Source organism: Archocentrus centrarchus, unplaced genomic scaffold, assembly GCF_007364275.1.
Source record: "Archocentrus centrarchus isolate MPI-CPG fArcCen1 unplaced genomic scaffold, fArcCen1 scaffold_45_ctg1, whole genome shotgun sequence".
NCBI lineage: Eukaryota > Metazoa > Chordata > Actinopteri > Cichliformes > Cichlidae > Archocentrus > Archocentrus centrarchus.
The window spans coordinates 2,034,920-2,107,008 of NW_022060271.1; the positions used below are offsets into that span (position 1 = coordinate 2,034,920).

Here is a 72,089-nt window from a genome sequence, read left to right on the forward strand (position 1 = left end):
TGAACCTGCTGACTGTCTCGCTCCTTCACTCGTAACCAGCGAATCACCTGAACCAGTCACATGATTCATTCCAAGAACGAAGCAGCTGCTGCTTCGGACGTCATATGTCACGTGATTTTTTCATCCTGAAGCTTCAAAGCAGTGGTTCTCTGGAGGTGGAAGCCCAGGCTTCAAAGCACGTATCGAAGCTTCGGTATCGAACTCTCATCACTAAACCTCAGTACAAATACAGCTGCTCCGTGACGGCCTCAGAGGTTGGTTAAGAGAATATTCGGGAGTAAACAGCATCATGAAGTCCAAAGAATACAGCAGACATGTCAGGAATAAGGTTGTGGAGAAGTTTAAAGCAGGCTTAGGCTATAAAAAGATTTCCCAAGCTTTGAACATCTCACAGAGCACTGTTCAATCCATTATCCAGAAATGGAAAGAGTATGGCTCCTCCGTGAATCGCCACCTTATCGTGGTGGAGGGGTTTGTGTGTCCCAGTGATCCCAGGAGCTATGTTGTCTGGGGGCTTGTCCCCCTGGTAGGGTCTCCCATGGCAAACTGGTCCTGGGTGAGGGTCCAGACAAAGAGCGGTTCAGAAGACCCTTATGAGTGAAAAAACAAGGGAACAGTTTACCCTGCCCGGGATAGGGTTACCGGGGCCCCACCCTGGAGCCAGGCCTGGGGAGGGAGCTCGAGGGAGAGCGTCTGGTGGCCAGGCATTAGCCCGTGGTGCTTGGCCGGGCGCAGCCCGAAGAGGTTACATGGGCCCGCCCTCCTGCAGGCCCACCACCCGCAGGAGGTGTCGTAGGGGTCGGGTGCAGTGTGTGTCGGGCGGTGGCCGAGGGCGGAGGCCCTGGCGGACCGATCCCCGGCTATCGAAACTGGCTATTGGGACATGGAATGTCACCTCTCTGGTGGGGAAGGAGCCTGAGCTAGTGCGTGAGGTTGAGAGATACCAGCTAGATATAGTTGGGCTCACCTCAACGCATGGCCTGGGCTCTGGAACCAGTCTCCTGGAGAAGGGCTGGACTCTGTTCCAGTCTGGAGTTGCCCTCGGTGAGAGGCGGCGAGCTGGGGTGGGTATTCTTGTATCCCCCCGGCTTGCTGCCTGTACGTCGGAGTTTTCACCGGTGGACGAGAGGGTAGTTTCCCTGCGCCTTCGGGCTGGGGAACGGGTCCTGACTGTTGTTTGCGCTTATGCGCCGAATGACAATTCAGGGTACCCACCCTTTTTGGAGTTTCTGGGTGGGGTGCTGGAGAGTGCTCCATCTGGTGACTCCATAGTCTTGCTGGGAGACTTCAACGCTCACGTGGGCAATGACAGTGAGACCTGGAGGGGCGTGATTGGGAGGAACGGCCTGCCCGATCTGAACCTGAATGGTGTTTTGTTATTGGACTTCTGTGCAAACCACAGTTTGTCCATAACAAACACCATGTTCGAACACAAGGATGTCCATAAGTGCACATGGCACCAGGACACCCTAGGTCGCAGGTCGATGATCGATTTTGTAATCGTATCATCAGATCTGCGGCCGTATGTTCTGGACACTCAGGTGAAGAGAGGAGCTGAGCTGTCAACTGATCACCACCTGGTGGTGAGTTGGATCAGGTGGCGGGGGAAGATGCTGGACAGACCTGGCACACCTAAACGTATTGTGAGGGTGCGCTGGGAACGCCTGGCAGAAGCCCCAGTCCGGGAGATCTTCAACGCCCACCTCCGGCAGAACTTCGACAGCATTCCGAGGGAGGCTGAGGACATTGAGTCCGAATGGACCATGTTCCGCACCTCCATTGTTGAGGCTGCTGCTCAGAGCTGTGGCTGCAAGGTGGTTGGTGCCTGTCGTGGTGGTAACCCCTGAACCAGATGGTGGTCACTGGATGTGAAGGGAGCCATCAAGCTGAAGAAAGAGTCCTATCGGGCTTGGTTAGCCTGTGGGACTCCGGAGGCAGCTGACAGGTATCGATAGGCCAAGCGGAATGCAGCTCGGGTAGTGGCCAAAGCAAAAACTCGGGTGTGGGAGGAGTTCGGTGAGGCTATGGAAAAAGACTTTCGGACGGCATCGAAGCGATTCTGGCAAACCGTCAGGCGACTCAGGAGGGGAAAGCAGTGCTTCACTCACACTGTTTATAGTGCGGGGGGGGTGCTGCTGACTTCAACTGAGGCTATCGTCGGACGGTGGAAGGAATACTTCGAGGACCTTCTGAATCCCACTGACACGCCTTCTGTAGTGGAAGCAGAGTCTGGGGATGAGGGGGATGACTTGACCATCACTGGGGGTGAGGTCACTGAGGTAGTTAAACAACTCCTTGGTGGCAGAGCCCCTGGGGTGGACGAGATTCGCCCTGAGTTCCTGAAGGCTCTGGATGTTGTAGGAATGTCTTGGTTGACACGCCTCTGCAACATCGCGTGGAGATCTGGGGCAGTGCCATTGGATTGGCAGACCGGGGTGGTGGTCCCCATCTTTAAGAAGGGAGACCGGAGGGTGTGCTCCAACTTTCGGGGTATCACACTACTCAGCCTCCCCGGTAAGGTCTATGCCAGGGTGCTGGAAAGGAGGGTGCGTCCGTTAGTCGAACCTCGGATTCAGGAGGAACAATGCGGTTTTCGTCCTGGTCGTGGAACGCTGGACCAGCTCTTTATCCTCTCAAGGATATTCGAGTGTGCGTGGGAGTTTGCCCAACCAGTCTACATGTGCTTTGTGGACTTGGAGAAGGCATTCGACTGTGTCCCTCGGGGTGTTCTTTGGGAGGTTCTGCGGGAGTATGGGGTGTCTGGCCCATTGTTGCGGGCCATTCAGTCCTTGTACAACCACAGTGAGAGCTTGGTCCGTATAGCCGGTAATAAGTCGGATTTGTTTCCTGTGGGTGTTGGACTCCGTCAGGGCTGCCCTTTGTCACCGATTCTGTTCATAATTTTTATGGACAGAATTTCTAGGCGTAGCCAGGTGGCGGAAGGCTTCTTCCTTGGTGGCCTCAGAGTCTCATCTCTGCATTTTGCAGATGATGCGGTTCTGTTGGCTTCATCAGGGGAGGGCCTCCAGCTCGCAGTGGAACGGTTCGCAGCCGAGTGTGAAGCGGCTGGCATGAGAATCAGCACCTCTAAGTCTGAGGCCATGGTCCTCAGCCGGAAAAGGGTGGAGTGCCATCTCCGGCTCAGGAACGAGTTCTTGCCTCAAGTGGAGGAGTTTAAGTATCTCGGGGTCTTGTTCACGAGTGATGGGAGAAGGGAACGGGAGATCGACAGGCGGATCGGGGCTGCTTCTGCAGTGATGCGGACGCTGCACCGGTCCGTCGTGGTGAAGAGGGAGCTTAGCGTAAAAGCGAAGCTCTCGATTTACCGGTCGATCTACGTTCCTACCCTCACCTATGGTCACGAGCTTTGGGTAGTGACCGAAAGAATAAGATCGCGAATACAAGCGGCAGAAATGAGTTTCCTTCGAAGGGTGGCTGGCCTCTCCCTTAGAGATAAGGTGAGGAGTGCGGCCATCCGGGAGGGGCTCAGAGTAGAGCCGCTGCTCCTCCACATCGAAAAGAGCCAGTTGAGGTGGCTCGGGCATCTGATTAGGATGCCTCCTGGCCGCCTCCTGGGTGAGGTGTTCCGGGCATGTCCCACCGGGAAGAGGCCCCGTGGTAGACCCAGGACACGCTGGAGAGATTATGTATCTCGGCTGGCCTGGGAACGCCTTGGGGTCCCTCCGGATGAGCTGGAGGAGGTGGCTGGGGAGAGGGAAGCCTGGGCTTCTCTGCTTAGGCTTCTGCCCCCGCGACCCGGCCCCGGATAAGCGGAAGAAAATGGATGGATGGATGGATGGATGGAAAGAGTATGGCACAACTGTAAACCTACCAAGACAAGGCCGTCCACCTAAACTTACAGGCCGAACAAAGAGAGCACCGATCAGAGATGCAGCCAAGAGGCCCACGGTGACTCTGGACCAAATGCAGAGATCCACAGCTCAGGTGGGGGAATCTGTCCACAGGACAACTATTAGTCCTGCACTGCACAGATGTGGTCTTTATGGAAGAGTGGAAGAAGAAAGCCATTGTTAAAAGAAAACCATAAAAAGTCCCGTTTGCAGTTTGCCAGAAGCTGTTGGAGACACAGCAAACATGAGGATTTCCTCACCTTTATTGACTCTTTGAATCTTACTCAGTGGGCGAGTGATCCAACTCATGAAAAAGGACATAGACTTGATCTGGTGCTTTCATATGGTCTGGACGTCTGTATCGCTGATATTAAGGACCGTGGGATTTGAGACCGTTTACTGTAATTTTTAACATTGTGGTTTGTAACCAGGGGTTGAACAGTGAGAGACCTGTGCAGCATTTGCGCACGATAAATGCCACGACCGCTGCTCAGTTTTCCTCCGCTTTTACTAACTCCGTCCTTTGTGATGCCAACCTCCACACTGACCTACACGTCGAAGAGTTAGTTAGTGTTTTTAACTCAATGTGTTCTGATATCCTGGATTCTGTAGCTTCACTCAGGATCAAACAAATCAAATCATCACATCAGCCCTGGCTGAATGACACCACTCACGCTCTTAGACGCGAATGTCGGCGTGCCGAGCGAAAGTGGAAGAAGGACAAACTCCAGGTGACCGTTTATCAGAATATCAGAGGACTGTTAAAGCTGCAAAATCTGCTTTTCTGTCTAATCTGATTTCCAGGAAGAGTCACAAACCTGGAGTTCTTTTTAATATTTTTAACTCAGTTATTAACCCCTGTGATGCTGTTCCTATGGAGGCTTCTTCTGCACTTTGTGATCAGGTTTTTAAACACTTTGTAGATAAAATCTCCTCTTTACGGCTTTCACACTCACAGACTGTTTCAGACCAAGATTCATCTTCTAATTTCTCAGCTGTTCTTCAGCAGTTTGAGCCTGTGACTTTTTTAGTTTTAAAGGAAGTGGTATCTCAACTAAGGCCTTCTAATTCCCCTCTAGATATTGTTCCCTCTTGCCTGCTCAAAGAAACTCTTCACATCATTGGGCCTAGTATTTTGCTCACACTGAATGCCTCACTCTTATCAGGCTGTGTACCAGTTGTCTTCAAGCATGCTGTTGTGCAGCCAATTTCAAAACTACCTTTTATGTCCAAAATATTGGAAAAGTTTGTTTTTAATCAACTTCAAACCTTTTTAACTACTCATGGTATTTGTGAAGAGTTTCAGTCTGGTTTCAGATCCCATCACAGCACTGAGAAAGCACTTTTAAGAGTTTTTAATGACCTTCTTTTAACTGTTGACTCGGGTTGTTCTGCTGTTTTGGTTCTTTTAGACTTAACTGCTGCCTTTGACACAGTGGATCACAACATTCTCTTGTCGAGACTTGAACATGTTGTTGGTCTTAAAGGCACAGTTTTGTCTTATCTATCTGAGAGGTCTTTTTCTGTATCCCTCTCCCTCAGCCAATATTTGTTGTGGTGTGCCTCAGGGGTCCATTTTGGGGTCCAGTCTTGTTTTCATTATATATGCTGCCTTTGGGAGAGATATTTAGGAAGTACAATATTCCTTTTCACTGTTATGCAGATGACATCCAAATGTATCTATATTAAATTGGATGCTTCTGTCCCGCTGCAGCCTCTGTTTAACCGTCTTCATGATGTTACAGACTGGTTAACACAGAACTTTCTTACTTTAAATGAAAACAGGACAGAAATTATTGTGTTTGGAAGTCGTATCCCTGTGGATAAGCTAACTGATAGCCTTGGCCCTCTTGCGTCTTACTGCTCCTCGGCTTTCAGAAACCTTGGAGTGTTTTTTGATAATTCATTTAAATTTGAGAAGCAAGTGTAAAGACCAGTTTCTATCAGTTACGGCTGATTGCCAAAGCTAGATCCCATCTTCCTCCAAAGGACCTTTGAAAAACTTATACATGCTTTCAGTACCTCTAGATTGGACTACTGTAATTCTCTGTATTTGGGTCTTGAACGATCATGTCTCCATCATTTGCAGGTAGTCCAAAATGCTGCTGCACGTCTTTTAACAGGTACTAGAAAGCATGAACACATCACTCCAGTTTTAGCAGGTTTACACTGGCTCCCTGTCCAGTCTCGTATTGATTTTAAGATTCTTTTACTTAATTTTAAAGTGTTAAATGGAACGGCACCCAGCTATTTGGCTAAGCTGCTCAAACTTTATACCCCCAAGAGAGCACTGAGATCATCTAGCCAGATGCTCTTAGTGCAGCCAAGGTTTCATTTAAACATAGAGGGGATTGGACTTTTGCAGTCGCAGCGCCGAGACTGTGGAATAATTTGCCACTTTATATTCATACTGCAGAGTCCATACAGTCTTTTAAATCCTGTCTAAAAACTCACCTTTTTACCTTGGCTTTTAATTTGAGTTCAGTTTGAGTCCCATCAGGTTTTATGTTGTGGTGTCTCTTGTTTTAGTGTGTCAGTTTTAGTTTGTTTTATTGCATCATTTTTATTTTATTCCTTGTTTTTTTATGTTTATGTTTTATTCTATTTTATTCATTCATGGAAATTTCTTGCTTACTTTGTAATTAATCTTGTAAAGCACTTTGGTCAACAATGTTGTTTTTTAATGTGCTCAAGAAATAACATTGACACTGACATTGTCAAACATGTGGAACAAGGTGCTTTGTTCAGATGAGACCAAAATTGAACTTTTTGGCCAAAATGCAAAACGCAATGTGTGGCAGAGAATTAACACTGTACATCACTCTGAACACACCATCCCCACTGTCAAATATGGTGGTGGCAGCATCATGTTCTGGGGCTGCTTCTCTTCAGCAGGGACAGGGAAGTTGGTCAGAGTTGATGGGAAGATGGATGGAGCCAAATACAGGACAATCTTGGAGGAAAACCTGTTGGAGTCTGCAAAAGACTTGAGACTGGGGCGGAGGTTCACCTTCCAGCAGGACAACGACCCTAAACATAAAGCCAGGGCTACAATGGAACGGTTTCAAACCAAACATATTCATGTGTTAGATTCAAGATTCAATGTTTTATCATCAGATGCACAGTAAAGAAACATTGTTTCCCTGTACAATGAAATTCGTACTCTGCTGCCCTCACTGGATGTTAGAATACCAAGAAAATAGATCAAATTAAACATGCAATAAGAAAAATAATAATAACAAAAATAAATAAATAAGTCTCTCTGAATAACAAATTATGTACATTGTGCATATGTGCTATATTGCAATAGTCCGTGTAGAATGGTCTGAACATAAAAGTGCAGCTGTATGCAGACAGGTAAACAGTGACAGAAGTGCAGTGGTGTCTGTGAGGAAGTTTCCAGCTCAGCCATTTAAGAGTCTGATGGCCATTGGAAAGAAAGAGTTGTTTAGTCTGGTGGTCCTGCATGTCACACTTCTATACCTCCGGCCTGAAGGTAGAAGTGTAAATAATCCATGCTGGGGGTGGGTGGGGTCTTTGATGATGGAGGCAGCTCTCCTGTGGACTCTGCGATGGTAGATGCTCTGCAGAGAGGGTTGTGCAGTCCTGGTGATTTCTGTGGCAGTCTTTACCACTCTCTGCAGAGTGTCCTTTACAGTAGCACTGCCATACCACACAGTGATGCAGCTGTAGAAGTTGCTGAGGATCTTGGGTGACATGCCAAATTTCCTCAGCCTCCTCAAAAAGTACAGCTGCTGCTGAGCCCTCTTTAGCACCTGTGTGGTGTTCAGTGTCCAAGAGAGGTCATCACTGATTTCAGATAAAACTGAAATTCTTGTTCTCGGCCCCACAAATCTTAGAAACATGGTGTCTAACCAGATACTTACTCTGGATGGCATTACTTTGGCCTCCAGTAACACTGTGAGAAATCTTGGAGTCATTTTTGACCAGGATATGTCCTTTAATGCCGAAAAAATGGGTTTAATTCCGGCCCCACAAACTAGCTGGTCTGGAACCAAGAACGCGTGACGAAAGCGGCAGAAGGGCGTGACTCTGCCGTCTCAACATCAAGTTTTCTACCATATTACATGTGTATTACATGAGAAAAGCGAAGTGATTTTCCATCCATCCATCCATCCATTCTCTTCCGCTTATCCGGGGCCGGGTCGCGGGGGCAGGAGCCTAAGCAAAGAAGCCCAGGCTTCCCTCTCCCCAGCCACCTCCACCAGCTCATCCGGAGGGACCCCAAGGCATTCCCAGGCCAGCCGAGAGATATAATCCCTCCAGCGTGTCCTGGGTCTACCACGGGGCCTCTTCCCGGTGGGACATGCCCGGAACACCTCACCTAAGGAGGCGGCCAGGAGGCATCCTAATCAGATGCCCGAGCCACCTCAACTGGCTCCTTTCGATGTGGAGGAGCAGCGGCTCTACTCTGAGCCCCTCCCGGATGGCCGCACTCCTCACCTTATCTCTAAGGGAGAGACCAGCCACCCTTCGAAGGAAACTCATTTCTGCCGCTTGTATGGCTGTGAATTAGGTTGGGCTCTAAGGCTGAACTTGCTGCTTTGTATCAGTTCATATCACAGATAAAAGGACACAAAGTGCGTACTTGTTGTCTTGCTCTAATCGCTGTCTGTGTTTCCCTCTGTGCTGCACACAGATGCTGCAGTAGTTTGGTTTGGACCCTAAAACGTATTTGCAGCACAAGAAAGGAGAGCGTGTTCTCCCACGTTTGTGCGCTTCGGCTTCTGTGTCCAGACGAGGACCCGCCCACACTCATGCGTAAAGGAGCAGTTCGGTGGGAACGTGGGCCCGTTCTTAAGCGTTTCGCCGGTTCATTGGGAACAGCATGAGCACTGGCACGCGAACCGGTTCCTCGGCGGTGGGAAAGTAGCATATACTGTCTCTTGGCTGATCTTATGGCCTTCTTCAGTCTGTACTGCGCAGCTTTGAGCTCAGCCTCATTGCCAGATTTAAAAGTAAAAGAACATCCTCGTAGCATTTGCAGTACCTCACTGTTTATCCAGGGCTTCTGGTTAGGGAACTTCCTGACTTGTATGGTGGGCACAATGTTTTCAATACACATGCTAATGTACCCAGTCACATACTCAGCATAGTCATCTACACTCACAGAAGAGTCCTCAAGAGTGGCTGCAGCTCTAAACACATCCCAGTCTGCTGTGGCTAAACAGTCCGGTAGAGTGCTCTCAGCCTCAGGTGTCCACAGCTGAACTTGTCTGCTGACAGGGTTTGACTGTTTGAGTCTTTGTCTGTAGGCCGGATACAGGAACAGAGAGATATGATCCGAGTCTCCAAATGATGGGCGGGGGGCGGACCTAAGTCCACCACGTATGTTGCTGTAAACGTGGTCTAAGATGTTCTTTCCATGGGTGGGGATATCCACATGCTGGTGATATTTGGGTAATACTGTCCGTAGGTTGCACTAGTTGAAATCACCTGCGACAATGAAAACGACATCGAGATGAGCAGTCTCCAACGCACTGATGACGTCATAGAGCTTGCTGAGCGCTGCTGTGTAGTCAGCCCGCGGGTGGATGTAAACAGCAGCCAAAAACACACACGTGAATTCCCTTGGTAGGTAAAAGGGACGGCATCTCTGCAGTAGAAACTCCAGATCTATTCAATTCAATTCAATTCAATTTTATTTATATAGCGCCAAATCACAACAAACTGTCGCCTCAAGGCGCTTTGTATTGTGGGTAAAGACCCTACAATAATACAGAGAAAACCCAACAGTCAAAACGACCCCCTATGAGCAAGCACTTGGCGACAGTGGAAAGGAAAAACTCCCTTTTAACAGGAAGAAACCTCCAGCAGAACCAGGCTCAGGGAGGGGGGGGTCATCTGCCGCGACCGGTTGGGCTGAGGGGAGAGAAAGACATGCTGTGGAAGAGAGCCAGAGATTAATATCAATTAATGATTAAATGCAGAGTGGAGTATAAACAAAATAAATAAGGTGAATGAGAAACAGTGCATTATGTGAACCCCCCAGCAGACTAGGCCAATAGCAGCATAACTAAGGGATGGTTCAGGGTCACCTGATCCAGCCCTAACTATAAGCTTTATCATAAAGGAAAGTTTTAAGCCTAATCTTAAAAATAGAGAGGGTGTCTGTCTCCTGAATCCAAGCTGGGAGCTGGTTCCACAGAAGAGGCGCCTGAAAGCTGAAGGCTCTGCCTCCCATTCTACTCTTAAGTATCCTAGGAACCACAAGTAAGCCAGCAGTCTGAGAGTGAAGTGCTCTGTTGGGGTGATATGGTACTATGAGGTCTTTGAGATAAGATGGTGCCTGATTATTCAAGACCTTGTATGTGAGGAGAATAATTTTAAATTGTATTCTAGATTTAACAGGGAGCCAATGAAGTGAAGCCAATATGGGAGAAATATGCTCTCTCTTTCTAGTCCCTGTCAGTACTCTAACTGCAGCATTTTGGATCAGCTGAAGGCTTTTCAGGGAGCTTTTAGGACAGCCTGATAATAATGAATTACAATAGTCCAGCCTAGAAGTAATAAATGCATGAATGAGCTTTTCAGCATCACTCTGAGAAAGGATGTTTCTAATTTTAGAAATATTGCGCAAATGCAAAAAATCAGTCCTACATATTTGTTTAATATGTGCATTGAAGGACATATCCTGGTCAAAAATGACTCCAAGATTTCTCACAGTGTTACTGGAGGCCAAAGTAATGCCATCCAGAGTAAGTATCTGGTTAGACACCATGTTTCTAAGATTTTTGGGGCCGAGAACAAGAATTTCAGTTTGATCTGAATTTAGAAGCAGGAAATTAGAGGTCATCCAGGCCTTAATGACTTTAAGACATTCCTGCAGTTTAACTAATTGATGTGTGTCATCTGGCTTCATTGATAGGTAAAGCTGAGTATCATCTGCATAACAATGAAAATTGATGCAATGCTTTCTAATAATACTGCCTAAGGGAAGCATGTATAATGTAAATCAGAATCAGAATCAGAATCAGAATCTTTATTGTCATTGTACACAGAAGTTGCACAACGAAATTTAAAATGCATTCCTTTGTAGGTGCCTCAGACAATAAATAATAAAATAATAAAAATATGAGTGATAAAAATGATTACTAAAATACAGTGCACAATAGTAAATTAAGATGAATCTAGCCCCAATACACACACCAACGCACGCACACAGTCAGCACTACCACCCCACATCACTGTCCAAACCACACAGAGTTCAGTTCAATGATAGCCCTGGCATAAAAGCTGTTCCTCAGTCTGTTTGTTCTGGCCTTCATTGTCCTGAAACGTCTGCCTGATGGCAGTAGCTGAAACAAGGAGTGTCCAGGGTGTGAGGGGTCCTGGAGGATGTTCTGTGCCCTCCTCTGGCAGCGGGCATTGAACAGTTCCTGGAGGGAGGGCAGGGGACAGCCTATGATCTTTTGAGCCGTGTTGATGATTCGCTGGAGTGTTTTCCTGTCTGCTGCTGTGCAGCTGTTGAACCACACGCACAGACAGTAGGTCAGGATGCTCTCTACACAGCAACGGTAGAAGGACACCAGCAGATTCTGGGTCAGATAGTTGCTCCTAAGTACCCTCAGGAAATGCAGTCTCTGTTGGGCCTTCCTGACAATGCTGGTCGTATTGATACTCCAGGTCAAATCATCCTGCAGATGTACTCCCAGGAACCTAAAATCTGAAACCAGCTCCACTTCATCCCCCTCAATGAACAGAGGTTGAATGACATGTGTTGTCCTCCTAAAGTCTACTACCATCTCCTTTGTCTTAGTGGTGTTCAGGATCAAGTTATTCTCACTGCACCACCTTGACAGCCGCTGCACCTCGTCCCGGTATGCTGACTCATCCCCGCCTGATATGAGCCCCACCACAGTGGTGTCATCCGCAAACTTAATGATGCAGTTACTGGCATGTATGGAGGTGCAGTCATGTGTGTAGAGGGTGAAGAGTAGGGGACTCAGCACACAGCCCTGTGGAGAGCCGGTGCTGAGGCTGATGGCTGAAGAGAGGTGGGGACCTACTCTTACCCTCTGGGAACGGTCTGTCAGGAAGTCCTTGATCCAAAGACAGGTGGAGCGTGGTATCCCCAGATCTGACAGTTTAGTCACCAGTCTGCCAGGAAGGATGGTGTTAAACGCTGAGCTGAAGTCCACAAAGAGCAGCCGAGCGTAGTTCCCCCCCTGCTCCAGGTGAGAGAAGGCAGAGTGGAGGGCCGTGGCAATGGCGTCCTCTGTGGACCGGTTGGCTCTGTAGGCAAACTGGTGGGGGTCTAGTCTGGGAGAGAGACTGGAGATGACGTGAGCCCGGACAAGCTTTTCAAAGCACTTCATAACAATTGGTGTGAGTGCTACTGGCCTGTAGTCATTCAAACCTCTGATAGTGTTCTTCTTGGGGATGGGGACGATAATGGAGGACTTCAGGCAGGAAGGGACAGCAGCCTGGCTCAGGGACTGGTTAAAAATGCTGGTAAAAATACCAGCCAGCTGAGCCGCACAGACCTTCAGTATCCGTCCAGAGACACCATCGGGCCCCACAGCTTTCCTGGGGTTCACAGTTTCCAGCATACGCCTCACCTCTTGCTCTTGCAGCCTGAGGATGCTGCTGCTGCCTGCTGAGGGATGTTGGATGGCTGTCTCTGATTGCTGTACCTCAAAGCGTGCAAAGAAGCTGTTCAGCTCCTCTGCCAGATTGATGTTACGCTGATCAACTAACAGGCTGGGTTTGTAGTTCAAAATATGCCGAACCCCTTGCCACACCTGCCTGAAGTCGTGGCTCTGGAAACAGTCCTCAATCCTCCTCTTATACACAGCCTTGGCCTCCCTGATGCCCCTCTTCAGGTTGGCTCTGGCAGCGCTGTAAAGCGCCCCATCACCAGCTCTGAAGGCGATGTTCCTTTCTCTGAGTAAGCTCTGCACCTTTCCATTCATCCATGGCTTTCTATTTGGAAAAACCCGGATATTCTTGTCCACAGTTACAGTGTCGGTGCAGAACTTGATGTAGTCCAGAACAGCCGAGGTATACTGCTCCAGGTCCTGGTGCTTGAATACGTCCCAGTCAGTTGTTTCAAAGCAGTCCTGCAGCTGTTGAGAGGCACCTTCAGGCCAGGTCTGAACAGTCTTAGATGTAGAAAGACCAGTTTTGCTGAGGGGGGTGTATGCTGGAATCATAAGCAGGGACAGATGGTCTGACTGGCCCAGATGTGGCAGTGGCACAGCCCTGAAACCCAGCTTGATGTTAGAGTAGACTTTATCCAGTGTGTTGTTCCCTCTTGTAGGGCATTTAACATGCTGATGGAACTTGGGTAGAACAGTCTTTAAATCGACATGGTTAAAGTCTCCTGCAATGATGTGTACAGCCTCAGGATATCTGCTCTGTTGACTGCAAACCGTGTCATGTAAGAGACTAACAGCCGAGTTAGCATTAGCATCAGGGGGAAGATAAACAACAGTGATCAAAACAGCTGTAAACTCACGGGGCAGATAGATGGGCCTGCATTTAACAGTCATGTACTCCAGGTCCGGAGAGCAGTGGCTGTTCACAGTCATACTGTCTGTACACCAGCTGTTGTTTACATACAAGCACACACCCCCTCCTCTGCTCTTACCGGAGGTCCGCATTCTGTCATGCCGGTGCGTTGTCCTGCCGGCTAGCTCGATGGCTGCATCAGGAATGGATGAATGAAGCCAGGTCTCAGTGAAGAGCAAAACGCAGCAGTCCTTCACGGTCCTGTTTGTAGCCACCAGCAGTCTCAACTCATCCATTTTATTCGGGAGTGATCTTACATTGGCGAGGAAAACACTGGGTAACGGAGGTCTATGAGGCCGTTTACGTAGCCTCTCCAAAACGCCAGCTCTGCCGCCTCTTTTCTGCCTCCTTTCTCTGCGCCGTCTCCGTCTGCGACCCCCCCTCACAGGGATGATGAACCACAAAGAGCCAGGTGGTCTGGCGATGTCCACCGGGATGTTGTGAGAGTGGAGGAGGTCAGCCATAACCGCCTGCTCACTTTGTGCTCCTATATGTAGGAGTTCGTGCCGTCTGTATGTTATAATGTCCGCCCGACATAATGGTGATGTGTTGAGCCACAGTTGAAGCACACATAACAACATACACAATTTCACAGAGCACCGAAAAGGAGAGCACTGAGCCGCTGCGACTATGCGCGCCGCCATCTTGACCTGAAGATGGCGACCAAATAAAATTGGTCCTAGCACAGAACCCTGTGGAACTCCATAATTAACCTTAGTGTGTGAAGAAGACTCCCCATTTACATGAACAAATTGGAGTCTATGAGATAAATATGATTCAAACCACTGCAGTGCAGTACCTTTAATACCTATAGTATGCTCTAATCTCTGTAATAAAATGTTATGGTCAACAGTATCAAAGCTGCACTGAGGTCCAACAGGACAAGAACAGAGATGAGTCCACTGTCAGAGGCTGTGAGAAGATCATTGATAACCTTCACTAATGCTGTTTCTGTACTGTGATGAATTCTGAAACCTGACTGAAACTCTTTAAATAAACCGTTCCTCTGCAGATGATCAGTTAGCTGTTTTACAACTACTCTTTCAAGAGTCTTTGAGAGAAAAGGAAGGTTGGAGATTGGCCTATAGGGAACAGTGCTTGTACGCAGTCCGTATATATTTACACCACGAGTTGTTGACATACTCACACCCACCTACCCCTGTTGTCTTACCTGAGGCTGCAGACCGGTCAAAGTCCGGACCTAAACCCAATCCAGAGTTTGTGGCAAGATCTGAAAACTGCTGTTCACAAACTCTCCATCTAATCTGACTGAGCTTGAGCTGCTTTGCAAAGAAGAATGGGCAAAAGTTTCAGTCACTAGATGTGCAAAGCTGGTGGAGACATACCCTAAAAGACTTGCAGCTGTAACTGCAGCAAAAGGGGGTTCCACAAAGTATTGACTCAGGGGGGCTCAATACTTTTGCACACCGCACTTTTCAGTTTTTATTCATAAAAAATCTTTTGAATCATGTATAATTTTCTTTCCACTTCACAATTGTAACCACTTTGTGTTGGTCTGTCACATTAAATTCCAGTGAAATATATTTATGTTTGTGGTTGTAATGTGACAAAATGTACACACCCCAGTCAAGTTTGGCAGTTCCTTTTAACTTGACCTCCTTGAGGTCACATCAGTAATAGTGTGTCATGTCCTGGGCCGTTTGCCCAGCATTTTGTGTTTAGTTTCATATTTCCTGAATTTGTCTCCCCAGTATGTTTTGATTCTTGTTCCCTTTGTCCCTGTCTTTCCCTGTATCTAAGGTCTGCATCTCTGTCCTGAGTCTGTGTGCCAGTTCCCCATGTTGAGTCAGCGTGTACCTTGGTTTGTCACTTCCTGTTTTATTTTGACAGTCTGGTTTTCCCTGTGCTTTGTGTTTAGTTTTGCTTCCCCTGTGTTATTAGTTTCATTTGCCTCACCTGCTGTGCCCTGCTGTTTCCTCTTACCCTGATTACCCAGTGTGTATTTAAGCCCTCAGTTTCCATGTGTTCCTTGTTGCGTTGTTGATGTTTTTGTGCCAGCGTGTTCCTGTGCTCCCTGTGTTTTCCCTTCATCACCCTCTGTAGGATTTTTGTATTCATTCTCCTCCCAAATAAGCCTCTTTTAAGTTATGTCTGTCTCTGGAGTCCTCTGTTTTGGCCCTTCTCCGCCCGTCTCAACCCTGGCTGTGACATAGTGGCTAGCTGAGTGTTATCTTTTCACCTCAACTCAGTGTAGCTCATCATGTTTTCTCCTTTATTGATATTTCATGTAATTTATAGTTTAATATAGATTTTTGCTTATTTTTGTTTTTCTTTAAGGTGCTGCAGGATTTCTAAATGATGTTTGGAGAGGAAACCTCATCAAAACTAATGGAAAAGTGGGGAAACTGTTTGAGGCAGAAAGTCATAAAAGAAGCGAACAACCTCACTGGGACAGCGAGGTCTCTCCTTCAGTCTGCTCAGGAGAACGCAGAGGACAATGAAGAATCATCAGGTTAGTCCTAGCTTTGGCATACTTCTTAAAAATGTGCAGAATATTGGAATCAATTTTTCCATTACATTGACAAAATATCCCAGCTTAGTTGAATGATGCATTTTTTTTTTTGCAAATAACCAACAAATGGCTTTTTTATAGAGCAATTATGAATTGCATGTGTAGCAGCTCTGAATCGGTCGCTAATGAGACGAGGACACTTGCTCTGGTCACCACAGCTTTTATTTGAATCCCCCCTTTAAAATGGGGAACGAGGGGCATTAGTTTGGTGTACACAGCCAGGCTACACTCTCTGTAAGACGTGGATGAAAGAAACACAGATGATTTAAAATCTATTATTTCACAGGCTGGAAACAGATACAACCCTATTAACATCATCTTTATAATGCTTATTGCAGTAATTACATATTTTCAAAGTCTATTAACACAGTCTTTTCAGCTGCTAGCTTAGTTTACCAGCAGTGAGTGGAGGAACACATCTTACCATCACAAGCTGCTTGTCTCCTCTGAGCGAGAGACAGGGCAGCTGTGACACATGTAGCTGGGGTGTGTCACGCCATTTAATGTCCCCAAGCAACAGGTGGCCATAACGAACCACAATAAGGAACCATAGTAAAAAGCCAAGATAACATTAACGGCTTGATACAAAGAAATATATTTACTTAAAAAAGAAAAAACATATATATATATATATATATATATAAAAACATGAACTGACTTTCACTGTGGAGTTTTGAGAACGTTCATCTAAATTAACTTGCTACATGTTTCCCCCTGAACTTCTCAAAACTGTACCAATGCACATCAAAATTGAACCTAGAGAAACATTATCACCACTAACCACAAACAATGACCTTCAATTGATTGCAACATCACTGTTTTCCTCTACAAAAGGAAAAGCAACACTGTAAAGTTGGCCAGACTCGACAGTGTTTGCTTGCAACAAGATAGTGCCGTAAACACAACCTCACACAGGTAAGTCAGTGGCTGTTTCCCTCCAATAACCTTGTGCTGATTGGCAACATACAGAATTTACAGTGAGTCGTCAAAACTCAAACAGTCACAGGGACTAAAATCTCTTATCTACAAAAGTAAACTCCTGGTGAGATCAGTTACCATACAGCGTAGCTGCCTATTCTTTTGTGTCATGTTATGTATCAGTCTGTTGACTGGTCTCACTATCCTCCCTGCCCTAGTCCTGACAACACTTGTTGTGTGAGGTGGCAGCTCATCAGGCCCCGTGGCTGCTGCCACATCATCAATAATGGGCTGGTCACAAAAAAGACTGAGACTTGGGGTTGGGCCTTTGACAGTGTCTCTGTCGTTCTTCACGAGACTCCCAACACTGCCTATTCCTACTCTGTGACCCTCTTCACAGCCCTCAACCTCATTAGAAGCTTCAAGGTCAGAATCAGAATGGGATTCAATGGCTGGGTCACAGGTCACCTGACAGGACGGTGGATGGGAAATGGGTTCTCCTGAAGACACTGTACTAGCTACCCACTCAGCTGTACGATCCACCCCATCATGTTCTGGATCTGCAACAGAAAGGTCCTGCTCAACACCGGGTACACTACTCGGATCAGGGCTGGTATCAAAAGAGGACACAGACCCTTGTTCTCGATCCAACTCGAGCGGCAGGAAGTTCGCTGGCAGGAGCAGGTTTCGGTGGACGACTCTCTCCTGTCCATTGGTCGTGTTTCTGATGCGGTAAGTATGACATTTAGGGTCTTTGGATACAACCATGTAGATGGTGGAGCACCATTTGTCTGCAAGTTTCCTACGTCCACATTCGCCCTTATTTGCCAAGAGAACCTGGTCACCTTTATCAATATCCGTGCCTTTGGTCTTCAAATTGTACAAGCGGGCCTGACGCTGTTGGCTGGCGTTGGCATTGGCCTGAGCAGCAGCAAGGACCTCCTTGAGGTTATCCCTCACCTTTCTGACATAATCATTGTAGTCAGTGATTTCATTATCTCTCTCTACATTGTGAAACAAGACATCTACCGGAAGCCTAGGAATTCTACCGAACATCAGGTAGAAGGGTGCATAGCCGGTTGATTCATGGACCGTGCAGTTGTAAGCAAAGGTCAGTGTCTGTAGCATTTGGGCCCACTTACTCTTATCACGGGGTGGTAAGGCTCTGATCATGTTTCCTAAGGTTCTGTTAAACCTTTCAGTTTGGCCGTTGCCCATGGGGTGGTAGGGCGTAGTCCTTGACTTTTTTACACCTGACACTTGTAGTAATTGTTGAAGCAACTCACTCTCAAAGTTTGCACCTTGATCTGCGTGAATTCTTTGTGGGAAGCCATAGACACAAAAATACCTGTTCCACAACTGGCGGGCTACTTGTTTAGCTGATTGATCTGGGCACTGGAAAGCATGGGCCATTTTGGTGAAATGATCAGTCACTACTAGTACATCTATGCTTCGACCCTTAGAGTCTTCTGCGGACCAGAAGTCAAGACACACTAGCTCCAGGGGACTTGTGGTCTTAATACTCTCAAGGGGAGCCCTACCCTCTGGCTCGGGGGTTTTACTCACAACACAGCGTTTGCAGCATTTGACATATTCACGGACACTGTGCTCCATATTGAGCCAGAAAAATCGCTGTCGTGCGAGATGTAGTGTCCGGCTCTGACCTTGATGCCTAGCATCATCATGTACTCCACGGAGTACTTGACCAACAAGGGACAGGGGTGTTACAGACTGGTATCGTTTCTTGCCAGTGGTGAGGTCTCTACACACCCTGTACAGGATGCCATCGAGCATTTTCAGTTTCTCCCACTGCTTCAGGAGTTTCAAGACTCTTGGGGGCAAGTTGGATTTCTCCCTCCTTGATGGTCGCCTACCACGTGTGATAAATGGAATGGCTTGAGATATTGTGGCGTCATTTTGCTGTGCCTCCTGAAGCTCTTGGATGGAAAACGCAGGTAGGGTGACTTGGCCAGCCTGTACCAGCCCCTCCAGGTCATGAGCCAACCATTCCATTACTCTCTGTTCGGAACTATACTCCCACTCGAGATGTCCTGATAGAACTGCAGACACTTCCTCACCACTGAATGACTGGTGTTCTAAGCCCTGTGCGGCTTGGAGCTGTTCAACTGTCTGATGGTTGGCGCTGACTCTAAAGACTTCTTGGACTTTATCTTCCCTTAGTTGTTGTGATTCTTTTAGCAAGCTTTCATAGGGCTCTGTTACCAGCCTTTGGGAGACACGGCTCTTGATGAATGGCTGTCGGCTGTCAGCAACTACATTCTTACTGCCAGGTATGTATTTAATGTCAAAATTGTATGGGGACAACTTTGCCACCCACCTTTGCTCACATGCGTCGAGTTTGGGTTTCGTGAGGATGTAGGTCAGGGGATTGTTATCCGTCCATACAGTGAATGCGTGTCCCTTTAGCCAATGGCTGAACTTGTCACAAACTGACCACTTAAGTGCCAAAGACTCTAAACGATGGGCTGGATATTTGCTCTGAGCACGAGTGAGTGCCTTACTGGCAAACTGCTTTGGTTTCACCTTCCTGGACCTGGGATAACACAGCACCGAGTCCATCTGTCGAGGCATCTGTTGAGAGGACAAACGGGCGACTGAAGTCTGGGTGCGCCAGGACAACAGACTCCAAAAGGGCAAGTTTCAGCTGTTTGAATGAGTCACGGTGTTCTTGTTTCCAGTCACTTGGATGTAATTTTTTGAATGCGGCAACGCCACGGATATTACCCTTTCTCCCCTTAGGGGCAGCTGTGAGTGCAAAGAGGGGTTTGGCTATTCTGGAGCAATCTTGGATGAACTGCTGATAGTACATGACCATGCCTAAGAATGACTTGATTTTCTTTTGAGAAGGAGTCATGGCATCCTCAATCATAAGATCTGTCTCAGTCATTGATGCAATGGCTTTGATCTTGTCAGGATCAGTTGAAACTCTGCTACTGTCCACAACATGTCCTAGAAACTTTACGCTCCTCCTGAGTAGCTGACATTTTTTAGGGGATCATTTCAATCCATGGACTCAGCCTGCTGAAAACCATTTCTAGTCTTTTCAGAGCTTCAGCCTCATCAGGTGCATAGACCAGAACGTCATCCAAGTAGCAGAGGAGAGTTAAGAAGTTCTGGTCGCCGAATATGCTCATCATGAGTCGCATGAAACTGGCTGGGCTATTACACAGCCCCTGCGGAAGTCGATTGAACTCGTAGAGTCCCATAGGTGTTGTAAAGGCTGTCAACCTCTTGTCCTCTTCTGCCACAGCAACATTGTAAAAGCCAGAAGTGAGATCCATTGCGCTGAATATGGCACTTTTTCCCAGAGCTGCGAGGCAATCTGCTTGGTGTGGCAGCGGATGAGCATCTTTGATTGTGCGAGCATTTAACCAGTGGTAATCCACGCAGATCCTCAAGTCTCCATTCTTTTTCCACACCAGAACTAGTGGAGACGCCCACTCACTATTTGACTTACGGATGATCTCAAGTTCTTCTTGAGTTTGTGGTACTGGCCTGGTGGAACGCGGCGGTATGGGAGTCTGAAGGGCCGCGTGTCAGACAGATGGATCCAATGAACAAAATCTTTCGCTGACCCGCAGTCGAGCTTCGTCTTTGAAAAGACATCCTCGTACTTTTGGATAAGCTGCAGAAGCTGGCCCTTCCAATAATGTGATACTTCGCAAGCATCAATGTCTAGACTTTCAAGTCCAAGCTTGGTTAAAGTGTCTTTGTGATTGGGCTCGAGAGGTTTTTGAGACTGGTTGGCTGGTTCGCTGCACATCGTCTGGTTGGTTATTTCAACCGAGTCAATTACTCCTAACTCAGGGACCTCGTCCAGGTCCTCAACAGCAATGCAAGCTGACACTTCTGCAATTTTTGTGTTGTGCCGTAAGGTGACAGGTTTGTTGGAAGTGTTTAGCACTCTAACTGGGATCCACCTATCACCATTCATGTTTGCCACAGATCTGCAAACAATTACGTCCTTTTTGTGGGCAAGGACCTTTGCTGGCTCGACTAGGACAGCACTGCCTTCTGAAAGAGCTGAGGCTGCAGGCAACTTGCACCACACCAAGTGCTCCTGTTCTGGCAAGAGGGTCACAGCCTGGGTCAACTTAGCCACCCCAATGACATCAGGGATGCTGTCACCCCTCCACCTGTTAATGCCGGACAACATATTGAGAAATTGCACTATCTCAGGTGCGTCAGTCGACTCAGGTTTACTCAGAACTTGCCAAAACTGTGTGGACTGTTTGAACTGTTTAAGGAGGTGTTTGATGACGTTAGTCCCTAGGATCATCTGGTCTCTCTGTCCAGGAACTACTAAAGCAGGGACCCTGAATGTGTGACCATAGACTTCCATTTTCAAGTCATAGATACACTTGGGCCTAACTTTGACTCCCCCACAGCCAACAAGTACAATGTCAGGACAAGTATCATGGGGCATAGGTACCGAGTGCATGTTGGTTAACATCTGCTCAGCTTCTTCACTGATTGTACATGCCATTGAGCCAGAATCAAGTAAAGCTTGTAACGAGACCTGATCCTCCACTTGTGCATTAGTATAGAATAGGCTGTCAGCTTTATCAAGCCTAGCAATGTTCTGGAACAGTACAACAACATTAGGTGGAGAGGATTTAATGTATTCTGTGTATACAGACTGTGCATCATCATCGGCTTTGAGGGTTTTGTCTCTATCACTCCCACGGCCCCCTCCCACGTGTGAGTACATTAGTTTCCCCGACGCAGTGGAGTGCTGTCTGACTGAGTAGTGGGAGGCTTAGGACAGTCCTTTCGTTGGTGCCCAATCTCCAAACAGTCCAAACATCTTTTCTCTCTCATACAGTGTGTTCGTGTTGAGTGTGAACTATGTCCACAGACTCGGCACGGTGACTGACGACTGAATGATGAGGGTTGTGGTCTATTGGTAGCAAATGTAGGCTGGTTTGTACGCTCTAGCACTCTCTCCAACATGCTAAGCACTCTCTCCAGTGCATTAGATTCAGCAGTTGCTGCCTCACCTGGCTTAGCAGGATTAGGTAGCTTGGCTGTGTTAACATTTGTGTACTCTGCGTCACACTGTTGGGGTTCGCTAACTGCTGCAGCAGTGACAACATGGAGGGGATGTGCTTTGGTCATGTTGGCAGCTGACTTTTTAGCTTGGTGCTCCCTCTGGTGCTCATCAATAACTTCCTGCACGTCAGCTAGTGACCATTTGCTGATGGGTTTACATTTAAAAACACAGCTAAGGTTGGGATCTGAACAGTTCCTAATGAACATCATGGCAATCTCTGAGTCCATATTGTCCATTTTACCACCTTGGCGCTTTAAATGTCTGTCAGCTACTTCAGCAGCTGTGTTTAGTCTGACCCAGTAGTCTACTGATGTTTCCCCAACTACTGGCTGTGTGGCATAGAAATCGGCCAATGGTAAGCAAGAGCTAGGTGTCTCACTAAAGTAGCGTCTCAAGATGCGGTAAATTGTCTCTGGGGTTACAGCAGTGTTGGCTGAAGAGCTACTCTTAAGTCCCACTCTGACAATATTTTTTGCTCTGCCAAGCAGATGACTCAGGATTTCCTCCACTTGATCAGTAATCGACAGCCCTCTTTTGTTCAAATACACGTCCATAATGTCAATCCACTCCTGAATGGAGTACTTGTCTGCTCCATCACCACGGTACATGGGTGGATCTTTGATGCCAGGTCTGACTATCAAACTCACTATCAAACTCACCAGCAACTGTGTTTAATGTCTCAGCTGCAGTTGGGTTAGCAAGAGAGGGTTGTGCAGTGAGAAATGGTTGGGAGGCCAAAAGGCGGCCAGCTATGGACTCACCAATTTGGCTTCCTAATTCGCCAATAAGTTCCCGTAACTGCCCTGTGCTATTCTCATGGGTATTTGCAGGTGTAGAGCAGAGTGGGTTGTGCTCAGGATTGTGATTAACATCATCTAACCCAAACAGTTTTCCAGGGATAGGCCCTGGGGTGTCACTCACAAATGTAAATAAGCCCCTCCCTCTACCAGTAGGAGAAAACACATTAAACTTTTTGTCTACCATGGTTTTAGGAAATTAAATCAATCAAGAAATATATGAACAAAAAAAAAAACAGATCACAAATTGAAAGTTATATACACAGTCCTATGCTCATTAATGACAATTTGCAGCCAACTCAGAGGCTAACAGGATCCATTTGTCCACCAACTTGAAATTACTGAGTGACCAAATATGTTACAAAAATAAAATGAATAAAACAGATAATCAAAACGCACCTTTAAAATGGGGAACGAGGGGCATTAGTTTGGTGTACACAGCCAGGCTACACTCTCTGTAAGACGTGGATGAAAGAAACACAGATGATTTAAAATCTATTATTTCACAGGCTGGAAACAGATACAACCCTATTAACATCATCTTTATAATGCTTATTGCAGTAATTACATATTTTCAAAGTCTATTAACACAGTCTTTTCAGCTGCTAGCTTAGTTTACCAGCAGTGAGTGGAGGAACACATCTTACCATCACAAGCTGCTTGTCTCCTCTGAGCGAGAGACAGGGCAGCTGTGACACATGTAGCTGGGGTGTGTCACGCCATTTAATGTCCCCAAGCAACAGGTGGCGATAACGAACCACAATAAGGAACCATAGTAAAAAGCCAAGATAACATTAACGGCTTGATACAAAGAAATATATTTACTTAAAAAAGAAAAAACATATATATATATATATATATATAAACATGAACTGACTTTCACTGTGGAGTTTTGAGAACGTTCATCTAAATTAACTTGCTACACATGTCTGACAGTGTTTCATTTAAATCTGCCTGGGACAGTGACATGGCAGCACTGTTGCTGTTGGTGTACTAGTGTTGTAGTCAAGACCACCTAACCCGAGACCGAGACAAGACCAAGACCAGAGTGTATCGAGACCGAAACAAGACCAAGACTTTTAGGGTCCAAGACGAGTCGAGACCAAGACCGAGGGAGGGCGAGACCGAGATAAGACCAAGACCAGTGCCTGATGCTACATCACCCAATAAAATGTGAAACATGATCAAAATCACTTCTCAAATTGATCTGAAAGATCCACATTGCCATAAAATCATCCTGATATTAAACACTCACAGCTCAAATAAATATAACCATCTTTATTTAATACTCCTGGGTGACTTCCATCATTTTTCACATAATGTAAAACAATTATTCAGAGTTCATCACAATAGTCTTAACTTTTCTCTGCCTTTCATAAACAATGCATAAAGTTGTGTTGTTTTTAAACCAACAATCTCTGTAAAAATGGGTGCTTTTTCAAAACCACATAGCTAAATGTGTAACACTGAAAAAATGTCAAACACTCATCAACAGTAAGAACTAAAGCCTTTAATCTTATACAGATTAAAGCTGCAGGATGTAACTTTTATAAAAAATCTGGTTTTTACATATTTGTTAAAACTGTCACCATGTCAGACAGTATGAGACCGATAATCTGCGAAAAAAATGGAGCTCCTCCACCTCCTCCCTGAACTGCTCCCAGTCAAAAACAACCAATCAGAGCCAGGAGGAGGGTCTTAGCACTGTCAATCACTCCTCGTGTATGCTGCTCAATGTAGTTGTGTGCGATACTTCAAGATTTGGTATCGATCCTATGCCAAGTAAACACGGGGCCATTATCACTGATACTGATACCGATACTTTTTAATAATTATGAAGAATTTCCATGAAGTTTAACTGGTTTGAGATTTTTTTCCTTTGGATCACTAATTAGTTAAAACCCAGGATAGAATTGGGCAAAGTTTATATGTAAGTAGAAAATACACTATCAAAATAAAATTTATTGTTCTGAAACAATAGAATATTAACAAAACAATTTTCCCCATACATTGATGTCTGCAATTTTTTTTCCCCATAAATGAAGTGTACAAAATCATCACTCAAGAACAAATGCAAAATTTTTTTCCAGGTAGATCGTTCAGAAAGTATTATAAAAAAAAATGTAATAAAAAATGTCCCTTCATTCACTAATTTTCTACAAATTTAAATTTGATTTAAATGTTTCATAGCAAAATCCTTTTTTTTTCCTAAATAAAATATGTTATGCGTCACATGACAGTATAACAAAACACTGTGGGGAGGGCAGGAGCAAAGTGCTCTGTGCTGTGACAGGAGCGACACTTAGACAGTCAGCTCGCATCTTTGATGAAACCGCAGCACTGCATACAGGAGAGAAACTGAAGCCAAAGTATCGATCTCATTACACTGATATTGATCAATACCAATACCAACGTTGGCATCATATTATCGATATTAGGATCGATCTGCCCACCACTATTTCAATGTACTAATGGCGGAGAAACAACTTACTTACTTCTCTGCCGTTACCATTGGTGGTGGCCATGGTAACTTCAGGGTTCTAGCAAGAAATATTTCTCACCCCAGTGCTAACGCTAATGCTAATTAGTAAGCTAATGCTAACCGCTAAATGCCGCTCCAACTTGTTAATTGAGTGATGGGGCCTAAGATGTAACTGGAAAGCAGTAATCAGTAATGTCTGTTCTGTTTGTCTTCTTGGATGGGTGTTCTGTTAACTGTTATTTCCCCATTGTGGGATCAATAAAGTATCATCATCATCATCAGTTTTTTTGGACATTTCTCGAGGTGCATGTCAGGTTTGGTTCAGAGAGGATTTTCAGTTATGCACAAAGGATCAATGCAGAACTCTAAATCAGGCCTTATTAGATCGATACAATGATCATTTTTGCATATAATCCAGAAAAGTTACATTTATATATCAAGCATTTAATGTGTCCCAGAGTGCCGTTTCCTTCCACTGTGTTTGCAGAAATCACATAAAAACATACACAACAAAAACATAATCCAGATTCCTCAGCTGCTAAAAGCATTTCCTACATTTGAATATCAGCCACCATGTTGTGAGCATAAACTATCACGTTTTTAATGCAACAACAGGAAGTGACATCTTGCTGGGAACTGTAGTTATTTTACTCTTGAAGGCTCTCACAGCTTTACTGGTGCTGAAAACTAATGTTTGACTATGGCTTTCTGAATACAAGTAGGACTGCAACTATCAATTATTTTAGTAATCAAGTATTCAATTGATTACTCCGTCAATTAATCAAGTAATTGGATAAGAAATCATTTTTCATTTTAACAATTCATCAGCATATTTTAACTTCCATACTGCAGATGTTTCTCTGGGTGAAACAAACAGGGTGGATGGAGCAGCTACAAAGTTCTCTGTTCTTCATGTTGCTGATCAGGTGGTTGATAAAAACATTTTGACGGATCCCCTCTGTACTGAAGGGGGGGGGCACCGAACAATTGCTAGTGCTAATAGCAGCCCCCCCCCCCCCTCCTTTCCCCAGTACACTGTGGTTATAGGTCTGTTCTGGTGGCTACAGCTGACGTAAAGAAAAAGTAACAGCTGACATCCTCTGAACAACACGCGCCCACATTCAAACATGCGCACTCACAGCACAGAGAAGTGGGGATGTGGAAAAACATCTCAGCGATCCACTCGTGTTAAAGGATCGTTTTTGTTTTTTTTGGAAATGCTCCGCTTACACGGAGATGCTTGAGCTGCAGAGTTGAAACCAAACATCAAAGCAACAAATTTGTGTTGATTAATAATCAAATTGCGTTACTCCAAGAATCGTTGCAGCCCTAAAACTTGCATTAAATTTTCAGTTTGTGTATCAAATACATGAAGGTTGGTATTTACCTTTCATGCTGGGATTTTTTTGTTGAATCGGAAGCCTGAAATTTTCCTTTGATCTTCATTTTCCCTCTTACTTCTCTTCTGTTCATGTGGTTGTTATTTCGATTTATGCAGCACACGCGTGACCATAGTGAGATCAAACATACACATTGTGAATGAAACTGTCCGTGCTCTGTGGTAGATGCAAACTGCGGTGAAATGATACAGGCGTAAGCAGCGATAATAGCAGCGACCTAGCCGGAGCGGAGTCTGCGAGGTGCCTTTGAGAGGCAGAGGAGCGCAATCTTTGTTGGATTTGAATCAGTATGACTGTATCCAATAAAAGCAAAGATGTTACCAAATAAACTGGACAGTAATCTGGCAATTTAGTGATATTTCCAGAGCTGTGGTCTTGACTGGTCTTGAAATAAAATCTCGAGTCCGCAAGGTCCGAGTCCATGACAAGACCGAGACCAAATGCGGTCGAGTCCATGACAAGACCGAGACCATCAAAAAGCGGTCTCGAGACCAAGACCGATCTCGAGTACTACAACACTATGGTGTACCTCCTGCCTCCACCTCCTAGTGGGAAGAAGAGGGCTGTGAAAATCACTGTTGGAGAAGCTCTGAGCCATGTTGTCCGGTTTCACAAAGTGGCCTCAACCTTGAGTGAAGTGTGTTATAGTGAAGTTGGAAAGCTGTTATCTGATTTATTTTTATTCCATTGAAAATTTTCTTTCAGTCATGCGGCAACCTTCAAGAGACACCAAGCTCAGTCCAGGGGAGTCAGCCCTACATTGCAATCCACGATGTTCCAACCCTAATCCTCCTCCTCGACCTGTGCTTCGAGCATTCTGACAGTTACTGTGACTCGGGGGTGTTGATTCATTTAAACTAACATATTCATCCTGCTGTAACCAGGTTTCTGTAAGGCAGAATAAATCAATATGTTGATCAATTATTAAATCATTTACTAATAGGGACTTGGAAGAGAGAGACATAATGTTTAACAATCCACATTTAATATTTTTTGGTGCAGTTGATGAAGCTGTATTATTTATTGTTTTTGAATTTTTATGCTTAAATAGCTTTTTGCTGATTTTAGCTTTGGTGTTTGGTGGTCTGGGAGCAGGCACCGACTCTATGGGGATGGGGTTTTGGGGGGATGGCAGGAGGAGAGAAGCTGCAGAGAGGCGTGTAAGACTGCAACTCTGCTTCCTGGTCTCAACCCTGGGTAGTCAGTTTTTAGGAGGGTTAATAAATTTGGCCAGATTTCTAGAAATGAGAGCTGCTCCATCCAAAGTGGGATGGATGCCGTCTCTCCTAACAAGACCAGGTTTTCCCCAGAAACTTTGCCAATTATCTATGAAGCCCACATTGTTTTTGGACACCACTCAGACAGCCAGCGATTCACGGAGAACATGCGGCTAAACATGTCGCTCCTGGTCTGATTGGGGAGGGGCCCAGAGAAAACTACAGAGTCCGACATCGTTTTTGCAAAGTTACACACCGAGTCAATATTAATTTTAGTGACCTCCGATTGGCGTAACCGGGTGTCATTACTGCCGACGTGAATAACGATCTTACCAAATCTACGATTAGCCTTAGCCAGCAGTTTCAAATTTCCATGAATGTCGCCTGCTCTGGCCCCTGGAAGACATTTGACTATGGTCGCCGGTGTCTCTAGCTTCACGTTTCTCAAAACAGAGTCGCCAGTAACCAGAGTTTGTTCCTCGGCGGGTGTGTCGCCAAGTGGAGAAAAACGGTTAGAGACGTGAACAGGTTGGTGGTGTACCCGGGGCTTCTGCTTAGGACTACGCTTCCTCCTCACCGTCACCCAGCTGGCCTGTTTTCCCTGCTGCTCAGGATCTGCTGGGGGGGAGCTAACGGTGGCTAAGCTACCATAGTCCGCACCCGCTACAGGGGCCTGGCTAGATGTAGGATTTTCCAGGGTGCGGAGCCGAGTCTCCAAATCAGAAAGCCTGGCCTCCAGAGCTACAAACAGACTACATTTATTACAAGTACCGTTACTGCTAAAGGAGGCCGAGGAGTAACTAAACATGTGACACCCAGAGCAGGAAAGTGCAGGAGAGACAGGAGAAGAAGCCATGCTGGTAGTGAGTCGGCTAAGGGCTAAGCTACTAGCTGAGCTAACCTAGCGAATTTCTAAAAACAAATAAAGTGAGTAATGTGAATACAGGTGATTCAGCAAAGAGTATGCTATTTAAAGTAGGTGAAGATTACACTAAAATATTATTATCCAGATATATCGAGTTATACAGATTTAACAGCTAGCAGACAGCAAAACACTGTGCTCCGAAACAGGAACAGGAAGTGATACAATACCGCAGTGAGAGCCAACACCAAGTGACTGGTTCATAGAGTGGAGAAGGCAGAGCCTTGTAGTCATGCCTAATCTAACCAAGAACCAAAAGTAAAATTGAGGCCATGTTTGCCCAGCCCTAATGAAGGCTGAAAGACAGCTTCCATTACGTTTTTTTTTTTTGCTGCTTTATATAAAACGTAAAACTTTTACGTTTTATATACAGTTTGTGTACCATTATCCATTCAGCGCTGAATCATATGCTGCAGGGCTACCATGCAGGAGACGAGGAGCTGTGTTTATAGAGTCTGTGGTTACAGGGATCTGTTCTGGTGGCTACAGCTGAAGTACAGAAAAATAACCTTCTGACCTTTTCTGCACAGAGAGTGTAACAGTGCCAATTCTTTGTTAATAGTGTTTACAGTTGTCTCTGCCTGTTATGTTCATGTTTATTTATATAGAATTTCACAAAATTATTTATTTAACTTACCTGACGTGGTTGTGGCATTCGGCGGGAGCGGTGAGCAAAAGTTTGGAAAGTTCAGTGATCGTAACTCCAGCTGTACTAGACAATAATGTCTTTGTGTGTTTGTTTGTGTAGGGGCTTAAAGCGATCATAACCAACCAGATTGTGATGTTTTATTACTGTTTTGTCAGAAATAAACAGAGATCGCCTTCAAAACACGTTGGTGGCCTGATTGTCATTAATCAACACAACGCAGAGAACAGAAAGAGAAGCCACCGGTTACATTAGCAAACTCAGCATCTTGTTCTGTTTGTGACATCCTTCACTTACTCTTGTTTAGATGATCTGCTGATCCCGGGTCTGCTCCCACATTCCTCCTCTGGAAACCTGCTGGAAGCTTTTCTCTGTCTTTGAATTTTCCTGATTCCCTCAACTTGGAGTAAAAAATATGTAGAAATCATGACATCCTGCTCTGTCTCTGCTCGGTGTGTGTGTCAGTTCTTTCCTGTGATTGGACCGTTGTTGTCATGTGTTCCTATGATGTACTGTAACCTTCTCATATTTCAGGAAGTGCTTGAATTTTCTCTGTGGCACAAACAGTAACAGAGATACAGTCATTTAAAGAGCGCGGGTGAATAAAGGGTTACATCAGCTGGTACTGAGGGGTCTAACCTGTGCCAAGAACATATCCTACACACCATCACACCATCACACCATCACAGCATCAGCACCATCAGCAGCCTGATCCACTGATACCAGGCAGGATGGATCCTGCTTTATGCTGTGGGCACACAGGTTAGTGTATGTGTGTGTGTGTGTGTGTGTTCAGTGTGAGCAGCAGGTCTGATCTCAGTTTTCTGTCATCGTCACATGGAGCAAACAGAGTTTAACCTTTGACCTGTGAGTGTGTAGCACAGAACTCAGAGGGAGGAGTTTGTCAGCAGGGGGCGCTGCAGCATCACTCTCTGATCTCATCACTTTAAAGCAGCACAAACTCTCTGCCTCTTACCAACAACACAACCTTGATACAAACAGCAACAACACTGACACCATCAGTGACCCCGTCAGTGTGACGGTGCTGATCCAGCAGTGTGTGTGACTGCTGTTCCTGCAGCAGCTCTGACTGAAGGAGTGTCTGCAGGAACAATAACCAGCAGCAGCTCTGAGGTCAGCTCAAACAGGAAGTGAAAGTCACACTATCGTGTGTGTGTGCTATCAGCAGACTCACAGCAGCCCTCCACCCTGTGCAGGAAGCTGAGATAAAAAGCAGCCAATCACAGAGCAGAGAACACACCCTGAGACAAACCGTCTGTTTTTATTAATATGACAGAGACCAAACTGTTTAAAGAGATCCTCTCAGTCTGTGCTCACATTTACAGATTTAATATAAATGATGCAGGTCAGAGGTCACACACTGACTGTCTCCCAGCGATGATAAGTGCTTCGAGGACACGGCCAAGGTCATCAGAGCTGCCCAGCTCTAAATGTGTCTCATTAACCTCTGACCTGATGGAGGTCTGACAAAACCTGAAAACCTTTATTACCTCAGACAGAACTCTGTGTTCTGGTCACACTGATCCACACACACACAAACACACGTGTGTGTGCTGCAGTTGTTGTAACTGTGCTGAGCTGGTGTCCTCAGAGAGTTCAGAGTGCAGCTGTTACAGGTTAAACTCATGTTCATGAGTCCATCAAACACATACCAGTCTGACCTCCCTGTGACCTGTCTGTCTTTGTGACCTGTCTCTGTGACCTGTCTGTCTCTGTGACCTGTCTGTCTGTAACCTGTCTCTGTGACCTGTCTCTGTGACCTGTCTCTCTGACCTGTCTCTGACCTGTCTCTCTGACCTGTCTCTGACCTGTCTGTCTCTCTTGTCTCTCTCCTTGATGATGACTGTAACTCCTCCATCATAACCAGCTCTTCGTTTCAGCTCATCTGTAGATGAAACAGGATCAGTGTGATTGTGTTCAGACTCTGGGACAAACATTTGTGTAGCGCTGTGAGAGCCTGAAGGCTGTACTGGTTGTTTCTACACAGATCAGAAGGAAGCAGCACAAGCAGAGATTTAGAGATAAAAGCAAACCTGCAGATGTACAGGGACGGACATTCAGTAATGAAATGTGATGACAGACAGTATCTGACCACTTTAGGTGATGGACGGGTGCTTTCATAAAGATCTGATCACCACAATCCAACAAAGGTAAAAACAAATCAAATATTTCCTCACTTTGAGACAAGATTTATTCTTGAGAAAGAAGCTTCAGCTTCATCTATAATAAATGTTTCAGTTCCAGCTCCTTGAATGGTTTTAATCTTAGGAACCTCTGACTCTGCCATGTGACAACAACATGAACTTAGATTTGTCTGCATTGAAGACCACCTTCAGAAAAAGGAACAACATCAAAAGCAGACTGCAGAAATACAAAGGTTTGTAGTACTGAGGTGAATAATAGATAACTGTGTCATCTGCATAACAGAGGATCACAGCATGATGAATGATCACAAAAGTTATTTCTATATAGAGAGAAGAGAAGTGGTCCTAATGTGGAGCCCTGGGGAACTCCTCTGGAAACTAGGAGGATACAGGAAGAAGACCCAGCAGAGCAGACACACTGTGGTCTAACCGACAGCCACAGATGAACCTTTTAATATTGTGGTCAGCTGATGATGATTTAAGGATCTAATTCCTTCATTGTTATGCTCTTCAGTGCCAACACAGTGCAGAGCAGCTACCTAAACTCTGCTCCCAGTGAGGTCGATTATCTCGTCAATAGTTTTACATCCTCACTGCGTATAACTTTGGATACTGTGGCTCCTCTGAAAAGGAAAGCTTCAAATCAGAAGTGCCTGACTCCGTGGTATAATTCACAAACGCACAGCTTAAAGCAGATAACCCGAAAGCTGGAGAGGGAATGGCGACTCACTAAATTAGAAGATGCTCATTTAGCCTGGAAAAAGAGTTTGTTGCTCTATAAAAAAGCCCTCCGTAAAGCTAGGACATCTTACTATTCATCATTAATTGAAGAAAATAAGAACAACCCCAGGTTTGTTTTCAGCACTGTAGCCAGGCTGACAAAGAGTCAGAGCTCTGTAGAGCCGAGTATTCCTTTCACGTTAACTAGTAGTGACTTCATGGATTTCTTTACAAATAAAATTTTAGACATTCGAGAAAAAATTATTCATAACCATCTCAAAGATTATTCTTCATGTTCGGCTGCTTTCAGCACTGCTGGTATTTGTTTAGACTCTTTTGCTCCAGTTGATCTTTCAGAGTTAACTTCAATAGTTACTTCCTCCAAACCAGCAACATGTTTGTTAGATCCCATTCCTACTAGACTGTTCAAAGAAGTCTTTCCAATTATTGATGCTTCAATCTTAAAAATGATCAGTCTTTATTAGTTGGCTATGTACCACAGACCTTCAAGGTGGCTGTAATTAAACCTCTGCTTAAAAAGCCATCACTTGACCCAGCTGTCTTAGCTAATTATAGGCCAATCTCCAACCTTCCTTTTCTCTCAAAGATTCTTGAAAGACTAGTTGTAAAACAGCTAACTGATCATCTGCAGAGGAACGGTTTATTTGAAGAGTTTCAGTCAGGTTTCAGAATTCATCACAGTACAGAAACAGCATTAGTGAAGGTTACAAATGATCTTCTTAGAGCCTCTGACAGTGGACTCATCTCTGTTCTTGTCCTGTTGGACCTCAGTGCAGCTTTTGATACTGTTGACCATAACATTTTATTACAGAGATTAGAGCATACTATAGGTATTAAAGGTACTGCACTGCAGTGGTTTGAATCATATTTATCTCATAGACTCCAATTTGTTCATGTAAATGGGGAGTCTTCTTCACACACTAAGGTTAATTATGGAGTTCCACAGGGTTCTGTGCTAGGACCAATTTTATTTACATTATACATGCTTCCCTTAGGCAGTATTATTAGAAAGCACTGCATCAATTTTCATTGTTATGCAGATGATACTCAGCTTTACCTATCAATGAAGCCAGATGACACACATCAATTAGTTAAACTGCAGGAATGTCTTAAAGATATTAAGGCCTGGATGACCTCTAATTTCCTGCTTCTAAATTCAGATAAAACTGAAATTCTTGTTCTCGGCCCCAAAAATCTTAGAAACATGGTGTCTAACCAGATACTTACTCTGGATGGCATTACTTTGGCCTCCAGTAACACTGTGAGAAATCTTGGAGTCATTTTTGACCAGGATATGTCCTTCAATGCACATATTAAACAAATATGTAGGACCGCTTTGTTGTATTTGTGCAATATTTCTAAAATTAGAAACATCCTTTCTCAGAGTGATGCTGAAAAGCTCATTCATGCATTTATTACTTCTAGGCTGGATTATTGTAATTCATTATTATCAGGCTGTCCTAAAAGCTTTCTGAAAAGCCTTCAGCTGATCCAAAATGCTGCAGCTAGAGTACTGACAGGGACTAGAAAGAGAGAGCATATTTCTCCCATATTGGCTTCTCTTCATTGGCTCCCTGTTAAATCTAGAATAGAATTTAAAATTCTTCTCCTCACATACAAGGTCTTGAATAATCAGGCACCATCTTATCTCAAAGACCTCATAGTACCATATCACCCCAACAGAGCACTTCTCTCTCAGACTGCTGGCTTACTTGTGGTTCCTAGGATACTTAAGAGTAGAATGGAGGCAGAGCCTTCAGCTTTCAGGCGCCTCTTCTGTGGAACCAGCTCCCAGCTTGGATTCAGGAGACAGACACCCTCTCTATTTTTAAGATTAGGCTTAAAACTTTCCTTTATGATAAAGCTTATAGTTAGGGCTGGATCAGGTGACCCTGAACCATCCCTTAGTTATGCTGCTATAGGCCTAGGCTGCTGGGGGGTTCACATAATGCACTGTTTCTCATTCACCTTATTTACTTTGTTTATACTCCACTCTGCATTTAATCATTAATTGATATTAATCTCTGGCTCTCTTCCACAGCATGTCTTTCTCTCCCCTCAGCCCAACCGGTCGCGGCAGATGACCCCCCCTCCCTGAGCCTGGTTCTACTGGAGGTTTCTTCCTGTTAAAGGGAGTTTTTCCTTTCCACTGTCACCAAGTGCTGCTCATAGGGGGTCGTTTTGACTGTTGGGTTTTCTCTGTATTATTGTAGGGTCTTTACCCACAATACAAAGCGCCTTGAGGCGACAGTTTGTTGTGATTTGGCGCTATATAAATAAAATTGAATTGAATTGAATTGAATGATCAGCTGATGATCAGCTGATGATCAGTTGTGTCCGAGGCCTTCAGCACATCAATAAAAAGATCATCTCAGTGTGTTTGCATCAGTAATGTTGTTCACCACTCAAAGAACTCAATTAAGAAAAGATTTCCTGCATTTATAACCCTTTACAACCACCTACATTAATAAAAGAGATTTCAACTCTGTGTACAACAAACAAAAGAATCATTTCTAAACTCTATAAATTAATTTCAGTCACAGACTCAACATGTTTAACCATCTCCAAATGGGAAAAAGACTTTCCACTGTCTTTAGATCCTGATTATTGGACTCAGATTTGTAAAAATACATTTGACAAAAAATAGCAATTTACAATTTATTCAATACAAAATTCTGCACAGAACTTATATCACACAGGACATGCTGAATAAAATGGGCTTCTCAGAGTCTGAGATTTGTACTCAGTGTGCTCAGAACACTACAGATACTTATTTTTTAATTCATTGCTGCTCTGCTCACCTCTGGCTTGAAGCCACACAAAAACCTTTCTCCATCTTGGGCTGCAGAATCTCGTTATCTCCTCATTTGTGCTTTCTAGGTGAAATAACTTCAATCTTCCAACCAAGCAATGTCGCAAAGAAAACAATACTTGCTAACTGGAAAGATAAACAATTGATTAATATTAATCACTGGTTAAATCTCCTGATTGAGCACATATCAATGAAAAGAGTATCTGCCTCCTAAAAAACAGGACGACACATTTTATTGAAACATGGTCTCCATTCATTAACTCTTTAAATATAAATCTAGAATTGTTGGTGCTGCCTTTCCCCTCTGTTCTCCCCCCGGGTCGGACTAGCTTCACTTGTCACTCTTGTTTTAATGCACCCTTTGCTCTGTTGGTGTGGGTGAGTCAGATTCCCTAACCATTAATGTCTGATCCTGCACCTGTACCTGCTGACCTCAGATCAGATGTGTGTGCAGACTGACCCTGTGTTTGAAATCAGTTTAATATTTCAGCCTGTTTCCTCTGAAACAGCAGTGAGTCTGCAGCTGACAGGATCAAACTGACCTGTCAGCAGCAGCTGAAGCTCAGAGCTCCAGTTTAAACAGTTGAAGCTCCGTTATTGTTATGATGGATCAGTTTGAGGTTGGAGGGTCAGGTCAGTGCAGGGGTCAAATCCAGCTTCTTCCAGCTGAGACAGCAGCTGAAGATAAAACATTATGATCTTTGACTTTGTAACAACTCTGCTGGATTACTGTAACTGTATGCTGGTGTTAGCCACTCCTCCCTGTCTCATCTTCAGATGGTCCAAAATGCTGCTGCACAGCTTTTAGCTGGATCATGGAGAGAGCACATTCCTGCTGCTTTGTCCTCCTGGCTGCCTGTACACTTCAGAGCTCATTTTACAATAATTTTAAGTCCTTAAATGCTCCACCCCACCTGTCTGGGTCACTCAGATCAGCTGACCACCTTCTCCTGGATGTGCTGAGGACACAGTCGAGGCTTGTGAAGTGTGTGTGTGTGTGGGGAGTGAGGGGGCAGAGTTTGACCCAGTTTGAGATGTTGATCTCATTTATTTAATCTATTTATTTGTATTGTTTTACTCATGTTTGTGTATTTTATTGATGCTTTTATTTTGTGTTTGAATTTGTTCCTATTCTCTGCTGCTGCTGTGTTTGTTCCCATGTTCAGCACTTTGGTTGCTTTATAAACGCTTTGCTGAAGTCGAGGAGATAAACGGTGACTCAGAGACTGAAGCAGCTGTGTGATCTCCACCCATCAGCACGCTGTGACCTCAGAGAGAGCCTCCACCCATGAAAGCCTCTGAGCTGCTCTCTCAGTCACACTCGATCAGCTTCCTCTTTATGAGCCCTGCAGTATTTTTAACTCTCTGCTCTCCTTCCTTCTGCTTCCTGCTGATCTGAGGACAGCTGACCTTGTTTAAACTCAGCCTCAGCTCTGTGGGCGCTGCTGCTTCCTGTTTTCCCACAGCAGAGAGCAGCTGTGAAACATGCAGAGCTCAGCGAGTTCAGTTTAAGGAACTTTATTGATCTGCTGGATCCTCTGAGGTTTCCTCACACTGAGCTTCCAGCTTCTGATTAGTCGGTTCAGTCACATGAGTCAGAAACAGGAAGCTGTGTTTTTACAGCGTAAAGGGCGGAGCTTAAGAAAGTCCTCCCTCTGTTACAGAGGTCAGTGCTCCATCAGCTGATGGTAAACCCAGAGCAGCAGACTCAGGATCAGTCTGAGGTCATTGGACTGTGAATCAAACACACGAACAAAGACGCCCTCATTAAATACAGAATGAACGTGTTTGGAGTGATGTCATTAAACCTTCACGCTCCTCCAGGAGCAGCAGGGATCTTGTAGGATACATTTTAGGGGTCTCCACGTTCCTTTTTGACTGCAAATTAAAACCCAATTAAAACCATAGTTACCAACAAATCACAGGGTTGAGCAGGTTCTGATGCAGGCTGTTTATTAGACATCTTAGTAGCACACAAATAGTTAAAAAGACAGACAGTAGCATATAAAGACTGAGTTACACACACAGAGAAACAGAAAGGAAGAAGGAACCTGTTGATCATGCCCCGGCTTCCTCATCACTCCCTCCGACTGAGGAGAGCCCGTGCTGAGATTAAGTATGAGTCCAAATAAAATCAAACTGTCCAAATGATCCATGGAGATGAGCAAGCTCTGTTGCAAAAAGTTACTAGTACTTAGAAATATACAAACACAAAGAACAAAGGACAAAAAGCAAAAAGTGAAAGCAAGAAGCCCTCCCAGGAGGTTGTGCCTTAGTAGTTGCTGGAAAAACGGACAACACGGACAAAGACAGTCGCTACATCTTCTCTTCTCTTCTCCTCTTCTAACCGTGGTATTTATACTCTTTCCCTTTCTTTGTCTACGATTTGTGCTGAGTCTGCACTTTGCAAACTTTCATTAGAAACTGCCATTAATTCTACTGTCAAAGGCACAAACATCCCGGAGCATTTTCAATACATCAACAAGACAGTAAGAAAAATTCATCACAGTAATTGTCAGTAACAACCTTCTTGAGGCCATCCTAAGGCACTCTTGGAGAAGGATTTACACTCCTCACACATATGCTTGACCAGATATGAGGACGAAAAAGAGGCCCATTTTGCCCCCGGACCTGTTGCATGGACAGATTTATACTTTCTTGATTTGCATTTCCAAAGTTTTTGGCCGTGCTACACAAGCAAGTTAGCCTTCGGCTAGATTCACTGGACAGAATTATCCCTATATCCAGTATAAATCAAAAAATGGGCAAACAGGATGACTGGTGTCCTGTACACGAACCCAAAATCGGGCAGTTTTATGAGTTGAGACCCCTTAGCATGAATTTAATGAGCAACAGGTTCATCACGGGGCTAGGGCAGAAGATGAGTATGCTCTGAGGATGATCTGAGAGGGCCTGCTGGGCCACAGCAGACTGTTAGGGAGGGGTAGCAGAGCTTCTGGGGCCCTGAACACAAATAAGAGCAACTCAAACAGGCCTCAAATTTTCCTCCTACACAATATGCATTTATTACATTGTGGAAAGCAGTTTAGCTGCAAATAAACAGAAGTGGGAATAATAACTTGAAATATCAGTATGGTTGATAAAAATAAATCCCAACAATCTGTTTCCTGTTTGGTGGAAGGCTGCTCTCACAGACCTGCTCAGACTCTTTATGCTTCACCTGGGGGACGTCCAATCATCATGACCACGTTACTACTGTTTATTACTGCACTGTTGCACATCTGTATGTGTGTACTGGACTCCTGGACTCATCCCTGTTCTTTGTTTCAGAGCACTGAGCCTGAGCTTAGTGTAGTTTGGATTGTATTTATTGTGCGTATTTCCTTCAGGATCAATGAAGTACCTGTGTATCTATCACTCAGGGTCTGACGCAGGACGAGTGGGTGAAGAACCTGAACATCAGTCTGTGCTCCTGTTCAGAGGTCAGTTTGATGGGAATAAAGGTCAGAGAGCAGAGGTGGTGCCTCCTGTAACACAGACTGTATCAGTGAGGCTGCAGGAGCTGAGCTTCAGTCACTCTAAAGGAGAACCTCCTGCTGCAGCTCCTCATCCTCTGACACACTGATGACCCCGGCCTGCTCTCATCACTCTTTGTTCTCAGCAGTTTATTGTAAAGGTCAGAGGTCATCTCCATCATTAACTCCTGTCTGTTCATGAGTCCACACAAACACACTGAGACAGTTTAAAGAAGCTTTATTGAAAAAATGCAGCACAGGTGAACATCTGCACCCTCACTGATGGAGCTCTGATGGAGGTCTGAGCATCTCCAACAGTCAGGGTGAACTTTAAGGCAGGAAATGATGGAGACCAGAGAGTCTGAAGGTTCCTCTGAGTCCACACTGAGCAGATCCAGGCTCCCCTCTGAGGACACGCTGATCTGAGGTCAGTCTGAGCCTCACAGAGCAGCACTGAAGACCACACCCACACACTACACCTGAGTTCTGATTGGCCCACTCAGTCTGCAGGTGGGACAGAGCTCTGACAGGTGAGGATGATGATGCTGCTCAGTGTGAAGATCAGAGGGTCACCAACAGGCTGACACATGAACACATGATCATCATCATCATCACACACACACACACACACACACACACACACACACACACACACACACACACACACACGCAGATCTATGAGTGACACACAGGAACAAGATAAACATGTTTGAGAGCTGATTAATGATCAATATGAGATCAATAGAGGCAGAGAGAAGCTGAGAAACATCAGAGCTGCTGATAAATGAAGGAACTCATCTGTGATACTGGACTGATCCTGGATCTGTGGTGTCAGTGTGTTCTTACTGTCTGTGTGTGTGTGTGTGTGTGTGTGTGTCCTTCATTTACTGAGCAGTGTGTATCTGAGGCTCCTTCAGCTGTTCAGAGCAGACACAACTTTGTACATGCATGAACCACAACAGACTGACAGACTGTCCTCTTCATCCTCCTCCTCCTCCTCACCAACACATCCATCAGACTGGATTATGGCTTAAGCTCACGAGCTTCTTCAACATTCTGATAACTGTGGAGACAGAAGAAGAAGGTCAGTCAGACTCTGATGGATCCACTCTGAGGTGCTCTGCTGTGTTTGATCTCAGCTGGATCACTGCAGGTTAAACCAAAGCTGCAGTTCCTCTGGTGTCCAGCAGAGGCAGCAGTGAGTCATAGACTCATGTTAAATAACCATGTTTACAGACGGCTCTGGTCTCTGTGGATCATTTCCCTTCATAACAGCTGTTTATAACTCAGCTGTTTAAGCTGAAACTGTCGTCACCAGCAGGTTTGACCGAGACGTCAGTGACGGGATCGTCCCACCATCAATGAAAATATTCATGTAGAAGTCACAGCCTCACTTCATAAACCCTCCATGCTGTTTACTCTCCACTTCAGATAAACACAGTGTACAAAGGTACTAAACACCCAGGAACATGAATATCATGCTGCTCATCTTTAATAATAAAGAACACAAATGCCACATTTCATGGCTCAGCTCTGCAGAATAAAACCTCACAGACAGGAAGTATGATGGCAGCAGCATCCTGCTTTACATTAGGAGGATAGAAAGTGTTCATGTGTGTGTGTGTGTGTGTGTGTGTGGAGGGGATTCAAAGGTTTCCTCCAACAGCATAAACTACAGTAATAATCACACGTTGGCTCTGAAGTTGTTTCAGCTTCAGAAACATCTGGATTCTCCTGACAGGACAAACTGTTGTGTAATGACAGTGATGCAAAGTGTGTTTGCACAAACGTGTCGGCACTGACACACTCTGTGTTACACTGGATCAATGTTTGCATTATTGGGGGCGTGGCCTCATATATTTCATTACATCTGTGTGTGGTCTTTAAAGCTCTCTGTACAAATACACAGTGTGTAAACAGACACACACCTGTGCTGTGTTACAGGTGTGAACTCTAAGCATTAAAAGAAGCTGCTGTCACACTGGTTCTGGTTCTGCTGGACCATGAAAACCTGTATCCACAGGAAGTGACACTCAAAGTGTGTTCATGTCTGCTGTTAGTGTGTGTGCAGGAACACACAAACCACCAAACACAGGTATGAATCTGACAGAGGCGGAGTCAAACAGGACGGAGACCTCCATCACAGTCAGACAGCAGGAGATGAATCTGAAGGAAGAGCAGAGACTTACTGTTGATCCAGAGGAACTGAACTCGTGGAAGGGATTTTCTTCTGACGCCTACATAGGACCACAGCTTTAAAGGATTCCCACCAGCTCTCTGCAGAAGAGAAACAGATGAGATGGTGATGAAGCTCTCACACTCAGTGCTGGAGTTGAACCTGTTTTTCAGCCGAGCACCGAGGAGGAAAAACACTGAACGGTTCAAATTACCGGCACCAGCACCCAGCTGGTGGAAAAAGCTCTGATCACACTCAGCTCTCCTGCTTCCTGTTACCCAGCATGCCTCTGGGCTCAGACTGAGTGTGTGTGTGAGTCTGTAGTTACACATTATTCTAACAGCAGCAGTACAATCACTGCTCTCCTTAATGGTGTCAGTACTACAATCATGCAGCTGGAATCAGCTTCCAGCTGTTCCTGATCAATAACATATATACATCTGTGATCCCTGATCAATAAACTTAATAAATACATTGATACGTCTGAAGCTGCTGTTAGCGCTCTCATACTGACCTTTGACCCAGAGTGCCACCACTTTCTGTTTCAGGGGTTTTCCATCCTTGTCGTAGAGCGTGCAGGTGTAAACACCTCCATCATCAAGGCGAGGCTCTTTCAGAGTCAGAGTGAAGTCCATTTTAGTCTGACTCTGCTGGTTCTCACTCTGCTGGTTCTCACTCTGCTGGTTCTCACTCTGCTGGTTCTTCATCTCTGTGCGCTCTTCGTAATCAGGATGATGTTCTTTGATCCGACCGTTCTCGTACACACAGATCTTTATGTCGTCGTATTTCACCAACATCCACTCCACTCTGCCGACCTCAGCGACAGTACATTTGGTTTTACAGGGCAGCAGGACAGATGGTGCCCCCTCCTTCACCTCCACTGCTTTGAGCTGATCCACTGTGAGGACAGAGCAGACCATCAGCTGTACACACACAAACTGTTTCACACACACACCTTACACAGGTAACAGGTGAGTGAGCAGTTAGAGGGAACATCATCACTGTACAGGCTGTGACCATGACATCATCTGAGGTCACTGTGACATCAGTCAGTGAATGGATGAAGGTGGAGTTTAATTTTAACACAAAGCTAATAAATGATTATTAATCAGACAATAATCATTAAACTGAAACAGTGATCCAGAGTTATTCTGCTCTTATTTTGTGACTGTGCTTTTATTCTGAAACATCAGGGTTATATCCATGGTAACAGTAGTTGATGAGGATCCATCATCTATAATCACATTGTTATTATTACTTTAATAATGAATCATTACTGATTCTAGAAACTTGTTTCCTTCCTGTTTTCCTCCAAGCACACAGGTGAGGTTACCTGCTGACTGTCTGCAGGTGTGAGTGGGCGTGTCTCTGTGTGTCACCTGTCCAGGTGTGACAGCTGGACTCAAACACTGACTGAGGATCAGTCTCAGTGAAGCCTGTGAACCAGCACAGCTCAGACTGACTGACCCTGACCACCTCCACCTGATTACTGAGAACCAATCAACTCACAGTTTGATGATGTCACTCACAGATGGGAGCTGCTGTGATAGCTGGGGTGGAGCAGCTCTCTGTCACTGTGTGATTAACACACACACACACACACACACACACACACACACACACACACACACACACACACACACACACACACACACACACTCTCTAACCCCCCAATATAAATAAACCCAAACATACCTGCTGTTCTCTTCTGTCTTTCCTTTACACGATACATGAAGAACAAACTGAGAACACACAGGAGAAGCACAGGAACCCCGACAGCTATGAGAACTTTGGGCCAGACTGGAGGAGGAGGTTCTGTAAAGAACACAAACAGAAGGTGAACATCAGTCAGCATATTGAGATGATTGACAGCAGTCATTTTTCTCTGTTTGAATGTTTTGCATGTGCTGCTAACTCTGAACATCATGATTCAATCCTGTAGTTTGAACTGATGGAACTACAGTTAAAGTGATACTAACATTACAGCGACAAACTAAAGTACTAATTCAACACCTGACAGTTTATCAGTCAACTGTCCCATTAATGCTGAACCTCTGAAATATGAGACTGTCTAAAAATGTCTGTGACCCATAAACAGCTGATTGTTGTTAAACCCTCCAATTAAAGCTGTGAGCCTGCACTTCAATCACTCTTTAATATCCTCTGTGGTCGAGGACAGAGGCTAAACTACAAAACTCTGTCCAGCACATCATGGCCTAACAGTGTGTCACATGTGGTGTCACAGTTCATATTACACAAGATTACAGAGTAAACAGCATCACTGAACACAACCTGCACTCAAACACACAATCTGTGGCACCTGTGCCTCAGAGCTGATGCATCATAAAACAGGATGTTCCTCAAAGCAAGACAATCTTATACCTGTGAGTTTGACATCGAATAAACTGAGCTGTGATTAAACACAAAGCCTGTAAAAACCTGCTCTGACCATCCTCACCTGTCTGCACCTCTGAGGCTGGTAAAATATACAGATGGAGCCATTTAAAGTAGCTGCTCCCAGCCGGCTGGAAGTCCCTCCTTCTTTTGGGCATATCTATTTCCCAGCATGAAAACAGCCCTTTCCCTCAAAGAGCGTCACCACTGTAGGAATATTCATGGTTTATGCCACATATATATCTTATGTATATTTACTTCCCTGAGAAATATGTCTGAAAATAGAAATGGAGACTTCGAGGTGACCCTGTTGTTGAATTTCTCTGTTTTGTATAATGATGTAACCAAGACTGATAATCTGTGACTATATGAAACTGTAAGCTGGATTAGAAAGTGCCAGCACTTCATGCCATCTCATGACATGCAGTCTGACCCAGATATCTGTAAACTGTTTGAAATGGTTTTATTAAATTTAATAATTGGACTCCTTATTCTGATTTGTCATTCCTGTTCGATAAACGAACACGCAGAAACCTGAAGGCTTAAGCAGCACACACGCTTATTATTGAAATTCCTTCACCACTCTTTAAAGGCTCTTAATAATAAACAATTAATTACTCAAAAATGGCACTTAATGGGTTTTATAGAGTGCTGAGCACAAATCTTTGTTCAAATTATAATCTATGTATGGAGGAGATCAGGAGGGAGGTGCAGCATCTACAGCTGTCTGTAAAACACAGAGGAGGTTCTTCATGGTTTGAGCTGCATTTCATCCACTGGTGCTGAGATCTTGTCAAAAATCTTTTATCAGCACAGAAAAGTCTCAAACATGCTGGCACTGTGTCATGGATTGGCCTCCCCAGAGCCCAGACTTCAACATAACTGAAGCAGTGTGGGAGTCCTGACAGTGAATGGAACAAAAGAAACATCCAAAGAAGAGCTTTGGATGACCTTCAAGAAGCCTGGAGAACTGTTCCTGAAGACTTCAGAAGTTACAGAAAGCTGCCTCAGAGATCAGACTGTGCTCAAGAATAAGGAGGTCATACCAAATACTGACCTTCAGGCTCCATTTTGAACCTTATAAACTGCATTCATGTATGTTTCAATAAATGGCTGCACCTGTTTCCTGATAATATAAAGACATTAGAGATTCTGGAGTACTGAGCACCAAATTAAAGGGAATTAGACCAGTGCTAACTTTATGGACATCATGAGTGGGGGATTTCATTTCAGCGACGGACCGGCCAAGGTCCCGTCACAGATCGGCCGCTATTTTGAGTGGCTTCATCTGTAAGACATGAGGTTTTCCATCTAAACTAACATTTTTACCCCATTACTTGTTCCATGTTTCCAGCCTTTGTTTTCTCTTTTCCACTTCATAATGGCTTATTTATGAATATATACTGCTCAAAAGTTCAGCATCAGTCAGTAAACCTCTGAGATACTGATGAGGTCGGTAAGTATCAGAGGGGGGGTGTTCATCAGTTTCAGCTCCGTTGGTGTTCATCATATTACCAGGTGCACTAGAGGGGCAACAATCAGACACCCCCCAAACAGGAATGGTTTCACAGGTGGAGGACCCCCCCCTCATCTTTTCTGACTAGTTTTCACTACTTTAGCATTTGGGTCAGAGTCACTGCTACATGACACCATACATCCTCTAGTGGGTAGCATCACTTCCTTCCTAACACATTACCCAGTCCACATCAGTGTAGATATCCAGCAGGATTTTCCCCCATTGAGATCTGATGTGTTTCCAAAGTGTTCCTTTAAAGGGTACATATCATGCTTTTAAATCCTTCCTTTTCATATTTAAATTAGGGGTGGGGCTTGATTAAAAAAAATAATTGAATTAATTACAAGCTTTGTAATTAATTAATCGAAATTAATTGCATTTTAATCGCATTTCAATATTTGACATGAGAAATATTAATTTAAGTTTGGTTGATGAATGAATCAATATACATAAGCTTAAACTTCAAAATCTTGTTTATTTTCCCACCAGTCTGCTACACAGACCAATGAAGGGTGGAAGTGCTCCTGTGATAAGCAAACTCCTGAAATTAAAGTTAAGCATCATAACTGGATAGTTTTATTCTACATTAATGTCTCACTTGTTATAGTTGGAAATTAATCATTCTCTCAGCTGTATTCCTTCATGTTGAAATGTGTTATGCTTGTTTTAACAGCTTATTTTGAATTAAAGACTTAAAATTAAACCACAAAAAGGAGAAAAAGTTCGTTCTCCGTTTAACAGCTGTTTTTACACAGCTGTGCTTCGCACTCATGGTTGCTAGGCGACATGAGCTACGCAGAGGTGAGGGCAGCTGATATGAAGGCTAGCTGCTCACTTCCGGCCTTTGTGGTGTTCGTGGGCTCTGAAGTAGGTGGGCCGGGTCCTTCGCAGGATGCGGGCCCTGAATTTGGACATTGTGCGTCGATATAATCTGTATGCCGGGAACTCGTGCACTGAGAAACGTTCCACGGTGCAAATTTTAACGTGTTAATTTCCCCGTAATTAATTAATCAAAATTAACGTGTTAAAGTCCCACCCCTAATTTAAATCATTCACTTGTGGTCTATCTAGTGGCAATCCAACCACCAAAAGGCCACTTGAGGGAATTTGAAGCCATTTCCAACACAGTGTGGTGAAAAGACTGAGGTCTGTGATGTCTGCTACTTTCAATACTTTGTTAGTCAAAGCTTAAAAAACAGCTATAAAACCTGAGTGCATGATGACGATATAAAGGGTAGGCTCCAAAAACAGCGCAAAAAGGATTAAAACAGGGCATAACCCTCAGACCCAACCACAGCTGAAAAACTGTGTGGCTTCCTCCTGACTCTAATTCCCTACGCCTGTGCCCATAAAGACTTCCTCATATAGAGCAAGCATGCAATCTAAAAGCTGTGCCCCCTAGTGCCCAAATGACACCACTACATACCAAAATTGGCTGCAACAGTCTATATAAAGTAGACTTTTGGAGTTTTGGAAACCTGAAATCCTCCGCTGTCGCCGTGTTTTGTGTACATACAGCCTTCTTACTGTGTCTGTTCGTACACTTTGACATTGCTCGGACCCCCAAGAGTACCTGGCTGTTGGTTTGTACGTGTCACGTGACCTTAATAGCAGAAGTGGGTCTTTTTTGTGTGTTTGTGATGCAGCCATACAGATACGTAGACACCACATTGAGCGGGTGGACCTGTTGCTGTGATACATCAGGGTATATATTCAGTCTTTGTTATCTGCACAGAGTACTAGATGTACAGGAGTACACACAGGAGGAAGTACTTTGGTGAAGTAGACTTCATCAGACTGGCTTTGTACACAATCAGTCAGCCGTTTGCTGTTTGTGCTCTGGATCTATTCCTTTTACATTTTAATAGCACAGCTGTGAGTCTTTAGTTATGGTGGAAAAATGCATTAATTTATTTACACAGTGGTTTATTTTTGAGTAGTTTCTCATGTACATCTGCAGCTGAATGTTAATAAAAGTGTCTGTGTGACATTTGGAACATTTGACTCTGAAGTGCCTTTTTGTTTATACCTTTGGGAGGAAAAAATATTGAGATATATATTGTACATCGCCATTCAGCTGTTAAATACTGAGATATTATTTTTGGTCCATATCTAAGACAGCCCCATAGTTGTGATTTGGTTTGTAGAGAAACGGTAGCTCAGACTGCTGCTCAGTTTATGGCTGTTATCAGACTCAAAGTGAATAAAGAGAGAGGCTCTGGAGAGTTCGGTGAAGCACCCTGATTAAGTACAGGAGAAAGAGCGGAAGGATACAAATGAGATAATATATGAGGCTAAGGTAATGCTAGCTTGCAATAATGGTGCTCATATTTTATACACAATAAGCCCAGCATAAAACAGTTTTGATGTTTGAAGATATTAGCGATTGAAATGTGCTGTGACAAGTGAGCGGCAGTCTTCTGACGTCGTGACTCAGAACTGTTGGAGCTGCAAGCAGGTGCTAATAGTCGAGCTAGCTTTGACGCATTGAACTGTGAGGGGTAATTTGCCCCCTCGTGCCCAACGCCTCATCTATAAAGCTTGCTAAACGGATCCACTAATGGAAAAGCCAAAAAAGAGGCGACTTGGTGAACGGTTTTAGTAGGTACCAATAGAAAAGGGTGTTTAGTACCTGTCTAACATTGATAAGAGTCCCACGAAGTCAATTACTTTGTGCCTTAGACATTAATGTGTAAACTTGAATCATTGTAGTCTATGTAAATGATGTGATGTAAGCTTTATTAGTTTGTGAAGTAGTTGGCACATGTGTTACAAATTGATTAGGTTAGGTTGGGCTCTAAGGCTGAACTTGCTGCTTTGTATCAGTTCATATCACAGATAAATTCCAATATTTAAGTTGTCATTAAGGTATTATTATGTAATTATGTGAATCATGCTGATTAAATCTAGACTTGAGGATGAACAAAAATGTGTTTGACTAACAGAGCCGAATCTGATGGAGTTTTTGATTGCAGGTGAGAAATTGGCATTAATCAAGCTTTAAACTGGAAGCTATGAGCTGCTTGTAATGTTACTTCACATATTAATGATGTTTTTTCAAAAGTAATGTTCCAGATTATATGGATATGTGAGGATAAGAGCAGATGACCTCATAATTGTGGTTTTCACAAGTGTTTGTCTCTTTCTAGCATTTTCAAAGCTTGGTGTGCAGCTGTAACTGAAGGTTGGTGACAGTTCTGGGAGTCGGATGAGGATGTATCTGAGGATGTTGTTAAGGATCCCTCAGCTGGAGTTCTAACAATCAAATATGAAACTGGTTTGTTTCAGTTACATCTATAATTCATGTTAGTGTTTAATGAACTTAGTTCATTGTGGTTAATGTTTTTTCTTCCATCTGCTTCTCTTATGGTCCGAGTTTGTCTCAATGGTGGACTCTCCAGAACTATCTGAATCAATATACATAACTTTATTTTCCCACCAGTCTACTACACACACCAATGAAGGGTGGAAGCTCCTGTGAGAAGCAAACTCAGCATTTTTGTTTGTACTTCCATCTGGAAGTTTCTTGTATTTAAGTTTCCCATCTATCAGCGTAGTCTCTTCTGTCATCTCCATCAAGCTCATCACATTTGCTACTTTCCCACCGCCGAGGAGCCGGTTCACATGCCGGTCGGTGCTGGTGCTGTTCCCAATGAACCGGCGAAACGCTTAAGAACGGGCCCGCGTTCCCACCGCGTTTCTGTGAACTGCTCCTTTACGTATGAGTGTGGGCGGGTCCTCGTCTGGACACGAAGCCGAAGGTCACAAACGTGGGAGAACACGCTCCCCTTTCTGTGCTGCAAATACGTTTTAGGGTCCAAACCAAACTACTGCAGCATCTGTGTGCAGCACAGAGGGAAACACAGACAGCGATTAGAGCAAGACGACAAGTACGCACTTTGTGTCCTTTTATCTGTGATATGAACTGATACAAAGCAGCAAGTTCAGCCTTAGAGCCCAACCTAATTCACAGCCGTGAAAATCGCTTCGCTTTTCTCTGTAATACACATGTAATATGGTAGAAAACCTGATGTTGAGACGGCAGAGTCACGCCCCTCTGCTGTTTTTGTCACACATTCGTGACCAGCTAGTTTGCGGGGCCGGAGTTGAACCCATTATTTTGGCCGAGCACCGAGTGCTTCCACGGTGGAAAAAAACTCTGATTGGTTCAAATACTGGCACCGGCTCCCTGTCAGTGGAAAAGAGGCCATTGTGCGTTGATATAATCTGTATGCCTGAAACGTTCCACGGTGCAAAGTGCAACTAAAATGTGCTAAAATTTTTAATTAATTATTTTCCCCATAATTAATTAATCGAACTCAATGTGTTAAAGTCCCACCCCTAATTTTTAGTGATTTCTTTATCTGCAGGAACAAAATTGGGAACTCCGCACATTTGAATCAATAACACCCCTTCACCCCTGTGAGAGGGAAACATGCTCTTACAGACTGACTGAGACAGACCTCTGACTGTGATGAGGCAGCACAGCACTCACATGTCTGTCCCTGCACGTTTGTGCTGCTGGCTGTATGTCACCTGGATGACATCATTCTACACACCTGTCTAAAAATGTCACCTGGATGACATCATTCTACACACCTGTCTAAAAATGTCACCTGGATGACATCATTCTACACACCTGTCTAAAAATGTCACCTGGATGACATCATTCTACACACCTGTCTAAAAATGTCTGTGATCTGAATGTGAAGCTTAAATCGCGACTAAACACTTCGGTTCAAGCTGAAATAAGACACCTTAAAAATCATCCATCTGAATCCATCCTGATTTCTCATGATTTAAACTGACCTTTGACCTGAATCTACAGCACTGACCTTTGACCACCAGATGTACTGCTGTTGTATCCTGGTCCCTTCCAGCCCTGCGGATGGCACAGGTGTAGTTTCCACTGTCAGTGAATGTGGGGTTCCTCAGAGTGAGGCTGAGGTCTCCGGTCTGCAGAGGGTTCTGATGGATCGATGTGCGCCTGTTGTAATGCTGGTTTTGGCTGCCAAGCTGATCTCGTCCATCCACAAAAGTGTGAACAAATGTAGGATTCAGATCATCACGTCTCCACACGATTACAGAATCTGAAGGTAACGAAGCAGGAAACCGACAGGGCAGCAGGACAGACTCCTTCCCATTATCCACCTCCACCTCCACCCCTGAGGCATGCTGGGAAACTGAGGACACACAGAGAGATCCGGTCAGTTTATATCAGCTGAGAGGAACAGCTCAGACACATAAACAGACACACGGTGTGAGCAGGTGTGGAGTTAGCTGCTCTAATTATCAGCTGTCACTGTTCAGAGGAGGCGGTGTGCTTTCAGAGGGCCGCCACTTCTCTCCACAGTAACTAACAGCATTACCTGAGATGCACCTTCATAGAAATGTAACTCCACATCCTCCACTAGTGTCCAAACTGCAGCTGAAACTAAGCTTCTGTTATAGGAATAAATCTTGTTTCTCTCTTAAAGTGAAGAAATGCTCGAGTTTCAGCTTTTCTACCTTTATTGGATTAAGGTGACTTGATTTTTATGAATGTGCCTAGTCAATACCTAAAGAATTTGATACTGTTTATCATTGTGCTTTACATTTTGTTATAGGCTGAGGAAATCATGTTCATCACTGTCCTTTGTGTGCTGCTGCTGAATGGCCACCTCTGTAGATCTGCAGACTTTCTCACTGGTTAGTTTTAGTCTATAACAGCCGGTTTCCCAGCCATGCATTAAGCACAGTCCTAGACTAAAAGGAAAAAGTCAATGAAGACCAAAATAGGAAAAAGGATTTAGTCCAGGATTGGACATAATCCCTGTATGGGAAACCGGGCCCAAATGTCTACTTGGGCTGGTTCCTTCTTATCTGTGTGTCTATATGCATAAGAGTCTTAACCAGCATAAACTTTGCTCTCAAAATGTAACAGAGTCAGAAAGGCTTTTAAATATGCTGCTCCTGTTCCCTGCAATAATTTACAGGAGCTGAAACTGTCGGAGCTGGTTATGATGGGAAGCTTAAGTCCATTTTGAGAGAACGTAAAAATAGTTCTTGTAGTAAATGTGACTGCTTTTAACAGCTCACTTGAAATTATTTGGTACTGCAAATATGTCATTTACAGACAAATATGTCTGTAAATTGTTATGTATTTCATTTGTTGTAACTTTTGCTGCTCTCTTGGCCAAATCTCTCTTGGAAAAGTGATTTTTAATCTCAATGAGACTTTTTTACCTGGTTAAAGGTTAAATAAAAATGATTTCATCAGTGAGACAATCATCACACCATGAATATAAAGACTCACAAATGTCCTGGAGGGAGATGGCTGAAACTGTCAGGATGGACGTGAGGGAATGAAGAAGGAAGTGGAACAACTAGTGGGACAAATATGTTCACACCTGAGCACAGAGAGCGAGGACACCGGAGGGAAAACGTCCCAGCATCTGATCGCTTTCTGTCGGCCAGCACCGACAACACAGGGACACGACCACGTGGCAGTGTTCTCGCTAGCGGTTGATCACCAGGCGCTGCGCCAGGCTGAGGATTTCACCGCTTCACCTTCGGACCTCTGCTGTCACTGCATTTAGCAAACAGGAGCCGGCCCTGCGGACTCCGCCCCGGCTAGATCACAACCGGCATGAACGCGAGGAGAAGTAAGAGGAAAAATGAAGATCAAATGAAAATTTTAGGCATGATTTAACACGAGTGGAAGTTTTTCCACGCCTCCATTGTTCTGTGCTGAGTGTGCGTGTGGCTGCGTGCGCGTTTTGCTCGCTGTGCAGAGAATGTCAGCTGTTATTTTTCTTTATGTCAGCTGTAGCCACCAGAACGATCACTATAATCACAGTTCAATGGGGGGGCCCACCCCCCACCCCTTCAGTATTGAGAGGCTCTGTCAGAATATTTTTTACCTTTAATCTCTGATTAGTGACTAAAATAGAGCTGCAGTAGAAACATAATTTGGAGGAGAATGAAAAGCATTACAGCGTTAAGCTCATGCAGTCCTCAGTTTTTCAACAAAAACACAGCAGCAGCTGTTTTACCTGCAGTCTGTCTGCACACCTGCAGCACACGCAAAGAGGCGGAGCCGTTACTGAGACGGTGAGCTCAGGTGGAGTGAAAGGAGCTCTTGTTCCTGTAACCACCTTAAAACCTTTACAGGGAAACAGCTGGAGGTCCTTCATCAACCACCTGATCAGCAGCATGAAGATCAGAGAACTTTGTAGCTGCTCCATCCACCCTGTTTGTTTCACACAGAGGAACATCTGCAGTACGGAAGTTAAAATATGCTGATGAACTGTTAATATGAAAAATTATTTCTTATCAGATTACTTGATTAATTGATGGAGTAATCAATAGAATACTCAGTTACTAAAATAATCAATAGTTGCAGCTAGGGCTGCAACGATTCATCGATTAACTCGATTAAATCGATTCTAAAAATTTATCGACACAAATTTACTGTGTCGATGCTTCGTTTAAACTCTGCAGCGCTCAGCTGTCTCGGTGTAAGCGGCGCTCCTCACTAGCATTAGCAGCATTAGTGCTGACGTTTTTTTGTGGGTTTATTGGGGGCTGGCAAACCAACATAGAACTGCATTACCGCCACCTACTGGACTGGAGTGTGAATCACTCACGTATACACAAGCACACATTCTAAAAAGCTCTCCGTCGCTGCGATGGATTTCATTTAACACAGAGTGGATCATCACTAGAGTTCCCACCTGTCTCGTAAAATACAGAACCCCGTATGTTACGGGACTCCGTGGAATACGGCTCCGTAACATGCCGTGTTCCGTACTTTACGGGACGGGTGGCAACTGTCGCTGACATGCATTTCCACGCCTCCACTGCTCTCTGTGTGTCTGTGTGTGTTGTGCTCACTGAGAATTTCAGCTGCTATTTTTGTCTTTACTTCAGCTGTAGCTACCAGAACTGGTTTGCTAGCGAGCGCGGGCCATTAGCACTAGCGATGGTTCGGTACCGGAAGGCCCCCCCCCAGGACCGAGGGGCTCAGTCAAAATATTTTTTATACTTTAATCCCTTATTAGTGACTAAATATAGACCTGCAGTAGAAACGTATTTTCGAGAATGCTTGTGAATACAAAGCATTACACCATTACTCACACATGCGCCATGGCTCCCGCAGCCACTAGTTTTTCAAAACACTCATAGCAGGCAGCGGTTTTAACTGCGCAAGCGCAAAGAGGCGAAGCTGTGACGGTGAGCTCAAGTAGTGAAAAAGGAAACGTTTTTCCAGCGTCCAAAACAGCAGCTTTTTCTTTTAGTAACCACCATTAAATCTGTGAAACAGCTGGAGGTCCTTCATCAAGCACCTGATCAGCAAGTGTTAAGGTGAAGAAAAGAGAACTTTGTAGCTGCTCCATCCACCGCTGTTTGTTCACAGACGAAAAACTGAAGTTAAAATATGCAGATAAACTGTTAATAAAAAAAGTATTTCTTAACCGATTACTCGATTAATCGCTGGAATAATCGATAGAATACTCGATTACTAAAATAATCGTTTTATGCAGCCCTAGTTGCAGCCCTACTTGTATTCAGAAATCCATAGTCAAACATTAGTTTTCAGCACCAGTGGAGCCGTGAGAGGCCCGCAAGAAAACTACAGTTCCCAGCAAGATGATGTCACTTCCTGTTGTTGCATTAAAATCGTGATAATTTATGCTCACAACATGGCGGCTGATATTCCAACGTAGGAAATGGTTCACAAAGACTGTGATTAGGCTTCAGAGGCGCTTTCTGGTTACATATGTAGGCCCCATCGCTCAATTAACAAGTGGGAGCAGCTTTAAGGGGGGGGCAGGCTGAAAAATGTTGTCTGGAAGTCTGTGTGGTCATTAACACACACAACCTGCCTGCACAGGCTTCAGTGCCACTTAAACAGGTTACACTGTAGCTCTGCAAGGACCTGAAGGCTAATTCAGGTCTTACTGTTTGAGAGGGATTAAATCATCATAATAATATCTTATTTATAAGCACCTTTCTAGACACCCAAGGACACCTTACAGAGGTAAGCTCAACACAAAAGCAGGTTACAGCATGGATTTGCTGCTCAAGCATGAGCATCTACATCATAATGTACGGTTCAATGTGGTTGCAGCCTTTAAAATAATAACCCTCACTGCCGCTAACACTGCTAATAATAATAATCATCATCATCATGTGTTTTCAGGGAGAAGAGCACATTTGGAGCCTCTGTCTAAAGAGTTTGTGTCCTGTTTGTGTTTTTATTGTTGTGCTTTTGTTCACATCAGCACAATTAAAGAGCCTATAAGCCCAAATAAGATTTAATGATCATGTTATTACTGTCATATTAGCTGGTTTGGGCCCAAAGGCAGATCACAGACGGTCAGACTGAGAACGTCTGAGAAGACAAACAGCAAAGAGAGATTTATTAGTGTTTCAGGGCTGAGCTGCAGCCAGGCTCATGATGATGACACACACACACACACACACACACACACACACACACACACACACACAGCAGGCCAAACCAGGCTGATGATGAGTGAACAGTCACAGAGACCTTTGACCTTTGAGGCAGCTGGTAAATGAGATATGGAGTTCATCACAAACGTATGCAGAGACACACTGAACAGGAATATGGGGGAGTTGGTAACAAACACACTGACTGATGTTTTCCATGGATCTGAACAGGATGATGGAGCCGTTGTGCAGTCAGAGAAGCAGAGACTGATCTCAGAGGCACCTGAAGAAGCTTCAACAGCCATCACAAAGGGTCCCGCTGACGTGTTACACAGCAGCTCTGTTAGCACCTGCTTTATGTTGTGAATTATATGAAACACTGCATCAGAAACAACAACAAAGTCATTCCAGGTCTGTTTATACCAATATCAGATTAAGGTGCCATGACTGCCAGATTTTGAGAAGTATGCAAATATCAATAAATACTGATACTAATCAATCGCCATTGCTCATCATTGTCATGTAACAGAGCTAACGTTAAACCTTACTACACTTCCCCGCTCACTCTGTCCCTCGGTTTCCAAAGCCTGCACCTCTGGCTGCTCCTCCTGCTGCTGTCTTCACCTACAGCTGCTGGACCATTGCTGCTATGGAGGACGTGGAGGCTACAGCAGCGAGCATGTCTTTATAGTCAAAATGGGATCACATGGATTACCTTTCACAGGTAAGAGTGACAAATTGTTTTTGATCATATTTGGCCATCCTAACATTTTGAAAACAGAATTATTTTTGTGCCTAAACGCTGGTTGTATATTAGTGCATATTTGAAAGAGCGAATGAAGGTATTGTAACATTCCATTATGTCACTCAAGCACCAGACAGAGGATTTGCTACTAACACTGTTTATTCAGGTCGGACACAACAGAACAGCTCTCACAGGGTACAACCAGCTCACTCTATGGCCGTTTTAACATAAAATCCGCTTGTCTGACTGCCCATAATTACATTTCAGATATCTAAAACTGCATTTTGACTATCCAGAATGGTAATTTAAGATACCTTAAATAGAAACGCTGTCTAATTCAAGATATCTGTAATTCATTTTGAGATATCTTAAAAGGCCTTTTGACTAGTCAAAAATTACAGTTCTAGATATCTGCTTTCAAGATATCTAGAATTTAATTTGCATTAGTCAAAACTATTTATCACCTATCTAAAAATACATTTAAGATATCTTGAATTAACTTTATGACTAGTCATAATGTAATTGTAGATATCTGAAATGTGAGTTTCAGATAGTAATTCACTGAAGATATCTTGAATTGAAGCCTTCATTCAACTCAATGGTAAATCTGACGTCATTTCGACTAGTCCGAATGTAATTAGAGATATCTCAATTTACTAATACGTCTAGTCATAAATCAATTTCAGATATCTGTAATGTAAGTGTGGTGAAACGGATTTTATGTTAAAACGGCCTGCCATACTCGCTCTATCTGCTGACAACAACCCCCTCCCTCCCGAGAGTGACCCCAACATCCTTCCGGTTCAACCCCAAAACAACCTAACTTAAAGAAACAATAACTGTGCAACGCACTTAGCAATAACGTCCATTACTGATCATTGCAGTATTAACTTAAACAACTCTGTAGAAAGGCGCTTTGTGAAGTTCAGTCCATTCACTTGTATTAGTCTACAGCGCAGATCTGCCACATCCAATATGGCGGACGCGCTGACGTGTCACAGCAACAGGCCGCCCGCTCAATGCAGCGGGAGTTACAGGACACCACGCAGAGTAAGGGTGGGGCCGCTTTCGTCCTATATCCTGATTCAGTCCACTGCCTATATTGAAGCTGGGCCAATGGGCCGCCCCCTCAAAACTGTGGGCCGGTCTCCTAGAAAAAAAAAGGACTGTCGGCCCACCGGGCAAATGCCCGGTACGCCAGATTACCAGTTCAGCCCTGACCTAAAGGCACCACGGACTGGCCCACACATTGGACCGTACATAACGATGTAGGTGCGCAACTTATTTTCAGCCGCGACACCGCCTCTCTCCACGGTGAAAATAATGGCGAGAGCGCGCAAACTGCGGGATCCGCCCACGCATGGCGCCGAGAAGAAGAAGGACGAAATAACGGAAATTACCGAGCAGCGGGTGTGTGCGTGTGTTCAATCTAGAGAGCGGAGTGTGAGTCCTGCTCCCGTTTAAACTGCTGTAACTTAACCTGCCGGTAGAAACGGTTTTTGATGTGATCACGAGATGAGAGAAATGACGGTGATCTTACCGTGAGCGAGGAAGACAAACACCACAAACTTCTCCACAAACTTCTCCATCTTCATCTTCATCCTCCTGTACGAACCGCAGCAGACTGCTTTTAATAAAACTGGACTAAAGCTCAGACTAAAATGTTCGCTCTGCTCCTCCCGACAGTGACGAACGAACAAAAGAGTGCTTTCGTTTACACCGGATGTATGCACTGAGGACATCCGGTCATACTTTTCACAATAAAAGACGCTGTCTTTATCCTGTTTCTCTGCAGCAGACCACATGAAGTGGACGGGCACATATCAGTCACAGTTCATTTCACAGTGTTTATCAGAGGCTGCATCTTTCTTTTTCCTGTGCTCACATTTAGGGGAGCTGAGATTCGAGTATTATTGTATTTATAGCTTAGCAGAGACAGCCTGTCCTGACTAAGCTAGCTACTTACAACCACCCTGTTATATTAATGTTTTTTTTACAATGGGCTATATGCCACTGACTTCCGTTTTAGCACTTCCGCATCATTTGACCACATTGATCACTTCTGGTGCGCACGTAACAGTAGTTCAGCAATGGCGTTTTTCACCCGGTCGCTGCAGGACTTGCCGACATTGACTATTAATGATGTTTACAAAATTATTCAGACGTTTTCGAAAGCTCCCACGTCCAAAAAGGACAAAGGATTTAAGCTGTATGTGTCCAGCTTCACGAAAGACTTCGAAGGTAAGTTAATAAATCGTTTTTAAGCTACCAAATTGCCTCATACACATGTAGCACAGCTACAACATAGCTAATCTTACAAAAGTGTCACGTGAACATTATAGTTTAGTTTGTGCGACGTTATATATTTACCCCAATATTAATCTCAGTTTCAAACAAGGAGGCAGGAGAAGTCACAATTAGGGCTGAGTGCTTCAGGTCCACGAGGAAGAGCCAGAAGCCTCATTGTTTGAGTGTAAGGCAAAGCGACCTAACATGTTCATTTCAGGAGTGTGTTTTAAGAAGCCATTAGGACTTTAAAGAATGTGCTTTTACTATGGACAGTTTCCTTAGATTTACCTGTAAAGATTTATCTTTACACCTTTCACAGAGCAGGTTTCTGTGTTGACTGACTCAGTGTTTACATGCAGGTTTCTTGTTGAAAAAGAAAACTCTTCCCTAAACTTTAAACCTGCTTCTTAAAACACATTCGAGAAACACAAGGAAACAGTTACTGCACATTTATTATTTTCAAATCAAGTTTCTGTGAATCTTGTCACTGGGAAAAAATATGGAAACTATTGTTGATCCATGTCATATGGCAACTAAGTTTTTGTTAAATATAAATGTTGGTTTTGTCTGAAAGGATAGAACAGTAATGTTCTTACAGAAACAACATTGTGTTCTGAGTTCTTTTGAGTTTAATAAATGAGTAAGGTGAGATTAGACATGATATATTTGACATGGTGAAATATGTAGAATTTCAAAAAAGGGGGGCTTTTGACACCTTTTCCCATTTCACTTTACTCATTTTTTTATGTTTACTTACAAAAGTTCTTTAAATTATGGTTGTCTTTTTATAATAGCACTTGCAGCAGGTACATTTTGTTTTCTAACTAATATTTGGTATTGTACACAGGTGGTGCTGAGGGATTCAAAGCCGGTGGAGTTACAGGGATGCCAGTGCAGCCCTGTGCAGCCACGTGGCAGCTCTGTTATTCCAGACGGTCCACTACTCCCAGTTGAAGCTTCCAGCTGTTCCTCCAGTCTTAAGCTGCACAGACACCGAACAGAAGAGGCACAAACCAAGGACCATGGTAACTACACATAAGACTCTTTCATCCTATGTATGAATTAGGGCTGCATAAAACGATTATTTTAGTAATCGAGTATTCTATCGATTATTCCAGCGATTAATTGAGTAATCGGATAAGAAATACTTTTTTTATTAACAGTTTATCTGCATATTTTAACTTCCGTACTGCAGTTTGTCGCCTGTGAACAAACAGCGGTGAATGGAGCAGCTACAAAGTTCTCTTTTCTTCACCTTAACACTTGCTGATCAGGTGCTTGATGAAGGACCTCCAGCTGTTTCACAGATTTAATGGTGGTTACTAAAAGAAAAAGCTGCTGTTTTGGACGCTGGAAAAACGTTTCCTTTTTCACTACTTGAGCTCACCGTCACAGCTTCGCCTCTTTGCGCTTGCGCAGTTCAAACTGCTGCCTGCTATGAGTGTTTTGAAAAAGTAGTGGCTGCGGGAGCCATGGCGCATGTGTGAGTAATCTCCACCCTAAGGATTAAGGATATGTACCAGGGACTTGCTGCTGAAGAAGCACCATTGATTTCTACAATGGCTGTCTCCAGTGATGTTCCTCTTGTTGACTCCATGTTTGGTCCTGTACAAGAGGGAAGTGTGCTGTCCTATCAGCTGCCAGCAAGGACAGTTCCCAGGACCCGTCCACACCAAGACGCCCCCTCTCCCCCACAGCTTCCATTGTCCAATTACAGGCTTGGACCCTCCACCTGTGCGTATTTCTGTTCAGAACATGAGCACCATCATATGGCATCCCTTGAGACAACATTTGAGATGGCTCACAAAATTGAGAGGAGCACGTGGGAGCAGAGTTTCTGTGCAGAGTGGCACCAACTAAGGAAGTGTCATGTTACATCAACAAGATTTCGAGAGGTCATCGAGAGGGGTCATCACCGGATGGGATCATTTACGATCCTGAGGTGCAACCAGCATTTGGCCTTTTAGAAATAAAATGCCCAAATGTAACAAGCTATGTGGACTGCTCTTACATAATGATTAGGGATGGTAGACACACACTCAAACAAACACATCCATATTACTGGCAGATCCAGGGACAGATGCTCATTTCAGGGTGTGACTGGTGTGACTTTGTCATATATACAGAAAATGACATGTTTATTGAGAGGATTCCCCGTGACATTGAAGTAGTTCAAACCAGAAAACGTTGACCAAAAAGTCAAAGGAAAAGTTGACCATTTCTTTTTTTATTTTTAACTCAATGTTTACCTGGCTTAAGGTGGCTCTGTACAGCTTCTGAACCATTCAAAACATAGGTCAAATATACTGTTCCATAGCTGTTCATACCTGTGTCATGTTCCTGTTTGTGATTTATTGTAAAGTTTTAATCAGTTAGCTTTTTTCTCTTCAAAGATCAGATGAAATCAATTCTGTCTGTAGGAGTGGCGTTTTTTGAGCACACTACAGGATTAGTTTATATTTCATACTGTTTATATAAGCAAAACCACTGTTACAAGTTTTTTTACTAGTTCCAAGAGAAGAGGCAGTGTTAGTATATTGAATTATTTGATTAACTGCATGTTACTTAAAATAAAATATTCATATTACTTTGCTGGTATTACTTAGAAGTGTTGTGTTTTAATATCCCAGTTGAAGGCCTGACTTACATGCAAATACTTTAGGGCTGCATAAAACGATTATTTTAGTAATCGAGTATTCTATCGATTATTCCAGCGATTAATCGAGTAATCGGATAAGAAATACTTTTTTTTATTAACAGTTTATCTGCATATTTTAACTTCCGTACTGCAGTTTTTCGCCTGTGAACAAACAGCGGTGGATGGAGCAGCTACAAAGTTCTCTTTTCTTCACCTTAACACTTGCTGATCAGGTGCTTGATGAAGGACCTCCAGCTGTTTCACAGATTTAATGGTGGTTACTAAAAGAAAAAGCTGCTGTTTTGGACGCTGGAAAAACGTTTCCTTTTTCACTACTTGAGCTCACCGTCACAGCTTCGCCTCTTTGCGCTTGCGCAGTTAAAACCGCTGCCTGCTATGAGTGTTCTGAAAAACTAGTGGCTGTGGGAGCCATGGCGCATGTGTGAGTAATGGTGTAATGCTTTGTATTCACAAGCATTCTCGAAAATACGTTTCTACTGCAGGTCTATATTTAGTCACTAATAAGGGATTAAAGTATAAAAAATATTTTGAAGGAGCCCCTCAGTCCTGGGGGGCGGGCCTTCCGGTACCGAACCATCGCTAGTGCTAATGGCCCGCGCTCGCTAGCAAACCAGTTCTGGTAGCTACAGCTGAAGTAAAGACAAAAATAGCAGCTGAAATTCTCAGCGAGCACAACACACACAGACACACAGAGAGCAGTGGAGGCGTGGAAATGCATGTCAGCGACAGTTGCCACCCGTCCCGTAAAGTACGGAACACGGCATGTTACGGAGCCGTATTCCACGGAGTCCCGTAACATACGGGGTTCTGTATTTTACGAGACAGGTGGCAACTCTAGTGATGATCCACTCTGTGTTAAATGAAATCCATCGCAGCGACGGAGAGCTTTTTAGAATGTGTGCTTGTGTATACGTGAGTGATTCACACTCCAGTCCAGTAGGTGGCAGTAATGCAGTTCTATGTTGGTTTGCCAGCCCCCAATAAACCCACAAAAAAACGTCAGCACTAATGCTGCTAATGCTAGTGAGGAGCGCCGCTTACACCGAGACAGCTGAGCGCTGCAGAGTTTAAACGAAGCATCGACACAGTAAATTTGTGTCGATAAATTTTTAGAATCGATTTAATCGAGTTAATCGATGAATCGTTGCAGCCCTAAAATATTTAATATAAACACTGAGATAAGGGGAAAGAAGGGGTCTGTGAAAAGCAGAGTATTACAAAAGTGATTCAATTTTATTGTAAGTACAAAACTATAACAACATGAAAAGTGAATTTACAATCTACTGTCCTGCAGTTGCTCAGATGGCAGGCTTCTTTGCCCAAGCCTTTACTAGTGGGCCATTTTCATAATTGGTGAGCAGACAAGCAACAGTGTACAGTTGGTTGATTATCCCAAAAACACCTAGTGGAATTTCAGAGTCAAATAATTTGTGCTCTTTGACTCTGTGAATGAGGCGCTCCACATGCACCCTGAGGCGTGCTATGGCCTGGGTCTCCCTAACTTCATCTGCAGACATCTGAGACCTGCCGGAGAGAAATGCTGGCCTGTAAATCTTGCAGGGTACAATGTCGTCTATAAGAAAGCCTCTGTCCACCATGACAGCCATCCCAGGTTTTAAGAGGGTGAGGAGACCAGATTCACGTGTGATCTGCTTGTCACTGATGGAACCCACATATAGTCCTGAGATGAATGTCACTGCCCCGTGTGGTGCGATCCCAATCAGCCCCTTCAGAGTGCAGTGTGATTTATAAGATGGAAACACTTCACTCTGGAGGAGAGGGGAAGATGGGCACTGACACCTCAACTCAGTGCAGTCAAGGATGGCTGTAGTGTCAGGGAAATCCTTGAAGTCTGCAGGTAGATTTTTACATATCTGGTCCTCAGGTATCCAGATCCTAATTCAGCCGAGTACTGTAAATAAAAAGTTGCTCCATGCTGTGATGATCCGGCTGACCGTGGACTGATGGACACCGTACCGGTCAGCAAGGTCCCGTTGTTTGGATCCAAGGGCAAGATCATTTAAGAACAGGAAGAACTCATCAATGGGTTGAGTGAGTGGAGTCCATGAGAGTTCCTCTCTGTCCTTGGCGAACACTGACCATGGATGGCAGAGCGGGCTCGATCATGGCCCAGAAACGCATCAGCAAGTCATATGATGCAAATCTGAAAAAAACAAAACGTACCAATATGTGTTCATACTTAAAAATGTCGATAAAAATGACAGAGTAACACAAGGACAATGAATCACAGGGGCCAGGTGGAAAAGTTAACGTGGATTATAACCATAAACCAGCAACGGTAAGGTGTTATTTATGTTTTGGGGTTCAGAAAACATGCCCTTTTTTACTCGGTATTGACTGCTTGTTCTGTGGATTTTTCATGTAAAACGCTGACACTTACACCAGTGTTCTTCAACCACTAATCGTCAGGTTAGTGGTTGAAATTATCCAATTTATCCAATTTCACCTAATATGCCATCAGTGTCTGCAGGGGCGTAGCAGCAAATTCTGGGCCCTGTACACTCTCAATGTCAGTGGGCCCCTATCCATGTCAGTACACTAGGCAAGTGAAAAAGAGGGGGAAAAAAAAGGGAAAAAAAGAAGGGGTATTTATTTAAAATAAAAAAGCATAAATAAGGTTTTAAGCTACAATCAGATCAGATTGATGAGTTGTTCTTTCATTCACCACCTGTATTGATGCATTTGGCCTACTTGTGCTCAAATACCTAAAACATTAGGCTACATCTGGTTTGTGTACTAACGTTTTGATCCATGACACGTGCAAATTTTGATTTACAAACATTTACTCTCGAACAGGAGACAACTGTACACTCAGAATCAAATCAAATAAGCTACATTACTTTTGTAATGAGAAGGTGCAGTAGAAATGAACAGAAAAATATTGTTTCAATGTGAAAAAAAGAAGTTGTGACTGGTTTCTGCTTTTTCCATCAATGTCCTATGTCATATTATCAATAGAGCCTGCGATAGTACAAATGTCAACTGTCAAATTGTTCTTCAGCTTGCAGAGAAAGAAATAAAGCCTTGCTGACATGATATGTAAAGATGTAATTTACATCCCAGTAAATGCCCACTGACGGGTCTTTTTGTTTGCAAAGTCACTAATAAGACCTGTAAAGTCCAATTGTTTGGCTAATTGGCTTTCAATCGACAGAATGGCGAGGCTGTTCAGTCTATCCTGGCCCATTGTTGATCTCAGGTAGTTCTTAACCAGCTTCAACTTGCTGAAAGCCCGTTCACCCCCTGCAACTGTGACAGGAAGTGTGCAGAAAATTCTCAAAGCAATACAAAGTTCTCCAAAAATGCTCTGTAGCTGCATCTTCCAGATGGCATTAAGGAGCTCAAGAGAGGACAGATTTTTTGGAAATGTAGCATCATATATGGTGCGGAAGTGTAGCACTTCATTTTCAAATTCTTGTGAGAGATCCATGTGATATATTTTTGCCAGTGCCCGGCATGTTGTTTTTATCTGCGCTTCAGTCATATCAGTCAGCTTCAGAATAGGTGCAAATGTTTCACATATGTTTGCTGTGGTCTGGAACCTTGCACTCAAGGCACTGATGATGCTATCCATTGCAACAAAAAATATATTGTTCCTGAATACATTTTCGGCACTGTCTTCAGTAGTTGCATCTTCGTGTGTCATTTCATCAGGCATGCATTTCCTTTTCCGCTTTCGTCTCTCTTCACTCCGAAAATGATCAGGGACGTCCATTGCTTGTGCTACTAGGGAGGCCTCTGCAAGCAGCGAGTCCCATCTATTGCGGAGAGCCTGCATTTCCTCTTGTAGTGCCTTGATGTTTGCAGCCTCAACATCCAGAGAAATATCTCCTGCCTGAAGAATCACATTTCGGTTTTCAATGCACTGCAAAATCTTTACCCACACAGTAAGAAGGACGATGGCATCAAAGGTCTTAAAATAACTGATCAAACCATTTGCCTCGGACTTGGCTTCACTTGTCAGACTGCAGGTGGCTAAGACACATTCTAGTGCCTCAAGGATGGAGGGCAAGTGAGCTGCCACAACTCGTACTGCAGCAATGCGGGCACTCCATCGAGTGTCAGAGAGACCATGAAGAGAGCATCCCGTCTTTTCTTTCAAGGTTGCCCATCGCTCTGGGCTAGCACTGAAGAGATTATAAAGATGGTTTACAGAGCCAAAAAATGTTGCAACCTCTGAACATGACTCAGCTGCATGAACACCAACCAGATTGAGGGTGTGGGAAGCACAGGGGGAGAATGTAGCAAGTGGATTGACTTTTAAAATCTGAGCTTGTACTCCTTTCACCTTCCCAGACATGTTGGCTCCATTATCATATCCTTGTCCTCTACATTCTTGTAAGGGTATGCCTTTGGACTGCAACGCTTCTAGAATCATTTCAGAAATTTCCTGGCCTGTCTTCTTGTGAAAATCTTTGAATTCGATAAACCTCTCAACTATCTTCCAAACACCACTGTCTTCTTTGTCGTGATGTACATATCTTACCAATAGCACGTTCTGTTCTGTATGAGATATGTCTGGTGTTGAGTCACATATGACAGAGTAATATATTGCATCTTCTCTTTCTTTCAGGATAGTGTTGAGCACTCTTTTGCCACAGAGCTCAATAAACTCATTCTGCGTGTCTGGACTTAGGTAGTGAGTTAAACGTGACCCTTTCTTCTTTTGTCTTACTTTTTCTAAGTGCTCATGTAAGAAGGGATCATAATGGGCCAACAACTCAAGGGTTCCAAGAAAATTGCCATTATTGACATCATCCAAATTTGAGGTTTTGCCTCTGAATGCAAGATTTCTTGAAGCCAAATGAAGAGTTACATCCAAAAGCCTCTCTAAGATCTTGGTATGTTTCTCTGCTTCTGTCTGGAACTGTTTTTGAAGGTGCCCATCAACTCCTGTGGCTACCAATAATGAGTGCTGAAGGCTTTTCCATTTTACATAGCACTGCTTATGGGGAGTGTGTGTCTCATGTTCTGGGAACTTTCTATACATTTTTTGCCACTTAATGTCTGATAACTTCAGTCCATCCTTGCTGTTCAGTGCACTTTTAGATGGCCTTGTCTGCTCATGTGAGAACAGAAGGCATGGGATGCAGAACAGAGCCTTTGCACTGTCACTGTGGATCAACCAGTCCCTCCTAATCTTCTCAAGCCCACTGGCCGATTTAACGTATTGAAGATAGACAGGGAATGCTTTGCCTTCCTTGTCTTTGGGTGCCACTTTGGTCAGGTCTACACTTTCACTAGCCAGTCTGCAAACTAGAGTCTCTCTCTGCTAAGCAGTTAGCTTGTCTGGCCACAGTCCTGGGTCCTCTGACAACAACAACTCTGCATTTCCCTCACTTGGCCCTTCCTTTTCTCTCTCTCTCTCTTTCTCTTTCTCTCTCTCTATGGCAAAAATAACAATCACAATTATTTTTGATTGATATTGTAATCACAGTTATTTAACATGATTATTCATGTTAAATAACTGTGATTACAATATCAATCACAGTTATTTAACATGATTATTCATTGGCTTTGGTAACATGAATTTATTGAGCATTGACAATAGCTTTTAAGCACAGCACTACACTACTAAGGCTTTTTACCAGACAAAAATAATAAATTGCTTTATTGCTTAATATATTACTAGTGTGCACTTGAGCCTACAGTGATACTGGTAGGCTATTTACATGTTGATATATGCAGCAGAAAAATTGCTAGGTGGAACATTTATTAAGTCTCAGCACGGAGTTTCACTTTCAGCTCTGCTGTGTTAGTAGACAATAGGCTACAGCACACGCACTGAACCAAAAGGTTACCAACATACCAACATAAGGGGGGGGAGCTCGCCCTTGAATACTTGAACAACGATCTCACCTTGTCTTTGCTCATCTCTAACCTCAGGCTCATCTTCAGAAGAGCTGCCAGGACTGGCCACTGCTGCTCCAGCTGCTGCGGCTGCGCCACTGTTTGTTTCTGAAACTGGTTAATGTCGACAACTAACGTTAGCCGACTCATAATTGTCTTTATACTTAAAGCCGCAAGCAGCCTGGTTGGCAACTAGCTAAGCTAACGACTTCACGTGAGCATACAAACATCAGCAGCAGCTGCCTGACGTGGACTACGTTAACTTTAATTGGACTTTGCATAACAAGTAAACTCGGTTCACCTTTGGGAAAGGAAGCCGTCAACAGCTGCCTCCCCTCATTCTGCCTTCTTTCTTTTTCCTTCCTTTCTTTCTTCTTTTGATAACCTGATTTCTGCTTTTTGGACAGCATGATGTCTAGCCCCCAGGTCCTTCAATCTGGGCTCACTGACGTTACACTTGTCTCCGGTCACTGTCGGGCGGACTAAACCATTTTGCGCCTCCAAGAGGGGGGCCCCCAGAATGTCCAATATGTTGAGAGGACTGTGACTCAAGTTCATTCCCTCAGTTGATGTTATCAATATATTTGAAATATTAATAAATTGTTAATTGGAGGGCCCAATTCATTCGAAATAAAACATCACAAAAAAAAAAATCAGGATTTTCATGGGCCCCCTCTCCCTACTCGGGCCCTGGGTAGTCAGGTCCACCTTTCCCCTCACTACCACGCCCCTGAGTGTCTGTGCTGTAATGACTGGAGCATAATCCTGTAATACTTCCATATCACTAGACTAGATAGCAGCAGGTAGCGAATTGCATTGTACACAGACAAGAGAATTGAGCCGCTTTTCCATACAGAACGACTCGCCGCGATTTGACGGCATTTCCATTAGAATCAGGTCCTTTTTCTGTACTCATTCACCTGAGGTTCTAAGCGATCCGAGGCGATAAAAAAATGAGACGCGGAGGACAGCATGCCACTGACTGGCCAGGGAGTGTTGTCACTAGTGGAGTGACGAGAGTGACAGACCGACAGTTCTCAGCGGTAGGTTTGCAACATGAGAGCCATCTGAAACGCTCACACAGCACACACATTATAACCCCATACTGCGGGCGATCGCCGCTGAAGCACCGTTTCCTGCCCCTACGAGCCGCACAGCGGGTTAGCACAGAGCCGGAGGCGGCTGATCAAAGGACCTTTGAGTTACCGTAATAACGCGACTGTTTGTCCTATCCCAAAAATTCAAACAGTTTCTGAAAGCTGAGAAACTGCACTTCACAACCAATATAGAGTATTACTGTGGTGTTATTACGGTAATTGTTGCCGTAAGTCCGCGAACGGCGACACTTTTGAAGTACACTGAGCCGATTATGACATGTTCGGTGGTATATTATAGTTAACAATGATAACCTTCATCCATTAAAACACTGTACGGGGACTTATGCATGATGATGATATTAAACTGGCATTAGCTGTGAGCTTGCCTCTTTCTCATGTATTGTTGTGTTATTCCTGCTAACAGAATGATTTTGGACAGAATTAGTTTGTAAAACACTGAAGTTTTCTACTATCAGACCACATTGTTGTGGCATTTATGTTCAAGCTGTGTTTATGAAGTGGACATGTTACTGCACTTTTTATTTAAAAGAAGATATATGTTATATGATAAAGTTCTTTTTTCTTTGTGTTTATTTGATTCAAGACACTGATAAGAATGACTATATTGTTAATATAGGCTACAGAGTATAATCTTTTAACATTTTTGGCTGGTGGTGTGCCTCGTGATTTGAAAAAAATGTACCTTGGCTCAAAAAAGGTTGAAAAACACTGACTTACACTGTTGGAAAAGAGACGACTTTGGACTTTAATTTGACTCGCTACATCGCTACGGATGGAGTAAAACGGTGAATGCGGAATCGCTGCCTCAGCGTAAGGCTCTCAGTCTGTTCCCGTAGCTGGCAGATTTCGTCCTGGAGAGCATTATTTTCCTCCAACACCAAATCCACAACTGCAGGGTCTGGAGACGAGGCATAATCGTGTTCCTTAAGGACATCTCCAGTTGCATTGGTTGGTATGTTATCCTCCTCCCCACGGCCCTCTGGCGGTGGTCTTTGCCTTCTCTCCCAAACCCCTGGCCGTGGAAGTGGAACTGAGTAATTGTTCCACTCAAACAAAGCAGGTACAGCTCCCTTTTTAAGCACCGTCTTCCTGTTTCTGACGCTGGCTCTTGAATATCCTCAGGTTTGAAATGGCGGCTACAAACCCGAGTGTGAGCTTTAATGGTTAAGTTTTCCCTGTGGATAGCCACGATCCATTGTCGCCTTAACTCCTCATCTGCAGGAAAATGAAAAACTAAGCACCCCATTGTACCTGCTACTCAGTGGACACAACGGCACACCGCAAAATTCAGTTGTTTTACCAGTAGCGCGCAGATATTTTAACTTTTGTGTCTTCTTCATGGTGTAGTTCTTCTAGCTACCACTAAAAAGAACATTGAGCATGGGCAGTCGGAAGTGATCGATGTGGCCTGAATTTGAACGAAGTACGTCAACACTACTCATGGCATATAGGCTATTGCAGAGCTGCAAACTTTAAAAAAAAAAAAGGTGTGAGAGTTACCGTCACATCAAATAAGGATATTAAAAATGTTACACGTGTTTTTTAATCTGTTTTCTTATAGGAAGAATAAACTGGGCTCACAAACATTCATGTTTCCTTCATGAAAATAGGGAAATGTGGCTTCTTATTGGAAAATGTTCATTTATGGCTGTGGACTTTGGCAAAATGTAAAATCAAATTGTTTGTAATACAGAAATGTCTGCAAAATGATCAGTGTTTAAAGAAGTCTCTGTGCCCCACACACCCACAGTCAGGGTTGGCTGAGAGGATGAATGGGACCATACAGAGGTATGATGTAATCCACACTTTTTATTTGCATTTTTCTAAGTTATTTCATTTTTATTTATTTTATTTTGCAGAGCACAGTCAAAGTTAGTGAAAGAAAGAACAGACGAACGGGACAAACATTTGGATGCTGTCATTTTTGGCTTCAGGACAAAGCGCTGTTGGGATCTGTTTTCCAATCCTACTTTAAGACTCATTATGAGTGCCTGGGTGGCTTAGTGGTGAAGCCGGCGACCACATACATAGGCCACGTTACGGTGTGAGCGGCGCGGGTTCGAGTCCCGGTCTCTCGCCAGTTTGCCCGCGTGTCTTCCCCTGTATCTTTCTATCTTTCCCCCATTTCCTGTCTCCCTCCACTGCTGATAAAAGCCGCTGTGGCCAAAAACGCAAAAAAAAAAAAGAATCTTTACTTTGTTTAAAACTTCCAATGTAGTGATCCCACCCAGGTTCTTTGATGGTAGAAACACACAGATCATGCAAAAATACTGATGTCATAATTAGGGATGGCACGATACCACTTTTTTATGTCCAATACCGATACCGATATTTTACATTTGGATATCGGCCGATACCAATATGAATCCGATATTTAAAATTGATCCAGGCATTTAAAAACATTAAAAAAAAAAAATTTTAAAAAAGAAGTCAACAGTCTCTCACACAACAAAATCAAAGTCTTTTAGTTGTCCCACATACAAGATTAAGGACCAGGGCGGGCAGAGCTTTTTAGGCAGTGGCACCAAAGCTCTGGAACTGTTTACCACTCCAGCTCCATTTAGCTGACTCTGTGGTGTCATTTAAAAAATAGTTAAACTTTTCTGTTTAACCAGGCTTTCTGGTTTCTGACTTTATTTGTATTCTTTTTTTTTTAATATGGTAATGTTATGTTTTTAACATAGTGTTTTCTGGGGGTGGGGGGGGGGGTGATATTGTGTTTTAATTGTTGTACAGCGCTTTTCTGTCTGTGAAAAAACTATATAAATAAACTTTACTTACTTACAACAATAACTCTCACCTGAATCCTGTTGCTTCTGTGTGAGAAGGTGATGCTTATGGCATGTTGCAAATTTCATTAGGGCTGCAACTATCGATTATTTTAGCAATTGCGTATTCTATTTATATTGATTACCCAAGTAACTGGATAAGAAATACTTTTTTTCACATTAACAGTTCATCTGCATATTTTAACTTCCGTACTGCAGTTTTTCCCTGTGTGAAACAAACAGGGTGGATGGAGCAGCTACAAAGTTCTCTTTTCTTCACTTACTGATCAGGTGGTTGATGAAGGACCTCCAGCTGTTTCCCAGTAAAGGTTTAATGGAGGTTACAGGGACGAAAAGGCTTCTTTTGGACACTAGAAAAACATTTCCTTCTGCTCCATCTGAGCTCACCGGCTCCACCTCTTTGCGCTTGTGCAGACAGACTGCAGGTAAATCAGCTGACTGCTGCTGTTGCATCATCAGTGTTCACGTGAAAAACTAGGGGCTGCGTGAGCGCAATCTTGTAATGCTTTATATTCACAAGCATTCTCCTAAATACGTTTCTACTGCAGGTCTATATTTAGTCACAAATCAGGGATTAAAGTATCAAATATTTTGACGGGGAAGGGGTCCTTCCGGTACCGGACGGTCACCAGTGCTAATAGCTGCGCTCGCTTGCAGTATGTCCGGGAGCTGAAGTAGAGAAAAAAAATAACAGCTGATTCTCAGCACAGCGAGCACAACACACAAACAAGGCAGAGAGCGGTGGAGGCGGAACAACATGTCAGCGATGATCGCTCAGTGTCAAAGGGAATCCGTCGCAGCGACGGAGGATCTGAGGGGGTTGTTTTCTAACTCCTGATCCACTCCATTCCAGTAGGTGGCGGTAATGCAGCTCTAAGCTGGTTTGGTCAACGCAAACCCACAAGAAGAAGAAGACGACTGAGCCCTGTAATGCAGCTAATGTGAGCGAAACGTTATTTAATGTATCGGATTACATTTTTTTATTTCTTTCCGATATCCGATCCAGTAATTTAGGCCAGTATCGGACCGATACCGATACTGTATATCGGATCGGCGCATCCCTAGTCATAATATAAACATTTATTCGAGCATTGATTAACAGAGTATATGACATAAAGTTAATCAGATATATCTGAGAGACTAGATCAGACCTTATGTGGCCGACCTGGGTTACGGTGAGTGATCGCTCCCTTTTTCTCTCTCCTCTCGCTTGCTCTCTACGTGACGTCATACCACACCTGCGGCTGATTGCAAAGTGGCGTCCCTTAGGATAAAGGCATTCGGCTTGTGAGTTGGATTATTCCTCTGTCTAAAGTGTGGAAGTAACAGAGCAGCTGGTCGAATGGTGTTAATTCCTCGTGTGAATACAACAGTGTAGCTGCCGGATATAAGAGCCTTGACTGTTAGCGTGGTGGTATATCTGCAAACCTGCCTTTCTGGATTCCCAGCTTATCAGCACCTGTTGCAGCTTACTATTCCTACTGCATGCTTCACCCATGACAGCAGTGATTTTCCCCTATAACCAGCCTGCTGTTTTGCCTACTGAGGACTGTTTTGCCACGCCTCGCTAACGGACTCGCACCCACCTGGACTAAGTATATCGCTTCGGTTTGACACATTATACTGGAACTGACTGTGATGCAGTGGTGGTATCTAGTTTAGCTTGGCGTCCCTTTTTAACGATTATTTGTTGGTTTTATGCTGGCGTTTTTAAGTGTTTTGACCCCAGTGTGTGTGTGTGTGTGTGTGTGTGTGTGTGTGTGTCATCATACCTACTGGGCATTTTAGAATTGTTTTTTTTTTTAATTTATTTTTATCCTTTGTCCAAATTGTTGTTATAAGGTGCTCATTTGTGTGATTATCGCACCTCATTGTGAGTGTTTCTATTTGCTTTTGTTTCTATTTTTTCTTGTCTTTGGTTTTAGGTGTGACTGGACAGCGACGAGCCAGTAGCAGTGTGGGCCCTTCTTGGTGGTGGGGTTTTGTCCAGTTTGTGGTCACGGTTGCTGTGCTGCACTTGGGGTGAGATTGTTGCGTGTGTGTATCGCTGTGATTATTTGGTTTTTCTTTTTGTTGTGAAGGTCCCCTGCTACTGGTAAGTCTAGCTTGGCTTTTATCTTTTTGGTTCATTTATTTTTGTTTATTTTGAGGTTGTGTGAGCCCTTACTATTGTAGTTTTATTTCTGGTCTTATGGTTTTATGCCCATTTTTGCCAAATAAAGAAACTGTGTTAATCTAGAACCATATCTCTGTCCCAGTGTATAATTTCGAACCTGTGCAATTATTAAGGTTTTTGGTTTTTTTATTTTCTACATTTAAAAGTAAGACTTTCCAGAGGGTGAAATTCCCTCCGGTGGCGTTGTCGCAGCAATTTATTTAAACATCGGAAAAGGGCCTTGACCACACCGTCACATTCACCTTCCTGACTCTCTGCCTTATCCAGTCTAACCTTCTCACAGTCTGTATTGTGATACTGAGAAATGTTTATATAGAAAAGCCTGTATTGTGGCCAGATTTGAGTTAGGT

The 72,089-nt window shown here is 44.0% G+C and overlaps 1 protein-coding gene and 1 long non-coding RNA gene across 3 annotated transcripts; both read right to left on the reverse strand.

Annotated features, from left to right (window-relative positions):
- Positions 1 to 38,790: 38,790 nt before the first annotated feature.
- On the reverse strand, positions 38,791 to 56,568 carry LOC115777222 (uncharacterized). 2 transcript variants are annotated; one of them, XM_030725058.1, is made up of 7 exons: positions 56,378 to 56,568; positions 49,490 to 49,837; positions 42,440 to 42,559; positions 41,448 to 41,642; positions 41,259 to 41,417; positions 40,758 to 40,845; positions 38,791 to 39,631 (listed from the first exon to the last, which is right to left on the reverse strand). In XM_030725058.1, exons 1-7 carry the CDS (start codon positions 56,436 to 56,438, stop codon positions 39,592 to 39,594), a joined length of 1,011 nt encoding a protein of 336 aa, XP_030580918.1. In that variant the 5' UTR covers positions 56,439 to 56,568; the 3' UTR covers positions 38,791 to 39,591. The 2 variants fall into 2 exon arrangements, with proteins under 2 accessions (XP_030580918.1, XP_030580917.1); XM_030725057.1 differs by having other exon boundaries at positions 41,259 to 41,642.
- Positions 56,569 to 61,019: 4,451 nt separating this feature from the next.
- Positions 61,020 to 66,086, reverse strand: LOC115777223 (uncharacterized). The gene is made up of 3 exons (XR_004019602.1): positions 65,958 to 66,086; positions 65,666 to 65,770; positions 61,020 to 61,949 (listed from the first exon to the last, which is right to left on the reverse strand). It is a non-coding gene; the product is annotated as an uncharacterized LOC115777223 (long non-coding RNA).
- Between the last annotated feature and the right edge of the window lie 6,003 nt (positions 66,087 to 72,089).

What these genes read in the sequence shown, in the direction of transcription:
- LOC115777222 (XM_030725057.1), bottom strand. Translation starts at nt 56,438, where the DNA reads ATGAAGATGAAGATGGAGAAGTTTGTGGAGAAGTTTGTGGTGTTTGTC. An exon ending in AGTACATCTGGTGGTCAAAG is followed by an intron (nt 42,560 to 49,489) that starts GTCAGTGCTGTA and finishes TGTTCTTTACAG; the next exon opens with AACCTCCTCCTCCAGTCTGG. An exon ending in GGTGGCACTCTGGGTCAAAG is followed by an intron (nt 40,846 to 41,258) that starts GTCAGTATGAGA and finishes TCTCTTCTGCAG; the next exon opens with AGAGCTGGTGGGAATCCTTT.